The sequence below is a fragment of the Bombina bombina genome, chromosome 2 (genome assembly GCF_027579735.1).
Source record: "Bombina bombina isolate aBomBom1 chromosome 2, aBomBom1.pri, whole genome shotgun sequence".
Lineage (NCBI taxonomy): Eukaryota > Metazoa > Chordata > Amphibia > Anura > Bombinatoridae > Bombina > Bombina bombina.
This window is the reverse complement of record NC_069500.1, coordinates 1,356,609,952-1,356,682,040: the sequence shown is the minus strand read 5'-3', so window position 1 is coordinate 1,356,682,040 and position 72,089 is coordinate 1,356,609,952. Positions and strand designations below refer to the sequence as shown.

The 72,089-nt window shown below is 38.1% G+C and overlaps 1 pseudogene; it reads right to left on the bottom strand.

Moving 5' to 3' along the window:
• Positions 1-24,433: 24,433 nt before the first annotated feature.
• On the bottom strand, positions 24,434-31,953 carry LOC128648299 (protein Tob1-like; annotated as a pseudogene).
• Positions 31,954-72,089: the final 40,136 nt, after the last annotated feature.

Sequence of the window (72,089 nt, the reverse complement as noted above, 5' to 3'; positions counted from 1 at the left end):
CTTTTTTCCATCAGGATCTCAAATCCTTAAATTTAAAGGTATGGAGATTGAACGCTTGATTCTTGGTCAAAGAGGTTTCTCTGACTCTGTGATTAATACTATGTTACAGGCTCGTAAATCTGTATCCAGAGAGATATATTATAGAGTCTGGAAGACTTATATTTCTTGGTGTCTTTCTCATCATTTTTCTTGGCATTCTTTTAGAATTCCGAGAATTTTACAGTTTCTTCAGGATGGTTTAGATAAAGGTTTACCCGCAAGTTCTTTGAAAGGACAAATCTCTGCTCTTTCTGTTCTTTTTCACAGAAAGATTGCTAATCTTCCTGATACTCATTGTTTTGTACAAGCTTTGGTTCGTATAAAACCTGTCATTAAGTCAATTTCTCCTCCTTGGAGTTTGAATTTGGTTCTGGGGGCTCTTCAAGCTCCTCAGTTTGAACCTATGCATTCATTGGACATTAAATTACTTTCTTGGAAAGTTTTGTTCCTTTTGGCAATCTCTTCTGCCAGAAGAGTTTCTGAATTATCTGCTCTTTCTTGTGAGTCTCCTTTTCTGATTTTTCATCAGGATAAGGCAGTGTTGCGAACTTCTTTTGAATTTTTACCTAAAGTTGTGAATTCTAATAACATTAGTTTGGAAATTGTGGTTCCTTCATTATGTCCTAATCCTAAGAATTCTAAGGAGAAATCATTGCATTCTTTGGATGTTGTTAGAGCTTTGAAATATTATGTTGAAGCTACTAAGTCTTTCCGACTGGTTCTGGTTCTAGAAAAGGCCAGAAAGCTTCTGCCATTTCTTTGGCATCTTGGTTGAAATCTTTAATTCATCTTGCCTATGTTGAGTCGGGTAAATCTCCGCCTCAAAGGATTACAGCTCATTCTACTAGGTTAGTTTCTACTTCCTGGGCGTTTAGGAATGAAGCTTCGATTGATCAGATTTGCAAAGCAGCAACTTGGTCCTCTTTGCATACTTTTACTAAATTCTACCATTTTGATGTATTTTCTTCTTCTGAAGCAGTTTTTGGTAGAAAAGTACTTCAGGCAGCGGTTTCAGTTTGAATCTTCTGCTTATGTTTTTCATTAAACTTTATTTTGGGTGTGGATTATTTTCAGCAGGAATTGGCTGTCTTTATTTTATCCCTCCCTCTCTAGTGACTCTTGCGTGGAAAGATCCACATCTTGGGTAATCATTATCCCATACGTCACTAGCTCATGGACTCTTGCTAATTACATGAAAGAAAACATAATTTATGTAAGAACTTACCTGATAAATTCATTTCTTTCATATTAGCAAGAGTCCATGAGGCCCGCCCTTTTTTTGGGGTGGTTATGATTTTTGTATAAAGCACAATTATTCCAATTCCTTATTTTATATGCTTTCGCACTTTTTTATCACCCCACTTCTTGGCTATTCGTTAAACTGAATTGTGGGTGTGGTGAGGGGTGTATTTATAGGCATTTTGAGGTTTGGGAAACTTTGCCCCTCCTGGTAGGAATGTATATCCCATACGTCACTAGCTCATGGACTCTTGCTAATATGAAAGAAATGAATTTATCAGGTAAGTTCTTACATAAATTATGTTTTTCAGATCGACGATATACTCTTATTTATATACCATCACCTCTGCTGATTTTCGTTTCAGTACTGGTTTGGCTTTCTACAACATGTAGATGAGTGTTCTGGGGTAAGTAAACCTTATTTTCTGTGACACTCTAAGCTATGGTTGGGCACTTTTTTATAAAGTTCTAAATATATGTATTCAAACATTTATTTGCCTTGACTCAGGATGTTCAACATTCCTTATTTCAGACAGTCAGTTTCATATTTGGGATAATGCATATGAATAAATAATTTTTTTCTTACCTTAAAAATTTGACCTTTTCCCTGTGGGCTGTTAGGCACGCGGGGGCTGAAAATGCTTCATTTTATTGCGTCATTCTTGGCGCGGACTTTTTTGGCGCAAATTTTTTTTTCTGTTTCCGGTGTCATACGTTTCGCCGGAAGTTGCGTAATTTTTGACGTTCTTTTGCGCCAAAAGTGTCGGCGTTCCGGATGTGGCGTCATTTTTGGCGCCAAAAGCATTTAGGCGCCAAATAATGTGGGCGTCATTTTTGGCGCTAAAAAAATATGGGCGTCACTATTGTCTCCACATTATTTAAGTCTCATTTTTTATTGCTTCTGGTTGCTAGAAGCTTGTTCACTGGCATTTTTTTCCCATTCCTGAAACTGTCATTTAAGGAATTTGATCAATTTTGCTTTATATGTTGTTTTTTCTATTACATATTGCAAGATGTCCCACGTTGAAACTGAGTCAGAAGATACTTCTGGAAAATCGCTGCCTGGGGCTGGAGCTACCAAAGCTAAGTGTATCTACTGTAAACTTATGGTATCTGTTCCTCCAGCTGTTGTTTGTACTGTTTTGTTATGACAAACTGTTAATGCAGATAATATTTCCTTTAGTACTGTTACATTACCTGTTGCTGTTCTGTCAACATCTAATACTCAGAGTGTTCCTGATAACATAAGAGATTTTGTTTCTAAATCCATTAAGAAGGCTATGTCTGTTATTATTCCTCCTAGTAAACGTAAAAAGTCTTTTAAAACTTCTCATTTTTCAGATGAATTTTTAAATGAACATCATCATTCTGATTCTGATAATGGTTCTTCTAGTTCAGAGGATTCTGTCTCAGAGGTTGATGCTGATAAATCTTCATATTTATTTAAAATGGAATTTATTCGTTCTTTACTTAAAGAAGTCCTAATTGCATTAGAAATTGAGGATTCTGGTCCTCTTGATACTAAATCTAAACGTTTAGATAAGGTTTTTAAATCTCCTGTAGTTATTCCAGAAGTTTTTCCTGTCCCTAGTGCTATTTCTGAAGTAATTTCCAGGGAATGGAATATTTTGGGTAATTCATTTACTCCTTCTAAACGTTTTAAGCAATTATATCTTGTGCTATCTGACAGATTAGAGTTTTGGGACAAAATCCCTAAAGTTGATGGGGCTGTCTCTACTCTTGTTAAGCGTACTACTATTCCTACGGCAGATGGTACTTCCTTTAAGGATCCTTTAGATAGGAAAATTGAATCCTTTCTAAGAAAAGCTTACTTGTGTTCAGGTAATCTTCTTAGACCTGCTATATCTTTAGCGGATGTTGCTGCAGCTTCATCTTTTGGTTAGAAGCTTTAGCGCAACAAGTAACAGATCATAATTCTCATAGCATTTTTATTCTTCAACATGCTAATAATTTTATTTGTGATGCCATCTTTGATATCATTAGAGTTGATGTCAGGTATATGTCTCTAGCTATTTTAGCTAGAAGAGCTTTATGGCTTAAAATTTGGAATGCTGATATGTCTTCTAAGTCTACTCTGCTTTCCCTTTCTTTCCAGGGTAATAATCGTTTTCGTTCCTTTCGTCACAACAAGGAACAAAAACCTGATCCTTCATCCTCAGGAGCGGTATCAGTTTGGAAACCATCTCCAGTCTGGAATAAATCCAAGCCTTTTAGAAAATCAAAGCCTGCTACTAAGTCCACATGAAGGTGCGGCCCTCATTCCAGCTCAGCTGGTAGGGGGCAGATTACGTTTTTTCAAAGAAATTTGGATCAATTCCGTTCACAATCTTTGGATTCAGAACATTGTTTCAGAAGGGTACAGAATTGGCTTCAAGATAAGGCCTCCTGCAAAGAGATTTTTTCTTTCCCGTGTCCCAGTCAACCCAGCGAAGGCTCAAGCATTTCTGAAATGTGTTTCAGATCTAGAGTTGACTGGAGTAATTTTGCCAGTTCCAGTTCTAGAACAGGGACTGGGGTTTTTATTCAAATCTCTTCATTGTACCAAAGAAGGAAAATTCCTTCAGACCAGTTCTGGATCTAAAAATATTGAATCGTTATGTAAGGATACCAACATTCAAAATGGTAACTGTAAGGACTATCCTGCCTTTTGTTCAACAAGGGCATTATATGTCTACAATAGATTTACAGGATGCATATCTGCATATTCCGATTCATCCAGATCACTATCAGTTTCTGAGATTCTCTTTCCTAGACAAGCATTACCAGTTTGTGGCTCTGCCGTTTGGCCTAGCTACAGCTCCAAGAATTTTTACGAAGGTTCTCGGTGCCCTTCTGTCTGTAATTAGAGAACAGGGTATTGTGGTATTCTTTATTTGGACGATATCTTGGTACTTGCTCAGTCTTCACATTTAGCAGAATCTCATACGAATCGACTTGTGTTGTTTCTTCAACATCATGGTTGGAGGATCAATTTACCAAAAAGTTCATTGATTCCTCAGACTCAGGTAACCTTTTTAGGTTTTCAGACAGATTCAGTGTCCATGACTCTATCTTTGATAGACATGAGACGTCTAAAATTGATATCAGCTTGTCGAAACCTTCAGTCACAATCTTTCCCTTTGGTAGCCTTATGCATGGAAATTCTAGGTCTTATGACTGCGGCATCGGACGCGATCCCCTTTGCTAGTTTTCACATGCGGCCTCTTCAGCTCTGTATGCTGAACCAGTGGTGCAGGGATTACACAAAGATATCTCAATTATTATCTTTAAAACCGATTGTATGACACTCTTACGTGGTGGACAGATCACCATCGTTTAGTTCAGGGGGCTTCTTTTGTTCTTCCGACCTGGACTGTAATTTCAACAGATGCAAGTCTTACAGGTTGGGGAGCTGTGTGGGGGTCTCTGACAGCACAAGGGGTTTGGGAATCTCAGGAGGTGAGATTACCGATCAATATTTTGGAACTCCGTGCAATTTTCAGAGCTCTTCAGTCTTGGCCTCTTCTAAGAGAGAATCGTTCATTTGTTTTCAGACAGACAATGTCGCAACTGTGGCATACATCAATCATCAAGGAGGGACTCACAGTCCTCTGGCTATGAAAGAAGTATCTCGAATTCTGGTATGGGCGGAATCCAGCTCCTGTCTAGTTTCTGCGGTTCATATCCCAGGTATAGACAATTGGGAAGCGGATTATCTCAGTCGCCACACGTTACATCCGGGCGAATGGTCTCTTCTCCCAGAGGTATTTCTTCAGATTGTTCAAATATGGGGTCTTCCAGAAATAGATCTGATGGCTTCTCATCTAAACAAGAAACTTCCCAGGTATCTGTCCAGATCCAGGGATCCTCAAGCGGAAGCAGTGGATGCGTTGTCACTTCCTTGGAAGTATCATCCTGCCTATATCTTTCCGCCTCTAGTTCTTCTTCCAAGATTCTGAAGGAATGCTTGTTTGTTCTGCTGGTGGCTCCAGCATGGCCTCACAGGTTTTGGTATGCGGATCTTGTCCGGATGGCCTCTTGCCAACCGTGGACTCTTCCGTTAAGACCAGACCTTCTGTCACAAGGTCCTTTTTTCCATCAGGATCTCAAATGATTAAATTTAAAGGTATGGAGATTGAACGCTTGATTCTTAGTCAAAGAGGTTTCTCTGACTCTGTGATTAATACTATGTTACAGGCTCGTAAATCCGTATCTAGGGAGATATATTATAGAGTCTTGAAGACTTATATTTCTTGGTGTCTTTCTCATCATTTTTCCTGGCATTCTTTTAGAATTCCTAGAATTTTACAGTTTCTTCAGGATGGTTTGGATAAAAGTTTGTCTGCAAGTTCCTTGAAAGGACAAATCTCTGCTCTTTCTGTTCTTTTTCACAGAAAGATTGCTAGTCTTCCTGATATTCATTGTTTTGTACAAGCTTTGGTTCGTATAAAACCTGTTATTAAGTCAATTTCTCCTCCTTGGAGTTTGAATTTGGTTCTGGGGGCTCTTCAAGCTCCTCCGTTTGAACCTATGCATTCGCTGGAAATTAAATTACTTTCTTGGAAAGTTTTGTTTCTTTTGGCTATCTCTTCTGCTAGAAGAGTTTCTGAATTATCTGCTCTTTCTTGTGAGTCTCCTTTTCTGATTTTTCATCAGGATAAGGCGGTGTTGCAAACTTCTTTTAAATTTTTTACCTAAGGTTGTGAATTCTAACAACATTAGTAGAGAAATTGTGGTTCCTTCATTGTGTCCTAATCCTAAGAATTCTAAGGAAAGATCGTTGCATTCTTTGGATGTAGTTAGAGCTTTGAAATATTATGTTGAAGCTACTAAAAAATTTCCGAAAGACTTCTAGTCTATTTGTTATCTTTTCCGGTTCTAGGAAACGTGAGAAGGCCTCTGCCATTTCTTTGGCGTCTTGGTTAAAGTCTTTGATTCATCATGCTTATGTCGAGTCGGGTAAAACTCCGCCTCAAAGGATTACAGCTCATTCTACTAGGTCAGTTTCTACTTCCTGGGCGTTTAGGAATGAAGCTTCGGTTGATCAGATTTGCAAAGCAGCAACTTGGTCTTCTTTGCATACTTTTACTAAATTCTACCATTTTGATGTGTTTTCTTCTTCTGAAGCAGTTTTTGGTAGAAAAGTACTTCAGGCAGCTGTTTCATTTTGATTCTTCTGCTTATATTTTCAGTTTTTTTCATTATAAGATTTAAACTTTGTTTTGGGTGTGGATTATTTTCAGCGGAATTGGCTGTCTTTATTTTATCCCTCCCTCTCTAGTGACTCTTGCGTGGAAGATCCACATCTTGGGTATTCATTATCCCATACGTCACTAGCTCATGGACTCTTGCTAATTACATGAAAGAAAACATAATTTATGTAAGAACTTACCTGATAAATTAGTTTCTTTCATATTAGCAAGAGTCCATGAGGCCCACCCTTTTTGTGGTGGTTATGATTTTTTTGTATAAAGCACAATTATTCCAATTCCTTTTTTATGCTTTGACACTTTTTTCTTATCACCCCACTTCTTGGCTATACGTTAAACTGATTTGTGGGTGTGGTGAGGGGTGTATTTATAGGCATTTTGAGGTTTGGGAAACTTTGCCCCTCCTGGTAGGAATGTATATCCCATACGTCACTAGCTCATGGACTCTTGCTAATATGAAATAAATGAATTTATCAGGTAAGTTCTTACATAAATTATGTTTTTTCATTGTTTGTGGTTTTCTCAAGAAAACGTAAGGGACAGAAAGCTACGGCTACTTCTCTTTCTTTTTGGTTGAAGAGTATCATACATTTTGCATATGAGACTGCTGGACAGCAGCCTATTGAGAGAGTTGCAGCTCATTCCACGAGGGCTGTTGCTTCCTCATGGCCATTCAAGAATAAGGCTTCTGTGGAACCGATTTACAAGGCTGGAACTTGTTTTTCTTTTCAACACTTTTTCAAAGTTCTAATTTGACATTTTTTCTTCGGCTTTTGGGAGAAAGGTTTTTTAAGCAGTGGTGCCTTCCGTTTAGGTTCCCTGTCTTGTCCCTCCCGTATCATCTGTGTACTCTAGCTTGGGTATTGAATCCCATTAGTAATTAAGATGATCCGTGGACTCATCGTGTCATTAAAAAGAAAAGAAAATTTATGCTTACCTGATAAATGTATTTCTTTTTTGACACGATGAGTCCACGGCCTGCCCTGTTTTTGAAAGACAGGTTGTTAGTTATTATAAACTTCAGATACCTCTGCACCTTGGTTTTTCCTTTCTATCCTTAACTTCGGTCGAATGATTGGAGTGGGAGGGAGGAAAGGAGCTATTTAACAGCTTTGCTGTGGTGCTCTTTGCCACCTCCTGCTGACCAGAAGGTGAATATACCATTAGTAATTAAGATGATCCGTGGACTCATTGTGTCACAAAAGAAATAAATTTATCAGGTAAGCATACATTTTCTTTTTATTATGATAAATATGATTTATGAAGGTCATAAAACATAATTTAAATAATATATGACAAATAAGTCAGAATGGTAACACAGTCCCCTTTGGAGCCATCTGACAAGGTGACATAGTGCATCACAGTCCTTTCAGGGAGTTGACAAGGCCAACACAGCCCCATTAGAGCCATCTGACAAGGTGCCATAGTGTATCACAGTCCTTGGAGGGAGCTGACAGGGCAAACACAGCCCCATTAGAGCCACCTGACAAGGTGAAGTAATGCATCACAGTCCTTGGAGGGAGTTGACAAGGGCCAACACAGCCCAATTGGAGCCATCTGACAAGGTGAAATAGTGCATCACAGTCCTTGGAGGGAGTTGACAAGGGCCAACACAGCCCAATTGGAGCCATCTGACAAGGTGACAAAGTGCATCACATTCATTGGAGGGAGTTGACAAGGGCAAACAAAGGCCAGCATAGCCCCTTTGTAGCCATATGACAAGGGCAAACAAAGTGCAACCAGGCGCAAAACGAAAATTCTAACAAATAAATAACAGGCAACATATTAAACAATAAACAATGAACGGATTTACTACTGCTCCCTTGGGGCATCTCCGGACTGTCCACTTTCTGGGCATCCTCACGTTATTCTGCCTGAGGTTCTGCAGCTTACAGCCTTGCCTCAATACTGCTCATGTGATTAAGCATGATCTCATTAAACTGCAGCTGCTAAATCATTGAATCCTGCATCATTCCCTGCTGCTTATAGCAACTCAGCATGGTACTCTCCAATCTGGCAAGAGCCTCTAGCGTCAACCATGCTGCGTCACAACCTAAAACAAAATATACAATTTATATTTAATATAAATGACAAAACAGAAGTAAAAATAAGCAAAGGGACATTATAATAATTTTAATACAAATCATGTTTAGAACAAAATATACTATATAGAAGAATAATTACAAATTAAATATGTCCTTTATAGATAAACCATTTAGATTTAAACAAAAATAATAACTATATAGGCAAATCATTATTTCTTCAGTTTATGAGACACAGGGAATGGGGCTGTGATCAAATAAAAAGCAAAGAAAATGCAAATTTACATAATTCATATGCAAAATCTATCCAATATCATATTTTTGAAAAACATGATGATAATTTTCAAGAATGTAAATATGAAACATTTACATTCAGAAATAAAGTTTTCAAAATAAATATTTCAATTAAAATTACATTTCGGTATAATTAGATCAGTATCAGTCCCTTTAAGAATGTATGTTCTAAAGTTTATTTTGAATGATACTTACATCTGTGGCTGGGAAGGAGAACAGGATTAGTGATGTCGCGAACCTAAAAATTTGGGTTCGCGAGCAGCGAACGCGAACTTCCGCAAATGTTCGCGAACTGGGCGAACCGCCATAGACTTCAATAGGCAGGCGAATTTTAAAACCCACAGGGACTCTTTCTGGCCACAATAGTGATGGAAAAGTTGCTTCAAGGGGACTAACACCTGGACTGTGGCATGACGAAGGGGGATCCATGGCAAAACTCCAATGGAAAATTACATAGTTGATGCAGAGTCTGGTTTTAATCCATAAAGGGCATAAATCACCTAACATTCCTAAATTGTTTGGAATAACGTGCTTTAAAACATCAGGTATGATTTTGTATCGATCAGGTAGTGTAAGGGTTACGCCCGCTTCACAGTGCGCAGTGTAGGTGATATACCTGCCCTGACCATGCTTTGCAGACCAGGTATCAGTGGTCAGATGGACCCTTGCCCCAACACTGTGTGCCAGACATGCCATTATAGCAGACTTATATGGCTTTGGCGTTGCTTTTTGGTAATTAGAAGGCTGCTAAATGCCACTGTGCACCACACGTGTTTTATGCCCAGCAGTGAAGGGGTTAATTAGGGAGCATGTAGGCAGCTTGTAGAGTTAATTTTAGCTTAAGTGTAGTGTAGTAGACAACACAAAGTATTGATCTAGGCCCATTTTGGTATATTTAATGCCACCATTTCACCGCCAAATGCGATCAAATAAAAAAAAATTTGTTCACTTTTTCACAAACTTTAGGTTTTCACAGACATTATTTACAAACAACTTATGCAATTATGGCATAAATGGTTGTAAATGCTTCTCTGGGATCCCCTTTGTTCAGAAATAGCAGACTTATATGGCTTTGGCGTTGCTTTTTGGTAATTAGAAGGCTGCTAAATGCCACTGCGCACCACACGTGTTTTATGCCCAGCAGTGAAGGGGTTAATTAGGGAGCATGTAGGCAGCTTGTAGAGTTAATTTTAGCTTAAGTGTAGTGTAGTAGACAACCCAAAGTATTGATCTAGGCCCATTTTGGTATATTTAATGCCACCATTTCATCGCCAAATGCGATCAAATTTAAAAAAAAACAAATTTTTTCGCAATTTTAGGTTTCTCACTGAAATTATTTACAAACAGCTTGTGCAATTATGGCACAAATGGTTTTAAATGCTTCTCTGGGATCCCCTTTGTTCAGAAATAGCAGACATATATGACTTTGGCGTTGCTTTCTGGTAATTAGAAGGCCGCTAAATGCTGCTGCGCATCACACGTGCATTATGGCTAGCAGTGAAGGGGTTAATTAGGTAGTTTGTAGGGAGCTTGCAGTGTTAATTTTAGCTTTAGTGTAGAGATCAGCCTCCCACCTGACACATCAGACCCCCTGATCCCTCCCAAACAGCTCCCTTCCCTCCCCCACCCCACAATTGTCCCCGCCATCTTAAGTACTGGCAGAAAGTCTGCCAGTACTAAAAAGTTTTTTAATTTTTTTGTAATTTTTTTTAAGCATATTTACATATGCTGTGGTGTAGCATCCCCCCTTATCCCCCAAGCTCCCTGATCCCCCCCAAAACAGCTCTCTAACCCTCCCCATCTGCCTTATTGGCGGCCATCTTTGGTACTGGCAGCTGTCTGCTATTATTTCAGTCAAAAAAGTGTTGTTGTTTTTTAATGTACACTACTGTTACACCAGATATGAGTGGTGGCACTGGGCAAGTGGGCACAGTATACGCTGTGAGCCTGACACACACGCTGGCAGGCAACTGCAATTAGATTACACAGGGGCAGACTGATGTTCTAGCCCTAAAAATGGCTTTTTGGGGTGCTTTCCTTACAGCAGAGATCAGATGAGTCCTTCAGGACTGTAGCGGACACTGAATACACTAGCCTAGCTATCGATTTCCCTATTAAATCAGCAGCAGCTACACTGTCCCTTCTCTCACTAAGAATGCAGCTTCCAAATTAATCTAAAATGGATGCTGTCCAGGAGGTGGGAGGGTCTGGGAGGGAGGGTCTGCTGCTGATTGGCTGTAATGTGTCTTCTGACTGTGAGGTACAGGGTCAAAGTTTACTCAATGATAAAGAATAGGGGGCAGGCCGAACATCGCATATGTTCGCCGTCCGCGGTGAACACGAACATGCTATGTTCGCCGGGAACTATTCGCGACATCACTAAACAGGATACACAGGCAGAGGAAGGGGAGGAGCATGGAAAAGGGGTTGGCGGGGAGAATGGATGGGGCAAGGTGGGGCAGGGCCAGTTGAGGAAGGTGGGGCAGGGGCATGAAGGGAAGGACGGACATGAGCAGGTGGCTGAGGTTGGGTAGGAGCATGAAGGGTATGACGGGGAGAGTGGTGAACGACAGGTGGGACAGCTTTGTAAGAGGCAGGACGGGAATGATGGGAAGAGCGGCGAGGGGGGGGGAAAAGCAGGGGAAGGTGTGGCAGGGTAATGCCCAGAAGTTAATGGTCCATCTAAAATATATAATACAATTATTAAAATACATATATTATATAAAAATATATTATTTACATTTAAAATTAATAATCTTAATAATTTGAAATATGTAATTATTTTTATTTTCGCCAAAATATGACAAGGTAACTATAATGACTATGTTTAAAGGTCTTTATTGATCTGAAGAAAGAATAATTTATAATCTGTTTAAATGTATCCTTGAAATTCTGTTTGCTCACTGGTACTTTTCCTTGAACGTTTGATCCATACATTAATAAGCATATGTTGCAAAGTCCACATTATCTGTTCATCTTTATGAATTTAAAATATTACATTTCTTTTTTTTATTATATATATTAGTACACATGGATGCATTTGATATTGAAAAGCCATAGTGGGCCGTATCTTATGTGATGTACTTGGCATTGGATCACATCTATAGTGCATTATTTAATGTACACAACATAGATTACTTTTAGACACATGCCCATGGATTGACGTATGAGAGTCCACTAATTGGATAATATGAAAGTTTGTTATATGAACAAATATAAATGGGCACTCTACATAGGCTTTGAAACAAGATGATTGGCTTCGTAAGGTTAAATCTCATTTATTTAAACGGACAGTCTAGTATAAATTAAACTTTCATTATTCAGATAGGACTTTTAATTTTAATCAACTTTCCAATTTACTTTTATCATCAAATTTGCTTTTTTCTCTTGGTATTCTTAGTTTAAACTAACATAGGTAGGCTCATATGGTAATTTCTAAGCCTTTGAGGGCTGCCTCTTATCACATGTTTTTTAAATCTCTTTTCAACACAAAGAGACAAATTACACGTGGGCCATATAGATAACTGTGTTCAGGCACAGGGGGTTATTTAAGATTTAGCACAAAACAATGCTAAATTTAAGACAATAGTTAATAATAAACAGTCAGTCGTGTGATCAGGGGGCTGGAAGAAGATGATAGACTCCGAAGAAAGGCAGGTACCAGCACTCTTGGACTTTTTGAAGTGGTGGAGCTGGCTCGGAATGATCATTGTCAAAGAATGGGTTCAGGTTAGCTATAGGACTGTTTTTTGGAATGCCCCTCTTGTCACGGATACATTCACTTTCTGAGCCAAAGACATCCTGTTGTAAACTGCGTATTATGAACAGTTTACTTTCAGCAATATCCTTTACAGAAAGAAACCTTTGGCACACGTGCCAATCTTGACAGTGAGCATCTGTGGGCTTTGTTTGAAAGCAGTGTGCAATGTGGACTAACCTTGGTACATACAAGCCTTGTCCACTTGGAGAAACGTTCAAAGCGTTGACAGCCCAAGACGAGTCTTTGTTCAGTTCTGGTGACAAGGGTTTTTACTTCAGGACGAATCTCTGGATCGTTGTCAGGTTCTAGAAGACTGAAGACATCAGCTGTGGTTTCTTCTGGATGATCCAGCAGGATTTCAGGGCCTGTTAACCAAGAAGAATTTGCAAAGACACTTGCAGACACTGGCCTGGTGGCATGATCTGCAGGATTAATTTCAGATGGAACATAATGCCATTGTTTGGGCTTAGATGATTTCCTGTCTTCAACTGACAAGGTTATTTTGTTGTCATCACTTGTAGTACAAAACACTGTGGTACCCGGATTGTCATCACAAAGGATAGGAGTAACATCAGGTATTTGGATGATGTCAGGAGGCTTCTCCCTTACTTCATGATGGTAAGAGCACTGTTTGAAGTGGGATGCACGTCCATTTTCTAATATGTAAGTTTTGAAGAAGTGAGTCTCAGATGACGTACGCATACTATTCAAGCTTACATCGCCCACTTTCACCCAGCCTAGATCAAGTCTTTGTGCATAAGGGGCATTGTCAGGTCCATTGCACTGCTCGCGTACTTTATGTACTCTGAGAATGTCTCTTCCTAGTAGGACCAAGATTTCAGCATTCATGTCCATTGCCGGAATCTCATCAACAAGGTGCCTTAAGTGAGGATGGTGATAGGCAGCCTCTGGAGTAGGAATCTCTTCCCTTTCGCCTGGAATCTGGTCACACTCGACTAATGTTGGTAGGGGTATGCCTTCATTTCCTTTGATATGAGAGATCATGAATCCATTGGCCCTTCTGCCAAAGGCCTCTACACGACCAGAACAGGTTCTGAGAGTATACGGTGTTGCATGACCCTCTATGCCGAAGATCTCAAAGAATTTAGGCTTAACCAGGGATCTGTTGCTCTGTTCATCTATTATAGCATACATCCTAGCAACTTTCTCAGGTTGATTCTGTGGGTAAATCTTGACTAGACATACCTTGGCACAGCATTTGTAGTCTAATCCTTCTCCACAGACTTCTGTGCATGCAGAGGAAACACTCGCTGTGACTGGAGCATGACTTTGTTGCTCCCCGCCATGAATTGCGACAGGGGTGGAGTCAGTTAGCTGCTGTGGGTTGTCTGGAATTGGAGTAGGATGCATAGCTGTAACGTGTCTGTCGCAACTGCATTCTGTGCACTTTATAACATCTTTACAGTCTTTAGCAAAGTGACCATAAGAAGCACAACACCTATAGTATACTCCAAGTTTCTGGATAATCTCCCTGCGCTCTTGTAAAGTCTTTGCCCTAAGCCCACGACATTTCTTAAGAGGGTGAGGCTTCCTGTGAATAGGGCACTGACGATTAGGGTCTTTATCTCTCTCGCCCAAGCCACTCTGGTTTGCAGGAGAGGATAGGGTGATGAGATGTCTGTCCTTTTAACAGATATTGCTCTATTAAAGTCTCTACGTTTAGCTTCCGTGTTATCATACCTTGATGAAGTTGGTAAGGATGATGAAGCAGGCAAGTTGGGTTCGCAGAAGCTGAAGCTGGGATCGTTTCTCATCCAGGCTTGATCGCTGATGTACCTGCAAAAGTATGAAAATGGAGGAAAGGATACGGTATAGTCTCTTTTGTATCTTGAGCCCTGTTGTGCCATTTCTCTTGCAGTTTATATGGCAGTTTAGACACCACAGGATTGACACCATGAGCAGTGTCCAGAAAGCTTAGTCCAGGTAGACGTGGGTCTGTCTTTGCCAACTCTAGCTCCATGAGGAGGTCACTTAATTCTTGGAGCTTGCGATAGTCTTTGTTTCCTATTTTTGGGAAGTTTTGCAGTCTCTTGAACAGAGCGCTTTCTATGGCTTCAGAGCTACCATAGGCTTGCTCAAGTCTTGCCCATGCAGCAACAAGGCCTGCATCTGGGTGGTCAACATGTACTGTTCTCAGTCTTTTAACAAGATCTGCAGATTCCGGCCCCAGCCACTTTATGAGCAAATCAAGTTCCTCCTTGGTTGTAAGGTCGAGATCAGCGGTAGCAGCCTTGAAGGTTGATCTCCAGGCCCTGTAGCTCTCTGGACAGTCGTCAAACCTTGAGAGGCTTGTGTTAATGAGTTCACGGCGTATCATGTATCTGGCAAAGTCAGTCAAGTCTGATCTCTCACTCTTTGGTGCCAAAGTAACTTGAGGAACCCCTTGGGTGTGAAAGTTCTTTGGTGAAGAAGGGTGAAGTTTACTAGGATAAAATGATGTTGCAAAAGCATTCAACTGTGGTGTAGTCTCTAAGGCTTCTGCTAGCTGTGGCTTGAGCTGCGGCTTGTCACTGGAAGTCACCTTATTGTCAGCGAGAGGTGATGCGGTTTGCTGCTTAGATGCACTTGTGTTGTGGATTTGAAGAGGCTCAGGCATTTGGTGCTGAGAGGTCTCTGTGTTGAAATTGAGAACGATGGTGTTAGTAGTAGGCACAGGAGATGACTCTGTATCGTTGCAAATATTATGCTTTAGCACGTATTTACTAGTGCGTTCAACTGGGTCTTCCAGATCTGCTGGGATATGGCAATCTGAATTAGTACTTTCTCCCATTGCTTGTTCAAGGACTTTCAGCCTTGCTAGGGCTGCTGCTTCTTTCTTTTCCATTTGCAAAACCTTTATTTGGGAATCCACCTTTGCTTGCTGGGCAGCCATTTCTGCTTGCTGGGCAGCCATTTCTGCTTCCCTTCTGATAAAGGAGCTTTGCACTTTTTTTGATTCTGCATCAGCACGGGCCTCTATTAGCTTGTCGCTTAATGTTGAACTTCTGGAGCGAGAGGATCTAGAAGAACATGCAGTGAGCTTAGTTGATGTGGATCTATGAGATCTGGTCTCCTGCAGTTGAGCAATGCGGCACTATATTAAAGTCCTGTAAGAAGGCTGTGTATTTTGCAGACAGCCACTGGTAGCGTTCATATGCAGCAGATAGGTGATCTATAGAGTCTCTCAATTTGGCTGGTTGATCATTAAAGTGTGACAAAACTGACATGCATTGTGAAATTCTGTCCCATAGGTCTGACAGATTGCTGGAGAACTCATCTCTAGTGAATTCATAGTTTTCTCTGAGTTTATGTGTCGGTTTTATTGTACGTTTGGGTCTTACACTCTGTTCAGCAATATCTGCAGGATCTGCTCCCTGTACGTCTGTGGGTTCAGAGGCATGATGTATCTGTGTAGGTTCGGCTATAAAAGAGTGCTCAGAGCCTTGTCTAGACATTTTTTCAAGTTTGCAAAAAATGGTACTGTCTCTTTAAGAAGACAAACAGCAGCTTAGACAGGTGGGGTAACAGTTCAATGCAGAGAAACAGTTTTTAACATTCAGATGAAGTGCAGTAAACTTGTGCGACATGTGCTTTCACAAGATGGCGGATGACCCTGAGCTTGATTGCAGATTAAACACACACATATACATAGCAGGCTGTAGGAATTCTATACATCTTTTGACTATTCTGACTCAGATAGTTGGAATAATGATCTATCCCTTGCTGAGACCTCTATGCCTGGCCTGTATAAGAAGATACAATCACTGCAGACAATCCTTGTCAGATAGCTGAACTCACCAATACCTTGTTCATCCACAAAGTGGCTTTATTCTGAATATCAGGTTACAGCAGATAATGAATACAGCAGATGAATGAACGGTTAAAGTATTTTGCGGTCAAAAGATTATACTGATCGTAGCTTGCAATGAATTAACATGAGTGCTTGTTACATGAGGCCTGTTAGCTGTGACCACGACACAGGAAAACATCATAAAACTACAAGGGCGGAGCAATACACAAAAAGGAAATGCATAATAAGGTCAGGGGTAAGACATTCTAGAAAACAGGAGCATTACCAAAAAGGGTCGCTAGATGGCAGTACAGAACAAACACAGGGAAGCCTAGAAAACAATGGCATAAAAATATATGATTTCTTAACTACATGAACATAACAGAGGCTATGTAATATTCTATGCCTCATTGAGGCAGCACATGCTGCATGATATAAAAAGGGGGTCAGTAGTGTATTTTATAAAAAATGTGATAATATTTTTTAACAGGAGCAAGGTGTAGACTGTATTTGTATAAAAATATTTTTTTTTTTCACTAAAATACACGTTATATACATGTTGGAATATATATTTTGGACGTACCATCAGACCCCAAGGGAACCACATTCTCCTCCATCACACATATAACATCCAGATCTGTAAAACATAATATGTTGTGTACACGTTAAAATCTTATATTTCAAACGTGTTACTGGTGCTCAAGTACACACAATAATGTTGTATTAAAGAGATACTGAACCAAATTATTGAATTTCATTATTCAGATGGAGCATGCAATTTTTAGTAAATATATCATTTGAGTAATTTTTTTTAAATGTACTTATTATTTGTGAAATCAGGAACAAAAGCATAGTACACAGAACATGTAATGCTTATCATGTGTGTAATGTTCTACGAATGTTGTCTAAATGTATAGAAAAATCACCATGTGCTATCCATGTTCTGAAGCACAAAAGTGTAGACTAAGAAGCTTTGAGATTTTACAATTAAAATACTACAATAAATATATATTATTAGAGGAGTACATTATGTTTATACTAAATGTTCCATCATAATCATGATTATCAAATATTTTGGTAAGATACATTTAATAATGTATGAATGAGTAAATGGACTTACCATTATCCTGCTCAGGCAGGTCTGGATTAGTGCTGGATCCCTCAGGGATTGTCAAACTAAATTCAACTATTAATTATATAAATATAAATTATGTAACACAATTTGTACATATGCTTTAAAAATACATATTTTGCATTAAAAATTTTTTTTTTAAATAAGTCTAAATCAAATTAATTGAAATGAAGACTAGACCACTAATATGAAAATCAAATTTAATATTTCATTAAGGTGATAGAGTAGAAAATTATGTTTTTCACAGATGTACTATTTTTTTTAAAGATTATACATCTGATTCTTATCATATTCATCTATCGAACATTTGCAAATAGAGATTTGTCCATGTTCCATAATCAATCCAGAAAGACAATTAGAACTTTGAACACTTTTCATTCTCTTGCTATCTTAATTATAAGATTAAAGAATATAAACATATGAGATGTGTCATTTTATATTCAACGCCTGTGTACCAATTTAGGATTGTTGTCTAAATGTAGCCAACAACTGTCAAGCACTACCCATGTGCTGAATCAAAAATGGCCCAGCCCCTAATATTACATTCAAATAAAAATAGCAGGATTATGAAGAATATCTTAGAATACGAGTAAATTCAGATTTTGCTTAACATGGAATTATATATACGAATCATGAATTTTCCATTTAAATATAGGATCCATGATCATATAGATCAATGTGAATGTATTAGGCAATGTTATGTACAAATGTGTAAGCCAATAGTGAAGTATAATGAGACATACCAGACTGGGGCAAACCCGAGGTTGAGGGTCCAGCACATCCATATCTGTAAAATATTAAATCAAGATTGGATCTCATTAGTAAAAATCATAACTTTGGCACGATCAATCGGACATATTTTTTAATTTTGACAAGGTAAATTATATTCCTAACTACCCCCAACATTTTCACTGCACCAATCCACAAAAAAGGTCAATGGAGTCAACATCCTCATTCACAAATCACTACCCTTCACCAAAACCCACATAGATACAGACAAAGAAGGGAGATATTTAAGTTTAAGAGGTTTATTATTTGGCAAACCTGTAACCCTGGTGAATTTATATGCCCCCAACAAACAACAAGACACATTTATCTCCTCAGTCTCTAAATCAATAATAAAAGAAACCAAGTGCTCTTTTTATAGTAGCGGGAGAACTAAACATTCCCCTAAACCCATCAGTTGACTGTAGATACTAGAACCAAAACTCCTCACCTTAAAAACATTTGGCAAAAATTCAAACTACTAGTTGTACATGATGCCTGGAGATTTATGAATCCCCAAAAAATTGATTTTACCTTCTCACATCCTAGGCAAAATTATTCTAGACTACACTACATTCTAGTAGATCACCTTGCCTTATCCTACATTCAACACTCGAATATAAAACACACCACATGGTCTGACCACTCTCTGGTCACGTGTACTATAAGATGGCCTTCGGCTCCCTTTAAACCCTTTCATTGGAGGTTGGATGAATCCCTCCTACTTGATAAAACTCAGATAAAACTTTTTGCCAAACATATAAAATCATATTTCCTTACGAATAATACTCCAGATGTAGACATAACTACTATCTGGGAAGCACACAAAAGTATTATAAGAGGGGAATTCATCAAAGCAAAAGCACAGATAGCCAAAAAAAACAGGGAAGAACTAGAGGCACTAGCCAAAGACATCACGGACCTAGATTATACACATAAAATATGTCCGGCAAATACCACAATACTAGATCAGCTTAATGATTTGAGAAACAAAATGAATACCCTATTACAAATTAAAGCCCAAAAGCAGATGTTACATTTACAACAAAACTTTTACAGAGAGGGAAACAAATCAGGGAAACTCTTGGCGAAAGCATTAAGAAAGCAACAACAGAAAACATATATACATTCAATTAACACTTCTAAAGGTAAGCAGTTAGAAGACTCCATAGGCATAGATGAAGAATTTAAGCACTTCTATCACAAATTGTATAATCTCTTTCCAAACAGAAATTCCAATTCCCATGTACAAATGTGCAAACAATTTTTAAAATACTCTCCAGTCCCACAATTGACTATTGACCAATGCAAATCCCTAGAACAGCCTATTCAAACCTCAGAAGTTCTTGCAGCAATAAAACAATTAAAACAAAGTAAAGCCCTGGGTCCCGACGGTTTCTCAGGCCTATATTACAAGACTTTTGCTAAGCAAGTTATTCCGCATTTAACAACGCTATTTAACTCTATCCCAAATGACCTCCCATTCCCAGATACTATGTTACAAGCAAATATCATGGTGTTAGCAAAACCGGGCAAGCCCCCCCAATTCCCCAGCGAATTTTAGACCGATATAGTTTTTAAATGTAGATTTAAAATTGTATGCTAAAATACTTGCGACCCATCTGAATCAAATTTTACCATCAATTATACACCAAGACCAGGTTGGCTTTGTTCCCAATAGGGAGGCAAAGGACAATACGATCAAAATTCTCAACCTTTAGACCACATTACAAATAACAAAACACTGACGATATTTCTTTCCACCAACGCCGAAAAGGCTTTTGACAGACTAGACTGCGACATTTTAATTTCCCAGACTTATTTATACAAAGAATCTTTGCCCTATACTCAAACCCTACGGTGCAAATCAGGGTCAATGGCATTTTCTCAGAAATATTTGAAATAAGAAATGGATCTAGGCAAGGCTGCCCCCTTAGCCACTCGAATCAGACTAAATAAACAAATTCAGGGAATAAAGTTAGACAACCAAATGCAGAAACTTGTGATTTTTGCAGACGACTTACTTTTAACACTCACCAACCCTAAAGATTCCTTAATTAATGCCCTTACAGAACTATACCAATTTAGTCAAGTCTCAAATTTCTCGATAAATTTAGCCAGGTCAGAATATGTCCCTATAAACCTACCACAACAAATGCTGGACAAAATCAAATCCTCCAGTGCTCTCAAATTATAAATCAAATACCTAAAATATTTGGGCATCCACATAACCCCAAATAAATCTGATCTCCGTAAACTTAATTATGGGGCCTTAATAACAGAGTTTCAAAGCTTAATATCATCATGGCTCCCTAAACCTATATCTTGGCTTGGGAGGATATAAGCCGTCAAAATAGTATTGCTACAAAAGGGCATCCTAAAAGATTTAGATACACTGCAAAATATTATAAATGACTATATCTGGCGTTGAAGACCGCTGCGCATTAATAAAAATACAATATATAAACTACCTAAACAAGGAGGTTTGGGAGTCCCACATCTCCGCTCATATAAGATAGCTGTCTCCCTCCAGAGAATAGCAGATTGGTGTAGATATGATGGAATAAATTCAAAATGCTGGATTCAGATAGAGTCTGCCATGGCTCTTACCCCAAATTTAAGTGGAGTTTGTTGGAACCTGACCTTTTTCAATAAGCAAACCATCTCATCCTCCTTCATTACCAATGAAACCTGGACAGACTGGAGATTTCTCCGCAAATCACCAAAAAAATCACACCAAATTACTCTCCCCTTACCACATTATTACACAATTCAGACTTCCCCCCCAGGTTTTCAACAGAGCTTTATGTCACCCCCAGAGTTCAGGGAATTTCTTCCCATATATCTACTAGTGGATGGCAAAAAAAAATAAAAAACCACACATCAACTAGATAAACTTAATCACAATTTTCTGTCCTCTTGGTTTAGAACCCACCAGGCCAAACACTTTATCCTCACACATAGGAACAAGTTGGATTTTACAAGATTGCTCACAGTATTTGAACACCTATGTACATCCGAAAAGCCGGTCCCCAAGACAATATCTATTTCATATAAACTAACATTGACCAATACCATCCCTCTCCTCCCAACATATACCAAGAGATGGGACAAGGAATTGAATACCTCCACCTCACCACAGACATGGTCACTTAGGTTCAATCACCTGTCACAATCAGGCCACTCATCTCATGCAAAAGAAACAAACATAAAATGAATGATGAGATGGTATCTAACTCCAAACAAAATAAAATACATATTTAAAAAAAACCTCAGGCTTGTGCTGGAGAGGTTGCCAACAAGAAGGCCACATTTCGCATATTTGGTGGGAGTGTGCTCACATCAATCCATTTTGGACAAGCCTCTTTAACAATTTTAACGAAGTCTTAGGTTCACAGCTATCTCCTTCACCCAAATTATTATTACTTAATCACCCAGCAAACATTCCCTGTAAGATAAGAAAACATATATATCAAATTATACTTAATGCAGCCAACCAATTAATTCCAAAATGCTGGAAATCTAATCGTACACCCACCATCCAGGAATGGATGGATTTGGTCAGCAAAAATCATGTGTTGGAAAGATTTCACTACCTCAAGCTAGGACAACTATCCTTTTTCCAAGACATACAGTTTCTGTGGGAATCTTTTACATTAGGGAACATCCACATTTAAGGTTCTACCGTGTAACTAATTCTTAGAAGAGTGCTCAAACCTTCTAGTTCTCTCTCTCTTTCCTATTTTTACCTTGGTCCTTTCCTTTTCTTTGTTTTACTTTTTGCAGGCATTTGATATATGTAATGTCAAATGTTTTAAATTGTTTAATGGCAGAAAAACAAGAAATAATTCCGAACCCAATGTCCACCTAACCTTACATAAAAATTATAAGGGGTAGACAACCTTCGACCAACGATGCTTTGGTAATCAGTTATCCTAGACTATAATCTCTCAATAGAGTACATTAAGACTACCTGGACATTAGCCCACATGAAAGAAGAAAACCGCAGAAGCCTGTCTAGATCAGACTAAACCTGATGGTACTAGGGTTAAAACAATATTAGTGTAATTGACATTGGATATACCAAGTCTGTCACATGCTTTAATATTCTGTAATACTTGAATTTATTTCTAAATAAAAAGAATTCTTAAATATGCATGTAAGTTCATTGTTTTGTAAAATGTATGTATAAATGAGCAAAGATGAGCTCCTAGTTTGGATTTGCCATAAAGTGATAACTTAATAACACTATTCTGATAATGGTATATATGTTTCTGAATGATTTATAATTTCTATTAAATTCAAGGTTTTAAAACTCTGTTTGATCCATTTAGCAACACACTATCAAACTAGATGGTTGCATCAATGACCCCATGTGTTAAATAGCCAGTGAATCAAATAATAGAATCTTTTTATTCCAATCCTTATTTTGATTTATATATTTACTTGAAATATCTTTAGATTTAATTTTCTTTTGTATTTATGTTGCTATCATGACATTTATCATAATCCTAGGTAGTCTCACATGTTATTTTCTTATATTATGAAGTATGCCTCTTATGTTAAAGGGGCATTTTATTTGGAATACAACCTTCATTGATTACATAGGGAATGCAATTGTTACAATATCGAAACTTCAATTGTAACATCAAATTGTGTTTGTTCTCTTGGTATTCTTTGTTTAATTCTAAAACTAATTCTGGTCATATGCAATTATCAATATCCTTGAAATGGCAAGATTAGTTTTTTTTGTTTTTTTTCGTTTGTGAAAAACCTTTAATAAAGTGAAAATAGTTGTACTTCATACAATTGAAAACAATGCTTCACTATCTTATATAAAATTATAAATTATAACCACTGTGGAAAGTAGCTTACATTTAAACTAGAAAGAAGCAGAGAAGGCGCCACATAGCATAATTCTGTGTGATATACCAAATATAATATTGTAGCTCAGGTACACTCACGTGTTAGAAAGCACCAAGATGTGGTGCTGGCTGGACAGACCGGAACCTCAGAGTTGTCTGGTAAAACTCTCCTCTCGGACTTGCACTCCCAGGAACCAAAATAGTGATCACCAAATGATCTGTGATACTTGGGTATCAGGAGAAGCACTATAACACCTCCAGCAATTAGAGGGTTACTCCACACCAGGATATCCAAAAGAGGCAATGTAGCAAGTTTGTATGATTAAAAGTGTTTATTTAAACACATTAAAAACACAGCAACGCGTTTCTCAGTATCAGGTACTGTTTCCTCAGGCTGGCTTCTTTATAGATTGAATCGTTGTGGATGGCCTCATACATAGAGTAGAGCTGCCTTATATTCCCCTAACTACTAGGGATTTTTTTGGACTTTAACTGTTCATTGGGACTATATTGTTTATACAGGTTTAACACCTTGATTTCAATATATGCATGTGTATATATATATGCATACGTGAGACTCCATTTTGAGACTATATTATACTTAGAATTGTGAGTACCTTTTTCTCTGTATATCTTGTCAAATTGCATATTTTGATAGCGCCCCTATCCTATACTTCTCTTTTGAGTGTATATATATTGTACATTGAAACTAGAGCATATATTGAAGCTTTTCTGACTCTAAATTATGGTCAATGCAAAACAAACGCCTGTCAGAAATGAAATAAGTACATTCAAATTAACGTAATTTAAAATAAAATTTTAATACAAACTAAATATATAAACTATTTCAGCTCTTAACGTGTAAGACACTGCCTTAATATACTTTAACATTTTATCAAGTATTGCACAATTTAGATACAAAAGTTACAATTACATATCAATTTTATAGCAAAAATCTTAAATTTGTAACAGAAAATACAACTCTGAAAATACAGATATTCCCAAATATTAGTTTTACAATGAGGAATAGTCTGATTTCTTTTTATCTTTCTTTTTAAACATTTCACACAAAAAAAAAGATTACTTTATTTTAGGAAAAAAACTACATAAAGTAATCACAGACCAAGGTAAAAATATTGAAATGTGTGTGTGTATATATATATATATATATATATATATATATATATATATATATATATATATATATATTTATTTATTTTTTTTCATCTCCCAAACGCAAATATTTCCCATTTTAGAAAAAAAACTTCAAAGCTTATAAAAAAAAAAATTGCATGTGCTTATGCAACCAACTTTGAATGTATACAGGCTACAAGCTGAGGAAATAAATCTCAAGGAATAAAAAACCCTTGGGTTCATGCATTCAGCTTGTACAATACTTTGGATACGTAAGCAAATATAGCTTCTGGCTAGTTTGCCATAACTGGCTGGAATTGCTGGTTTGAATACTGCATGTTACTCAGGCTGTAAGTTAAACCATCAACTAAGGATTTCTCATTGAGACCCCCATATGCTGCAAACATATCAAAGGCATTACTATATTGTAGAGAACCAAGGTTAAGAGGGTTGTCACCAGGGCAGCTTAACCTCTTAAGGACATATGACGGAATGTTTCCGTCATAAAACAATTGAGCAAACTGAAAGCTGTGTCCTTAAAGGGTTAAACTGGTTCTTGCTTGATCTTGTAGACTTGGAAAAATAAACTCTTTTGCATAAGGGGAAAGAGCAGAGGTCTTCTGCTGAAGGTTAGTGAGACCTAGTGCATATAAAGAGTGCATGGAGGAAGACATGGCACTCTGTTTTATCAAGTTATTGACATTCTGTGTAGGAGCGGATCGAGCAATTTTATTATGGCCATTGTTCTTCATTTTCGTAGATCCAAACTTTGTAGCAGCAAACATGGCTGTTGTGAAGGTTATAGGCTGGTTGGATCTGGGCATAAATGTTGGACTTACAGTAGAGTCGTCTCCAAAAGGAGGCGATGGAGAGCTTGATACAGAGGATGACTGGTCAGTTATTGGCATGAATGCCTGAGCCTCAGGGTTAAAGCTATTTTTTATCTCCTTATCCAATTCTGATACATTTTCATTGTTGTCATCAACATAAAGTACTTTTTCTTGTCCTTTCTCATCAATTTGATAAGAAACTTCTGAAGGATCTATCCATACATTGAGGTCCTGAGGAAGGTTTCTGCGTATGTCCTCAATGTCCAAGCCACTCTCATTGGCAGCTTGTTCTATTACAGGTTCCACCTTCTCTCCTACATGTATACATCTATATCCTGATCCTTTATAGGGCCTGTCAGGATACCAATGTCCTTCATACTTTTTCTTTAAGAGCCTTTCCGACTCTTCTCCAAAAAGAAGTACTAGTTTGCTTATATTTTGTATCTTGCCAATTTTTAAGTGAGCAGCCAGGATGTTGTCCATTAATGAGCGCAACAACAAAAGATTACTGTTAGGGTCTAATAGCAACCTTGTGGTTAACAATGATTCTATGAGTGAACACATTACTGAAGTGCCCATTCAGACTATGTTTTTTAGATTGGAGGAGCAGCTCAAGAATGAGTGCAGACACTGGTGGGACTTGGATACTCTGAGGAAATATCTAAATATTAAACAAATACCAAGAGGTCTGCGTCTATTCAAGAGCTGCTCTTTTAAAGATAACTCTGCCCTGCTGTCCGAATGGGAAACAGCACTCAATGAATACTCTTTCAAGTTAATCAATATATTAATATCACATAGAGAGAAGCTTGTGAATTAGGCAAGTAAAGAAATTGAGGGAATTCAAAAACAATTACAAACTGTACAAAATAATAATAAATATGAAGGACTTAATCAACTAGTATTGGATAGGATTGACAAATATGAACAAGATATTATTAATCTTAAAAATAAAAAATTGGCTAGGGACAATGATGACTATACACAAGGTGTAGTATATACATATATGAAAAAAACACAACAGGTGAGTAACATCACTAACCAAAGAGGAGATTTGACAATAGTTCAAACACCTACTGTTGGGTCCTCATCAAACACACAAGAATGGACAATAGTTGACAAACCTTGCAACAGACATAGAAACAATAATTTTCGTAACAATTATAATCACCATTCTAACCGCCATTATGAGCCCAGAGAAGAGTTCCAAAGGGATTATTATACCCCCAGGAACCATCTTAACCATTCAAATAGAAATAATTACCATTATAATAGGAACTATTATGATAATGAATCACATAGAGGACCATCAAATTATGTAGGCCCCAATAGAAATAACAATTTTAATAGATATGAATCGAATAATAGATTTGAAATCTTGAGAGATAACACTCCTGTGAGATCTGATACACACTTTAACTCAAGATCTGAATATCATCATGGCCCTAGGCATGCCAATAACTCTACACACCGATCTAATCACAATACCTATACTAATCCAAATGTCCACACGAGCTCTAATTTTAACTCTCATTACAAACAGAACAGTTATTATCATAACAATACACATGACTACCAATCACACACCAATAGACAGAACCAAAACTACATTCCAGCAAATTCGAATCACAACTACCACTCTCGTCCATCTGTCCATAGCTCATCTTTAGATACATCATCTAGACTTAGGATAGATAATCAATCTTATGATCAACCTTCCACGTCCACCAATACAGATTCATTTAGAAGAGAGAATGAAAGTTATGATCAGTCTTTTTTAGACAGGCGCCCGAAATTGAGATCCCATCAACCGAAAATAGCAGAGTTTTTGCAACCACTAGTCACCAATACTCCAAATCAGAGAGGAAAAAGGGCCCACGAAGACGTGGAAACAGAGGACGAAAATCAACCGTCAAAAAGAATAGATTACAGAAATTAGCCAGTGGTATTTTTAATTTATCTTCCCACCAACTATCTAATGACGAAATTAGAGTCTTAGGGAAAGGTTTGTCCTTCAGTCCATCTAATTCCCACAATATGTTTGAACTATATGTGGATGTTAACAGGTTCATTAGGAAACTGTCTTTGCAGAAATATTTTGCAGAGAAAAAAATTAAACTTGACGCTTGTCCTGTTTTAACTGATAGAATGGACACGAGAATATCTCAGGATATAGTGTATTATGAACCAAAAAATTTGACAGACCATCTCCTTGATGATTATGTCCACACTGATCTTAAAAAGAAATCCAATTTTTCTCCTGTTCTAAAGAACAATGTTCATATAGAACTGTTCAAAGAATATATCTTAGAGGATCTAGAGAAACTATCTAAAACTGCCCACTTCAAAAATCACAATTTAAACTCTTATGAGATGAAAGCTCTCAAAACCCTCAAAAGTAATTCTAGCCTGGTAATTCGCCAGGCGGACAAGGGGGGTGGGATAGTGCTGCAGGATCTATCTGATTATCTGTCTGAGGCAAATAAGATATTGGGCGACAATAGATATTACCAAAAGCTTTATTGTGATCCCACTGAAAAATTTCTCAAGATTCTATCAGGTATTATAAATTTTGGATATCAGGAAGGTATTATAACTTCAGCTGAAAAGAATTTTTTAATTCCTGTGAAGCCCAATTGTGCTTTTTACTATCACCTCCCGAAGGTGCACAAGAATACCCAGTGTCCCCCAGGAAGACCCATTATTGCTGGTATTGGAAGTCTGACAGATAATGTATCTGCTTATGTCGATTGGTTTCTTCAGCGTTATGTCGTCACTCTAGATTCGTATATTAAGGATTCTCCTGATCTGATAAAAAAATTGGAACAGATCAGACCCAATGAGAACACAATATGGATCTCGTGTGACGTACATGCTTTATATTCCAACATACAACACCACCTTGGTATCCAAGCTATATCAAAGTTTTTGTTAGATGATCAGTATATTCCTACACTTCAGAAAGAATTTTTATTGCAATTAATTTCTTTTATATTAAAACACAATTATTTTGTTTACCAAGATGAGTTTTATTTACAGATACTAGGTACTGCCATGGGGACCAGGTTCGCCCCGAGTTTTGCCAATCTATTTATGGGCATATTTGAGGAACAATACATCTACAATTCCCCACACGGGGCAAGCCTGGTCTTCTATGGCAGATACATAGATGATCTCATATTTATATGGGAAGGTGACATTACTTCTGCGGAAATATTTGTGCAATATCTCAATTCCAATCAGATGGGGCTAACTTTTTCCAGTTCTATTGAATCTAAGACAAGAGTATTTTTAGATTTGTGTTTGACTTTCTCCAATGACAACAGAATCACCACTACCACACATTTTAAAACTGTTGATTGTAATAGTTATTTGAACTATCATAGTAATCATTATGGCTCATGGCTTAAAAACATTCCATATGGACAGTTCAAGAGAATACGTAGGAATTGCAGTCATATTGAAGACTTTGAACAACAAAGTCTTATTCTTAAAGCAAGATTTGAAGAAAAAGGTTATCCTAAATCATTAATCGACACCGGATATGAACGTGCTAGATCTGACAATAGAGATTCATATTTTTTACATAACAAAAATAGTAATAATACAAAAACAACAGATCACTGTAATTCAACCTTTATTACTCAATTCAATGTCAATCATGGCAAAATTAAACATATCATTAAGAAACATTGGAATTTGGTTAAAAAAGACCCTATTTTGGGTAAGATTGTAGATCCCGAACCAAAATGTGTTTTTAGACGAGCTCCTACACTAAAAAGTGTCTTGGCACCTAGTAAGGTGGTGGTCCACAAGCCCAACCGAAGAACCAATTCCAATATACCATCAAAAACAAAAGGCATAGGGAAGTGCCATCTCAAGAAATGTAATATGTGTAAATATATTAAACCAGGGTGTAAAACATTTTCATCCAACATCACCAAAAAAATCATACAATATCCATCAATTTTTGACATGTACATCTATTTATGTAATATACTTGCTAACTTGCAATCTCTGTGGGATTCAATATGTAGGCCGTACTTGTAGGCTTATTAGGAACAGATGGAATGAACATCTGAGAAATATTAAGAACAAAGTTCCTAATCATAGTGTCCCCAGACATTGCAATAATACACACAATAGTATTAACAATACATTCAGCATATGTCCTCTAGAATCGATCCCCCAGTCCCATTTATATAATAGATTTAATAGGTTGAGACAGAGGGAGACATATTGGATCTATAAACTTAAGACCCTGTTTCCCTCTGGGCTCAACCTCAATATGGATCTAGCAGCTTTCTGAATTCCCTATTTTGATAATAAACAAATTGCTTATTGCTCATTCTGGCTTTCTGTACCATCATACCCAGTCTGTGCCATCCGCCTTATCATATATATTTTTACCCATCTCATCCCCTTTCTCTCTTGTTCTCCCTTATATATATCACGTGTTACTACATCACAATACACGTATACACTACACTACCCTTATATATACCATTCCTTTCCCTTTTTGTCCCCCTCCTGTTTTTCTTTCCCCCATAGTTCTTTTGATTTTCAATATTGGTGACCAATATACCCATCTCTCTTTCTTTTTATACATTTCTACATATCTATTCCACCATTCATTACATCACATCAACATCCCTCTTTTCCCCATTTAGGGTTAGTCAATCCTCTTCTTCTTTCTCCTTTATATTTATATTTCCATTCACAATAATTTTTCCTTTTATTTTTAGTCATCCTCCACATTAGTGATATGATCTTTAATATTATGCCTGGTCTCTCTCCCACTCTCCCAGCCCATTAGGATATCATAGAGACACTATAGTCACAATTACTGCCCTTAGGCACCCATTATACCTAATCACTAGGAGATCATAGAGACATTCACTGCCCTCACACATCCACTGCCCTTAGGCACCCACTATATCAAATCACTAGGATATCGTCTAGACATTTAGTCACATTCACTGCCTTCAGGCACTTATTATATTCACACAGGTGCCCAGTTAGAATATGCGAATATCGGTCTTTGCATTAATCTATCTTTAGTTTATTTTCTCTTTTCTCCAGTATTATCTAGTTATTCCCCTGGTATATATGACATTCTCTTTTTCTTTTTTTTTTATTCACACTGTGATCTTATCCCCTGTCATAAATTGCCCATTCGTTATTTAATGTTTCTCATTGGCCATTTTTCATTAAACAGTCATTGGTTATCATTCCTTAGTATTCACTTCCTACTGGTGGCTGATTGGAGGCTCTTCACACACCCCCATCAGTCACTATTCCTTTTGTAAACGGCAATTTTTTCTCTGTGAGCCGTCGGCTAATGCTGTCATCACAGTGGTCTTGTGGTCTCTACACTGACCATTGGAATATCTTTAGTCTTACCACTGACCTAATTTAGTTTGTTGCACTTATACTTTCACTCGATATTCCCATGAACATTACTGCTCACTGCACCACGCCCCATTACACTGACACCAATGACGTGTATCAACCTCCCCTGTTGCCTAGGCAATGTAGTTCACGCTTAGATTTGGCTTAACGGAGTTATCATACATAAGCTAATAATAAGTTGTCTAAACATTTATTATATCATTTTTCCAATAAAGAAGTTTAGTTAGTTTCTTTTGGCTCTTCACCATTGAATTTCCTTCTTTCCCGATTCACACTTTGCATGTCCCCCACACGCCCCCCCCTCCCCCTCCCTCTTTTTTCTGACAGCATACTAATATTCACACAGAAAACACTATATCGATCACATATGGTTATATAGTTATATCATTCTTTATTTCCCCTTCTCCATTTCTCACATTAGCAATAACCAAATGGAATCTTTAATGAATCCTGCTTTAATAGGATAGATACGTTTTTATTATCTACTCCTACTGACTATTGGAATGTACCATTAGCAGTTTGATTTTGGTGTCATTTTTTCTAATAATAATTTTGTAATTTTATACATCTTAATGGTGACTAGTTGTTCTTTGGAGAAATGTCACAGTTTATTAATTGCATGTATGTACATATTATATGTTATGTGTATATTTTCAAATGTTTTATACCTAATTTGATTTAATATTATTTTCTCCCCCCCCACACCCTTATGAACATGGTATTACCTGGTAAGGGGCTGGAATTTTTTTCCTCTTTCTGATTGGTTGCTTAGGGTTTAAATATGGCAGCTGTGAGTTTGTTTGTTATACAGCCTGATGAAACAGTGTGTTACACTGAGAAACGCGTTGCTTATGTTTTTACTATTTTAATAAATTTTAAAGATTTATTCATCTCCTCACTTGCTGCCTACCTTTTTGATCTTCTGAATCGTTGACTCCTTTGGAACTGGTCTAGCCTCTCCTCTAGTCAGTTGAGGTGTGGGACTGGACACTGCTGGATTCCTATCTGCTGACTGACTCCTGCCCTAAGGCATCCCTGGACTCTCCCTGGTGAGACGAGGATTCGCCCCTGTGATCATATCCATTTGGTCTACCGGACAACAAGCGGTTCCGGACTGCTGTTTTTGCACATCTGTGCTCTACATCTCGTGAGTAGGATTCTTTTGTGCTCCTAGTCTGTTTTATCATTTACCATCTGATCTGCACCATGTGGCGCCCTCTATTTTGATTTCTCTTCTCCAAAAATGTTTACACGTCGTCTGGGCAGCTTATTGTATAGATATGAAATAATAAAATTTAGTGCTACTTGAATCTCAAGCTGCATAACTGCAACAGCAAAGTTATCAACTTGTCTTGAACAATCCAAACAAAGGCAATATCAAGTGAAGTAAAGGTAATGCAATGTCATTCAAAGTGCTGTCACTTTTGTACCTTCTGTAGCACGAACATGGAACCGTGCAGTTATTAAAATGCACTGGTCACAGAATAAGTGACGCCACACAGCTGTTAACGAAAATTTCACTCCGTCCCAAACGTCATAGAATACTTCTTAGTGAAATGGCAAGATTAGTTAAATGCATTTTGCAATTTTAAAAATCTAGAGGGTGTAAATTCATGTGTGCCATTCAGATAACATTGTGACCACACCCATGGATTTACAAGGGAGAGGGCACTGATTGGCTGATTGCAAGCCTGTCAAAAATAAATTAATGAGGGGTCCGTCTGCAATGGCTTAGATAAAAGCTAATCACAGAGTTTAAAATTATTTTATAATAAATGTTATTTCATCAATCAAAATGGATTTAGAAATAAAGGGATCAGGTTTATTTAATTAAAAAATAATTTCTGTTGTTGACTGTCCCTTTGAGTAATTTGATGTATTCTTGCATTTGATCTGTCATAATTTAACTTTAGATTAATAGTATAGATAATTGTTTTTTTAATCTTGAAACGTATGATACTGTATTTTCTTCTACTAGATACGACGAGTTCACGGATTCATTCACTTCCTACTGGTGGCTGATTGGAGGCTCTTCACACACCCCCATCAGTCACTATTCCTTTTGTAAACGGCAATTTTTTCTCTGTGAGCCGTCGGCTAATGCTGTCATCACAGTGGTCTTGTGGTCTCTACACTGACCATTGGAATATCTTTAGTCTTACCACTGACCTAATTTAGTTTGTTGCACTTATACTTTCACTCAATATTCCCATGAACATTACTGCTCACTGCACCACGCCCCATTACACTGACACCAATGACGTGTATCAACCTCCCCTGTTGCCTAGGCAATGTAGTTCACGCTTAGATTTGGCTTAACGGAGTTATCATACATAAGCTAATAATAAGTTGTCTAAACATTTATTATATCATTTTTCCAATAAAGAAGTTTAGTTAGTTTCTTTTGGCTCTTCACCATTGAATTTCCTTCTTTCCCGATTCACACTTTGCATGTCCCCCACACGCCCCCCCCTCCCCCTCCCTCTTTTTTCTGACAGCATACTAATATTCACACAGAAAACACTATATCGATCACATATGGTTATATAGTTATATCATTCTTTATTTCCCCTTCTCCATTTCTCACATTAGCAATAACCAAATGGAATCTTTAATGAATCCTGCTTTAATAGGATAGATACGTTTTTATTATCTACTCCTACTGACTATTGGAATGTACCATTAGCAGTTTGATTTTGGTGTCATTTTTTCTAATAATAATTTTGTAATTTTATACATCTTAATGGTGACTAGTTGTTCTTTGGAGAAATGTCACAGTTTATTAATTGCATGTATGTACATATTATATGTTATGTGTATATTTTCAAATGTTTTATACCTAATTTGATTTAATATTATTTTCTCCCCCCCCCACACCCTTATGAACATGGTATTACCTGGTAAGGGGCTGGAATTTTTTTCCTCTTTCTGATTGGTTGCTTAGGGTTTAAATATGGCAGCTGTGAGTTTGTTTGTTATACAGCCTGATGAAACAGTGTGTTACACTGAGAAACGCGTTGCTTATGTTTTTACTATTTTAATAAATTTTAAAGATTTATTCATCTCCTCACTTGCTGCCTACCTTTTTGATCTTCTGAATCGTTGACTCCTTTGGAACTGGTCTAGCCTCTCCTCTAGTCAGTTGAGGTGTGGGACTGGACACTGCTGGATTCCTATCTGCTGACTGACTCCTGCCCTAAGGCATCCCTGGACTCTCCCTGGTGAGACGAGGATTCGCCCCTGTGATCATATCCATTTGGTCTACCGGACAACAAGCGGTTCCGGACTGCTGTTTTTGCACATCTGTGCTCTACATCTCGTGAGTAGGATTCTTTTGTGCTCCTAGTCTGTTTTATCATTTACCATCTGATCTGCACCATGTGGCGCCCTCTATTTTGATTTCTCTTCTCCAAAAATGTTTACACGTCGTCTGGGCAGCTTATTGTATAGATATGAAATAATAAAATTTAGTGCTACTTGAATCTCAAGCTGCATAACTGCAACAGCAAAGTTATCAACTTGTCTTGAACAATCCAAACAAAGGCAATATCAAGTGAAGTAAAGGTAATGCAATGTCATTCAAAGTGCTGTCACTTTTGTACCTTCTGTAGCACGAACATGGAACCGTGCAGTTATTAAAATGCACTGGTCACAGAATAAGTGACGCCACACAGCTGTTAACGAAAATTTCACTCCGTCCCAAACGTCATAGAATACTTCTTAGTGAAATGGCAAGATTAGTTAAATGCATTTTGCAATTTTAAAAATCTAGAGGGTGTAAATTCATGTGTGCCATTCAGATAACATTGTGACCACACCCATGGATTTACAAGGGAGAGGGCACTGATTGGCTGATTGCAAGCCTGTCAAAAATAAATTAATGAGGGGTCCGTCTGCAATGGCTTAGATAAAAGCTAATCACAGAGTTTAAAATTATTTTATAATAAATGTTATTTCATCAATCAAAATGGATTTAGAAATAAAGGGATCAGGTTTATTTAATTAAAAAATAATTTCTGTTGTTGACTGTCCCTTTGAGTAATTTGATGTATTCTTGCATTTGATCTGTCATAATTTAACTTTAGATTAATAGTATAGATAATTGTTTTTTTAATCTTGAAACGTATGATACTGTATTTTCTTCTACTAGATACGACGAGTTCACGGATTCATCCTTACTTGTGGGATATTATCCTGCTAACAGGAAGTGGCAAAGAGCACCACAGTAGAGTTGTATATATAGCTCCTCCCTTCTCTCCACCCCCAGTCATTCTCTTTGTCTATACTAGTAATAGGAAGAGGTAAAGTGAAAGACAAGGGCTACTCATGGAGTAAGGTTAGGATTCCTAGGATTTTGTCCTTTCTCCAAGAAGGATTGGAGAAGGGATTATCAGCTAGTTCCTTGAAGGGACAAATTTCTGCTTTGTCAATTCTACTACACAAGCGCCTGGCGGATGTCCCAGACATTTAGTCTTTTTGTCATGCTTTAATCAGAATCAAGTCTGTATTTAAACCTATTGCTCCGCCATGGAGTTTGAATTTAGTTCTCAATGTTCTTCAAGGGGTTCCGTTTGAACCCATGCATTCCATAGATATAAGCTTTTTTCTTGGAAAGTTTTGTTTTTAGTTGCTATTTCTTCTGCATTATTTCTTTCTGAGCTTTCTGCATTACAATGTGCCTTATCTTATATTCCATTCTGATAAGGTGGTTTTGCGTACTAAACCTGGATTCCTTCCTAAGGTTGTTTCAAATAAGAATATTAATCAGGAAATTGTTGTTCCTTCTTTGTGTCCTAATCCTTCTTCTAAGAAGGAGCGTCTGTTACATAACTTGGACGTGGTTCGGGCCTTGAAGTTTTACTTACAAGCGACCGAGGATTTCCGTCAAACATCTTCTTTATTTGTTGTTTATTCTGGAAGATGTAGGGGTCAAAAAGCTATGTCTACCTCTCTTTCTTTTTGGCTGAAAAGCATTATTCGCCTGGCATACGAGACTGCTGGACAGCAGCCTCCTGAAAAGGTTACAGCTCATTCTACTAAAGCTGTGGCTTCCACATAAAAACGATGCTTCTGTTGAACAGATTTGTAAGGCTGCGACTTGGTCCTCCCTTCATACTTTTCCAAATTTTACAAATTTGATACTTTTGCTTCTTCTGAGGCTATTTTTGGGAGAAAGGTTCTTCAAGCAGTGGTGCCTTCCGTTTAGGTATCTGTCTTGTCCCTCCCGTTCATCCGTGTCCTGTTGCTTTGGTATTGTATCCCACAAGTAAGGATGAACCCGTGGACTCGTTGTATCTAGTAGAAGAAAAGGAAATGTATGCTTACCTGATAAATTGATTTCTTCTACGATATGACGAGTCCACGGCCCTCCCTGTCATTTTAGGCAGATTATATTTTTTTTTTCAAAACTTCAGTCACCTCTGCACCTTTTAGCTTTTCTTTTCTCTTCCTGTACCTTCGGTCGAATGACTGGGGGTGGAGAGAAGGGAGGAACTATATATACAGCTCTGCTGTGGTGCTCTTTGCCACTTCCTGTTAGCAGGAGGATAATATCCCACAAGTAAGGATGAATCTGTGGACTTGTCGTATCGTAGAAGAAATCAATTTATCAGGTAAGCATAAATTTCCTTTTTAACATTTATACAAATTAATGTATAAAGTTGACCAACATGTCTAAAGTAATGCCACTGTAACAGCAAACACATGTTCACGTATCTGTGCAATTATTTTATTGATGAGCATTGCTCAATAATTGAAACGTAATTGTGTATCCGTGATTATTAATTTATTTGGATCTAGTAGTGTGATGGTTATATTTTAGATCTGTTTTTAATATCTTAACAGCTGTGTTTATAACGATATTATAAAATAATTGTTTTGAATATTTAATGATGCTAAATAATATTTTAAAGTTATGTAGTAATCGATAGGCAATTAATAAAATGGCGGAGGATAGGGAGTTCACGGATGTGCACTTCCGTTTAATCTCTGTGACGCATATTCGTCATTGCGCAACAAATAGCATTCTTCCTATATGATGTTTGATTAATCTAAATTCATATGTATATCATCCTAGTTAACGTCTGTTGTATATTTGAGATATTTTGGAGATATAAATTTATAAATATTGCTTAAATGTATACTCAAATATTAAAATATTATATGAAGTCTGATCTTTACCTGGTTCAGCCTCTGTCCCGCTTGCTCCCAGGTCACCGATTTGAGGGGCACTGGCCTCTAGGTCAGGAGTCTCATGGGCATCAGTTGGGGGCTGGGAGGGGGGCAAGGACCACACGCTTGCAAATGCGGAGGGGAAAGGAGATTGAGGAGCCCCTATAAAGTCTCCTCATGTTCAAGAAGGACTAGTTTCCGTGGGGTTGGGCTCGGATCCTCACCTCTCTGATAGGCACAAGTCCAATCCCTCATGAGGCAGACTTTCTTCCGCAGGTGCAACCTCATATCTCAGAATCTCCTACACATTTGAAAAGGGTATCCTCTGGACGTCTGACACTGCATAAACTGATAAAGCGACAGACGCCCAGATGGCATCTTTTACTGCCCCAGTAAAAATAAAATACACTAACAATAACTACAAATTATTTTTTTAATTCAACAAACTTGAAAACCTGTAAGAAAAAAAGATAAAAATAATTAGAATATAAAAGCAAGTATGTTATTTCATAACACATTAAAAAACATTTTTATCTGTAAGTATAATTCTAAAGTCATCTTCTGTCTATGCTATAAACTTTAGTGTTTGTTCTGATATTAAAGCCAGGTTCAGACTGGATATCTATATATACATAATTTGAAAGAAATCACATTAAATTGGCTAATCAAGAGTTGACTTACATGTTAACATTTAAAATTAGACAAATGAATGTCTAATATACTATTTTGTGCAAATATTCATTAATTATTCAATTGTATGAGGGACATAATTGCATATATGTCATGTCCCATCCAAAACTAAAATGCCTAAATGTCACCTATGAAATTATTTCAGATGAAATGTATCCCTTTATCTGTATGATCGGTCACAATCTGAGTCCTCTATAGCACAAAGTAGCGGGAATGTATATGAAATAAATATACATTGTGAAAAATAATTGTTAGACACATTCAATTAATTTATGAATGATTCCACCATTATTCCTCCTATGATTCTTCTGAATAGCATGCATTGTGCAAACTAACTTCATGCATGATCTCTAAAAGTTGATTCTAGTCCAAATATAATTTTATCTGCATTGTGTCACATTCATCACTTTCTGAATAGAGGATTGTGTCTGAAATACCATCTAAAATAAATGAGAGGAAACATAAGTATTTCCCATAGAATGTATCCTGCCTCCCCCAGTCTTGTTCCAGACATTGTGTACACTTACCATGTGAAGGTGTCTTTAGAAGTTGTATAAGTTAGCACAGTTGAAAGACAGTGCCACACACATGATCACATTGGTATTCTTCACTTCCAGTCTGTAGATTAAGTAAATTTCCCTATTTGAAAATAAAGTTAAAATCAAATATCTAGAAGTGGTACATAGTTCTGCATCCCTCCCCCTAACATTAAAGGGACAGTCAAGTCCAAAAAAACCTTTCATGTTTCAAATAGGGCATGTAATTTTAAACAACTTACTTTTATCACAAATTTTACTTTGTACTCTTGGTATTCTTAGTTGAAAGCTAAACCTAGGAAGGCTCATATGATAATTTCTAAGCCCTTGAAGGTCGCCTCTTATAACATGCTTTTGTATTTGCTTTTTTACAACAGGGGAGAGTTAGTTCATCTAAACCATATAGATAACATTGTGATCACACCCGTGGATTGTGGCAGACACTGCACTAATTGGCTAAAATGAAAGTCAATAGATAATAAATAAAATATCATGTGATCCGGGGGCTGTCAGAAGAAACTTAGATACAAGGTAATCACAAAGGAAAAAAGTATTTATTTTACAAGATATGACGATTCCACGACTTATGGGATATCGCCTCCTGGTCAGCAGGAGGAGGCAAAGAGCACCACAGCAGAGCTGTATATATAGCTCCTCCCTTCCCTCCCACTCCAGTCATTCTCTTTGCCTGTGTTAGTGATAGGAAGAGGTAAAGTGAGGTGTTAGTTATAGATTCTTCAATCAAGATTTTATTATTTTTAAAGTAGTGCCACTGAGTGCTACTTTGTTCTGGGATGTAGCCTAGACCAAATCACTCTCTTCAGTACAAAAGGAGAAGCATTTGGTGGCTTTAAGGCAACAGGAACTGGTGGGACATATTCTCACTGAGCCTCCTATACATATTTGCTGCCCTAATACAGATAGCCTAAGCACTTTTAACTCAGGCTGATCTTTGTCCACAGGGCTATGGGAGGAAGAGGACCTCTGAAAACCTGCTGGACTGCCATGCTGTCACACAGCATTCGAGGTAAGTGCTAACTTTATTATTCTGGGGACTCTAAATTCTCGCAGAGGAAAGTGAGCACTACATTTCTCCTTTCACTTCTCAGGGGCTGAGACAAATGAAAAGGGCCTTTAATGTGAGGGGAATGTTTTTAATTACGCTGGGGCTGGAACCCCACAGTGTTACTTTCATTCCGGTAGTTGTATTGACACACCGGGAACTGGCATTTTATGGTTCAAGCTTATCTCCCCACTCTCGATATTGGTGTTATAGTCTGACCGATCGAGAGGTATGTTTTTCAGTGCTATGGTGTTTATAGCAGTAGAAAGGGAGTGTTTACAACGAGTGTACATAAAACAATGGCATCCATCTTGATTGTTTTACACTCCCACAATGGGCGGGAATATGTCATAGTTCTGTCCAGGCGGCTCCATTTTTTCTACTTTTGCCGCTCTGGAGTCTCAGTCTGATACGCCCACGATGGGCGGAGCTAGGCTGCGCTGTAGAAAGTTTGGCGCGCCTTTTATGCAGGACCGCAGTGACTGAGTTTTGGCATGATGTACTCAGTTTAGTTCGGCTTGGAGTATTGTCTATTTTGGGGGTCAGTCTTCTTTTAGCTGACACAAGGGCCATCGTGTTGTGCACTTGAAACACGGTTTATAAAGTGTATTTTGGAATATCTGCTCATATTTACTTTTATGCTGCATGTTGCGCTGTGTTCTATAGCTGGACTAAAGACATAAGCGCCATAAGCCAAGCAGATTGTGCTTCCGGTCATTTTGTATTATATGAACAATAATAATGGCACCGGGAGGGGATGACACGCCCACGGGTGGCGGAGATGTACGGGCATGATTGCGCTCTCTACCTCCTTTGTTCTTACGGAGGATGGAGCGTTTCACATACTTTCACGCTCTAGATGTACTTAGTGTGGCAGATTTACAGAGTCCCTATTTGTTACCCTGTTGAGGTCCAACACTGTTACGCTATAGACAAAACAGTATTCTGTTGGGTTGGTTCATCCTTTAGGATGCTTTCAGGGCTCTCTAAAGAAGAAGGATTGGAGAAAGATGTATCAGTCTTTTATCTATATATTCCTTCTTCAACTCTGGCTGTTATGAGTCTGATGACATTTGTCACCCCTTTCCAGTATAACTTTATGAACCACAGGCACCTTTTTTTGTAAAGGTCTTTCTGCTTCACTTGGGGTGACCTGGAATGTTTTTAACACTCAAATATTAAAGTGTTACTTTAACATTTAAAGTCACAGTACAGTTTTCTTGGTGTCAGTTTATTACAGCCTTTACAACTGTTGGTTTGCTAATCCATCCCTAGTGATTTGGAGGGATATTTGCTTGCACTAAAATAGTTTTCCTTTTATGTTTTAAAGACATAGTAAGATGTATTTCAACTGTTTATTTGTCCTTTTCTCTTTGGTGTCTTTGGACAGAGCGAATGCAGGACAGTAACATGTTTGTATGTGTAGACTTTATTACACTATCCATGCCACAATGTTTTACATGGGTTGCCCAATTTAATTTAGGATCCACAGGCAGGGCTCTGCGGTTCCTTGCAAAACCTTGGTTTTTAATATACATAACAATGTCTTGTTGTAGCAATATCTATGTTGTTACTGGTTTGTCTCTACACAGAGATAAGATGTTCCTTTTTTTTTTTTTTTTTTTTTTTTTTTTAAAAGAAAGACAGAAAAAAGGGTTTTTTTGTTATAAAAACTGTGGCTGTTTTTTGGTTTGTTTTCAATCATCCTTAGTATAGGATGGTACAAACTATCACAAGGATCAGTTTTTTTCAGAATGAAGAGACATTACCGTCCTGTTCTGAGTGCATTACGTTAAATGAATGTCGGCTGTTTGCTGGTTATTCCTATCTTTTATAACTGAACAAACGCACTAAAGCATAGAGTTAATTTTCCAAATTCATGGAAAATCGTTCCTATGTTCAAATTTATGTTTGCCCGTTGACAATTGCTGTTAGGGGGTCTGTTTCCTAGGGGCCTCTAATTTCTTCTATAGATTCCAGCCAAGCCCACCTGGAGACCCAACCAGACTTGGAACTAGGGTAAACAACCCAAGAACCCCACTGCTGCTCTCAAGACAACATGAAGGGGTGGCCCTCGATCTGGGACTGGATCTAGTAGGGGGCAGACTTTCCCTCTTTGTCCAGGCTTGGATAAGAGACGTTCAGGATCCCTGGACACTAGAAATCGTGTCTCAAGGGTATCAGTTGGAATTCAAAAATTCCTTCCCAAGGGGAAGGTTTCTTCTTTCATGATTGTCTGTAGACCAGATAAAAAGAGAGGCGTTCTTACGTTGTGTAAAAGACCTCTCCACTATGGGAGTAATTTGTCCCATTCCAATACAGGAACAGGGGCAGGGGTTTTACTTAAATATTTTTGTGGTTCCCACAAAAGAGGGAATGTTCCGACCCATTTTAGATCTCAAGAGTCTAAACAAGTTTCTCAGAGTTCCATCCTTCAAGATGGAGACTATTCGGACAATTCTTCCATTGATCCAAGAGGGTCAATATATGACTACCGTTGACTTGAAGGATGGATATCTTCATATTCCTATCCACAGATATCATCACCAGTTCCTGAGGTTTGCCTTTCTGGACAAACATTTTCAGTTTGTGGCTCTTCCTTTTGGGCGGGCCACGGCACCCAGGATCTTCACAAAGGTTCTAGGGTCTCTGCTGGTGGTTCTCAGGCCACGGGGCATTGCAGTGGCACCTTATCTGGACGATATTCTGATCCAGGCATTGTCTTATCAGCTGACAAAGTCTCATACCGACATTGTTCTATCCTTTCTAAGGACTCATGGGTGGAAGGTGAATCCAGAAAAGAGTTCACTAATTCCACAGACAAGGGTTCCTTTCCTAGGAACTCTAATAGACTCTGTATCCATGAAATTTTTTTTGACGAAAGTCAGAAAGTTAAAGATTCTGACTACATGCCGATCCCTTCAGTCCAATCCTCGGCCATCAGTGGCTCAGTGCATGGAGGTAATTGGATTGATGGTGGCGGCAATGGACATCATTCCTTTTGCTCGTTTCCATCTCAGACCTCTACAACTGAGCATGCTCAGACAGTGGAATGGAGATTATGCAAATTTGTCTCCTCAGATGGATCTGGATCAGGAGACAAGGGACTCTCTCCTTTGGTGGTTGTCGCCGGATCACCTGTCCCAAGGGACGTGCTTCCGCAGACCCTCATGGGTGATAGTGACAACGGACGCCAGTCTACTAGGATGGGGTGCAGTCTGGAATACCCTGAAGGCTCAGGGTGTGTGGACTCGGTCGGAGTCTCTACTTCCAATCAATATTCTGGAGTTGAGAGCAATATTCAATGCGCTTCAGGCTTGGCCTCAGTTGGCTTCGGCCAAATTCCTCCGATTTCAGTCGGACAACATCATGACTGTGGTTTACATCAATCATCAGGGAGGAACAAGGAGTTCTTTAGCAATGACAGAAGTATCCTAAATAATTCGGTGGGCGGAGGCTCACTCTTGTTATCTGTCAGCGATCTACATCCCAGGAGTGGACAACTGGGAAGCGGACTTTTTGAGCAGACAGACGTTTCATCCGGGAGAATGGGAACTGCATCCAGAGGTTTTTGCCACCCTTATTCTCAAATGGGGCAGACCGCAGCTGGATCTTATGGCATCTCGTCAGAATGCCAAGCTCCCGGGATATGGATCCAGGTACAGGGATCCTCAGGCCGAACTGATAGATGCCTTCGCAGTGCCTTGGGCGTTCAACCTAGCTTATGTGTTTCCACTGTTTGCTCTCCTTCCACGGGTGATTGCTCGGATCAAACAGGAGAGGGCTTCGGTGATTCTCATTGCTCCTGCGTGGCCTCGCAGGACTTTGGTATGCCGATCTGGTGGACATGTCCTCTCTGCCACCGTGGAAGCTTCCTTTGAGGCAAGACCTTCTCATTCAGGGACCCTTCCATCATCCGAATCTAGTTTCTCTGCAGCTGACTGCTTGGAGATTGACTGCTTGATTTTATCTAAGCGAGGGTTCTCTGATTCAGTAATTGATACCTTGATCCAGGCACGTAGGCCTGTTACTAGAAAGATTTACCATAAGATATGGCGTAAATATCTTTATTGGTGTGAATCCAAGGGCTACTCATGGAGTAAGATTAGGATTCCTAGGATTTTATTGTTTCTCCAAGAAGGATTGGAGAAAGGGTTATCAGCAAGTTCCTTAAAGGGACAGATTTCTGTTTGATCTATTTTGCTGGCAGATATCCGGATGTTCAATCGTTCTGTCAGGCTCTGACTAGAATCAGGTCTGCGTTTAAACCTATTGCTCCTCCTTGGAGTTTGAATTTAGTTCTTAAGGTTCTTCAAGGGGTTCCGTTTGAACCTCTGCATTCCATAAATATTAAATTGTTATCTTGGAAAGTTTTATTTTTGGTTGCTATTTCTTTGGCTCGCAGAGTTTCTGATCTGTCGGCATTACAATGTGATTCTCCTTACCTTATTTTTCATTCCGATAAGGTGGTCTTAAGTACCAAACCTGGTTTTCTTCTTAAGGTTGTTTCCAACAAAAATATTAATCAAGAAATTATTGTTCCTTCATTGTGTCCTAATCCTTCTTCTAAGAAGGAGCGTCTGTTACATAACTTGGACGTGGTCCGTGCCCTGAAGTTTTACTTGCAGGCGACTAAAGAATTTCGTCAATCATCTTCCTTATTTGTTGTTTTTTTCTGGAAGACGTAGGGGCCAGAAAGCTACGGCTACCTCTCTTTCTTTTTGGCTGAAGAGTATCATCCGTTTTGCATATGAGACTGCTGGACAGCAGCCTCCTGAAAGAATTGAAGCTCATTCTACTAGGGCTGTGGCTTCCTCATGGGCATTTAAAAATGATGCTTCTGTTAAATCTATCTAGGATATATGAGAAGGTCATGTTATAATCTCCCACTACTATTATGTTATTTCCTAAAAACTGAAAAAGTTTCAATCCTAATGTTTCCCAAAAATCTCTATCAGTTTTGTTAGGACCATAGAGGTTACAGAAGATATAAAATTTCCTATCTATTTTAATTTCCAAGATTTGGTATCTACCCTCCGGATCGTTGTAAACTGATAAGATTTGGTAATTTAAATTCTTATTTAGCAATATAGCTAACCCTCTTTTCCTCTGGCTATAAGGTGTACATATAACCTCCCCTACCCATTTAGTTTGTAATTTAGCAGCTTCTACCGGAGGTAGATGCGTTTCCTGAATAAACGCTAAATCCGGTTTATGAGAACCCAGGAGTTTTATCATTAATTTCCTCTTAATGGGTGAGGAGATTCCTCCTATATTCCAAGACAACAGATTCAATCTATTCATCTATATTTACCATTATCTTTCCGTCTACAATCAACAGCATCTTGGAGAGAGAGGGTGGGCAACACTGGGAGGGGAAGGAAAGAAGGAAAGAGCGGAAAGGAAAAAAAAAAAAAAAAAAAAAAAAAAAAAAAAAGAACCCCAACTCTTGACAAAATTAGCCAGTCCCATGTCCCGGCGATCTGATTATCCATAATACAAAACCTATATTTCACAATCAAAATTCTAATCTCATTAATCCAAGTCGAGCATTGTTGGGGGAGCTGCCCTCCCCCAATGATACTAGCCCCCCTTCCCAACATAGTTAGATACATAAACATCAGGGGAAAAAGAGGAGGGCTGAGACATGCATTAAAAAACAACATAAACTTAACCAAAATAACCTTTTTGGCTTTTTGACCACCTTCCATCTCATAATACCACATTTCCGCCTAGGGTATTCACTAACTCCACTATACTCCATTTTTCTGACAATAGGCCTTGATCTCTCAACTTTTAAAAAAGTAAGCATGGCGCCATCCCTCTCCAGTACAATTTTGGCCGGATACAGCAATCTAGCCTTCAAATTCCCATTGATTAATCTGGAGCAGTATGGCACCATTTCCCTCCTCCTTGCCTGTGTTTCTGTGGAGAAGTCCTGGAACAATAGCAATCTTGTCTGGCCTACCTTAATCCCTACATTCTTGCGATAGAGTCGTAAAATGTGGAACTTATCCTGATAGTTTAAAAACTTAATTATAACTGGTCTGGGTCTCTGTGTGACCGTAGAATTATCACGTATTGGCCCTATTCTATGTGCTCTCTCCACAGGGATCACCAGATTCTCTATCTGACTGCCAACCATTTGAGGGAGTGTGGTAGAGGCAAATTTTAGGAGGTCCGCATATTCTGCGGATTCAGGAAGCCCAATAACCCTAAGGTTAGCGAGGGATAGGAGAACCAGGGAGACCAGAATTCTCCACAAGTTTTGCCAAAGACTGGCACTAAAGGATATTTGGCGAATTGAACACCCCGATCAGAGGGGCTACACGTGCGAATCCAGGTCATTTAGATCCTTTTCCAGGATAGACTTTTTCCTAGTCTCCAGTCAACTGATGAAGTTTGACATAAAAGCGGAGATTAAGGATGTCAAAGTATCTGATCATGCAATTATCTCATTAGAGATTCAATACGGGGCCTCCACTCGGAGCAGCAATGCGCGTTTCTTTTTCCCCCAATATCTGGTACAGAACATCCAATTTAGGTCTTGGTTGCAAGAAAGATGGAAAGAATTTTTTAAACATAATAAAGACTATTTGGACAAACCTGAAATCCTCTGGGAGACTGCAAAAGCAGTCCTCAGGGGCGAAATAAAAGCATACTTAATTAGGATGAAGAGAAAAAGGGACCAGAGAGAGGAACAACTAGCCAATACACTTAAAAAGGCATATGAGCGTTACATTCAAGATAAAACTGTACTGAACTGGGATAAATATAGGAAGATTAGAGGAGAAAGAGACCTATTTCTCAATCAAATGATGGTAGAAGAGGACAGGAAGCAAAAAGCTTTCTTCGCAGGGAATCAGGGTATTTCAGCTAAAATATTATCGAAAATGGTCAAAAATAGACAACAGAAAAACTTTATTTCAACTATTACATATCAGAACAGGAAATTCAACAAGAGCTCAGAGATTAGACAAGTTTTTTTTGACTATTATCAAAAGCTGTATTCCCCCACCATAATAGATCAGGACAAAAAAGAGAAATTCTGGCAGAAGATTAAAACACCCCAGATTACAAAGCAAGACCTACAAAGGTTGAATGAACCAATTACAATAAGAGAGATATCAGACGCCATAACCAACCTCAAAGGTGGTAAAGCCCCGGGACCGGATGCTCTACCGACCGAATTTTATAAATTATTACGAGAACCAATTCTTCCTCTTTTATAGGCAATATTTAATGATTATTTAATTGGAAATAAACCGCAATCCCCTCTGTTTACAGCTTCAAATGTGGTCCTGATCTTAAAGAAGGGAAAAGATCCAAGCTCCCCTTCATCATATAGACCAATCTCCCTCCTAAATCAGGACTACAAACTGCTAACAACAATTATTTCCAATCGTCTCAAGGAAAGCCTGCGCTATATGATACATCCTGACCAGGCTGGTTTTATGACAGGTCGGAACCCAGTTAAAAACATACGGAGAGTACAGCTGGTCCTGGATTATTTTGCCAATAAAGAGCATAAAAAATCCCATCGTAAATCTGATCTGGCGATCCTTACAGTCGACGCCGAAAAGGCGTTCGACTCGATTGGGTGGGACCACCTCTTTGAATCATTAGAGAGGTTCGGCCTGACAGGGGCATTTCATCAATTCATACAGAAAATCTATAAAAATCCTGTATCAGCAATAATAGTAAATGGTGAAACATCAGACAGATTCCTTTTGAGACGGGGGACAAGGCAGGGGTGCCCACTATCCCCACTACTTTTTAACCTGTCTTTAGAACCTCTGGCAATCTACTTAAGGCAGGAGGTAAGGGGGATTAGAATAGGCCAACAGGAGATGGTGCTATCACTTTTTGCGGATGATCTCTTACTATTTCTAAGCAACACAACTCAATCCATACCTCAAGTCCTATCTATAGTTGGCCTATTTGGATCTTTTTCCGGTTACAGGATTAATAACGAGAAATCGGAATTGTTATGGATTCAGAAACCAGCCCAAACAATAAACCACCCGTTCCAGGAAACTTTATGTATACAATATTTGGGCTTAAGCCTAAGTAGTAATCCTAGGGAGTGGTATGAACTCAATTTGGTTAAGTGCATCAAACAAATACAGGAAAAAGTTCAAAATTGGGTTAACCTGCCACTCAGTATGACGGCTAGAGTTATGCTCATAAAAACTATTATATTCCCTAAACTACTGTACTTTCTTCAAAACTTCCCATTGTTGTTATACAAGAAAGATACTCTGACGCTCCAGAGGGTTTTTAATAACTTTATTTGGCGGGGGAAGAGGCCACGAATAGCTTTTGAAACTTTGACATTGACAAAACGAAGTGGAGGCCTTGTATGCCCAAATATTAGAACCTACAATTATGCCGCCGTTTGCAAATTTGCATTAGATTGGATCACTGAAGGAGACCATGTTACATGGCATGACCTGGAGTCGCATATGGTGGCTCCCTTTGATCTAAAAGCAATTATACATAATCCAGTGAGAAAATTACCGTCTAATATAGCACAATATGTGACCATTCAAGATGTGGTTAAGACATGGCAGAAAGTATGTTTAGCAACTAAGAGCAATTTTCGTAAATCTGTCTTCCTCCCACTTACAGGGAATCCAAGCTTCCCACCAGGTTTGAACATATCGTTTTTTTCCAGATGGGCACAGGCAGGACTTTACTCATTAGGTCAATTGTGTCAGGAAAACCAATTGGCAGTTAGATCCTTCGAGGAATTGAAAGGCAAATATAATTTAGAAAGGTCATCCTTTTATGCCTACTTACAAGTTAGACATTGGATTGAAGATCTAAGAAATGAAACAGGGATCGGATTAGACAAGGGGGAAGTTAATAGTGTAATTTACGCTTACTCCGAGGGGGCTAAAATTTTTTCAAGAGTATATAAAATGCTAATGAACATTCAAGGGGAAGCCCATATGGAGGGACTACTTAGGAAATGGAATAAAATGTTCCCCCTAATAGGGAAAGAACGGATAGCCGACAGTGTCAGACTGGCAATGAAAGCAATAACTCTAGTCACTTGGTGGGAATCGCACACTAGATTACTGAATATGGCATATTTGCCCCCGGCTCGAATAGCTCTATGGAGGGGCGATATAACATCTGGGGAGTGTCCCAAATGTAGACAAGAAAGGGCAGATTTAGCTCATTGTTTCTGGGAATGCCCTAAAGTGAGACAATTCTGGTACAAAGTTAATTTTTGGTGCAATAAGGTTATGGGAGTCCAGACAAGGTTTTCACAACATGAGATATTCCTTCTGTTTCAATACAATAGTAGTAAACCGGGAGCTAACCACAAATTTCTGAATGCCATGATATTGGTAGGGAGAAACGTGATTCTTTCTAACTGGAAGAGTAGAGGTGACCTCAAGTTGTCCGAATTTCTTAGGAAAGCCCAATATCAAATATTACTGGATCAGCATAATATAAAAAATTTTAACAACAAACAATTTCGACAATTTTTTAACAAATGGAAGGAGATGATTCTATCCCTTTCAAGAATCAGCCAGAGGCAAATATTGTCAGCTTTTAAGAGGTCTGAATGGTTCCAACATCAGATACAGACAGGAAGATTACCCAGATCATGGGCAATGGACTAACGGACGGAGAGAGGGGGGAGAACTAATTAATTTTTTCCCCCTGTTTTCCTTTTCCTCCCCCCCTTTTTTTTTTTTTCTTTCTTTTTTTTTTTCTCTCCTTCTCTTGGCAAATATTGTAAATATCTAATGAGACCCAGTGGAACCAATGTATCCCACTGGATTATACTGTGATATCATACTTTTGATGCATTTTCTCTGTTTAGCAGATAAGATCCGTTATGGATCATGGAAGCTGTAACTCTTTTTTCTTGTTGTTTGAAAAATCAATAAAATTTAAAAAGCAATGGCCATAAAAATGATGCTTCTGTTGAACAGATTTGCAAGGCTGCAACTTGGTCGTCTCTTCACACTTTTTCCAAATTTTCCAAATTTGATACTTTTGCCTCGTCTGAGGCTGTTTTTGGGAGAAAGGTTCTTCAAGCATGTGATGCCTTCCGTTTAGGTTCCTGTTTTGTCCCTCCCTTTCATCCGTGTCCTTTATTTATTTATTTATTTTATGATATGACGAGTCCACGGCCCACCCTGTCATTTTCTAAGACAGGTCTTTATATTTGTTAAACTTCAGTCACCTCTGCACCTTGGCTTTTCCTTTCTCTTCCTAACTTCGGTCGAATTACTGGAGTGGGAGGGAAAACTAGGGAATGGGTAATAAAGGGATTATCTATCTTTTAAAACAACAACAATTCTGGGGTTGACTGTCCCTTAACTATTTCCTAAATATTTCTTAGCAATAGCTTAATAAGCATATGTAGCCTCTTTTGTGTTATGCTATTATAACAATCAAGTGTGAAGCTGAGTCACATACATTGTGCATACTCAACCTCTGATGTATGACTTTGTCAATTCGATGTGCTTCAGAGTATCCCTTTATCTGCTATCTGTCACATTCATCCCTTTCAGACTATCTAAAATCTAATTATGTCTAAAGTGAATACATGTAAAATCATTGTGTGCCATATAATGGATCAGTGGCCAAAATCCCCCCCCTCCCAAGTCTTGGTCCAAACATTGTGTATACTTACAATGTGAAGGTGTCTTTAGATATTGTAGAAGTCAGCACAGTTGAAAGACAATGCCACAGACAGGATCACATAGGTATTCTTCGCTTTCAGTCTGTAGATGAAGTAAATCTCCCTAATCAAAAATAAAGTGTAAATCAAATATCTAAAAGTGGTACATAGTTCTGCATCCCTCCCCCTAACACTATTTCCTAAATGTTTCTTAGCAATAGCTTAATAAGCTTATGTAGCCTCTTTTGTGTTATGTGATTATAACAATCAAGTGTGAAGCATACATTGTGCATACTCAACCTCTGATGTATGACTTTGACAATTCGATGTGCTTCAGAGTTTTACTTTATCTGTTATCTGTCATATATATATCTTTCAGACAGGTGGCAAAGTCATAACAGAAGCCAATGCAAGAGACATATGATGTATAATTTACCTATGATTATAAAATATATTTTAGATTTTGATATAGTCATTTCTTGAACAATCCTAACATGTTCGCACGATTCTACTTTCATTTGACTAAAAGTGTCACATTTTCGCAATGCTCCTATATAACATAGTATTTACCTTCTGAAGTGACTGTTAATGATGTTGTCTCTGACATTGACCCCCTCGTCCTGGAATAGCCCCTCTATGACTTTGCCGTCCTCCTCATCTCTTTGGAGGGCTAGGAGCACCTGGACATCCTGCAGCATCCCTGCCTGTTGAGCTATGTTATGAAGGACGCTACAGGCTATAATGATCTTCACCACCTTCCTCGGGCTGTATTGGAGGGCTCCTCCAGACCTATCCAGACATCGAAAGCGCATTTTGAGGAGCCCAAACATGCGTTCAACTACAGCCCTAGTTCGCCTGTGCTCCTTTGTCTCGTCAGTGGGGTTACGTAGAAGCGTAATGAGCCAATTCTGGCTCATGTAACCCGAATCACCTATAAATAATTAACATTATGAAATGTCAATATTATAAATATATGATAAATAATAAGATAGTTATGGAGCAGCGGTCTTTAGACTGTTGCTTCATAACTTCTGTTTCTGGCGAGCCTGAAGGTTCATCGGAAACAAGGAGCATCAAGCTCCATTCAGAACTTGATCATTCGGCCCCTATATCTGCACATTTTAGCTATGACCTGCTACATATCTGTTTATATAAACCTAGACATTTGCTAAAAGAGACAAGTAAATGGTTAAACCTCATTCTATATCTGCACATTTTAGCTATGACCTGCTACATTTTTCTTTATATAAGCCTAGACATTTGCTAAAAGAGACAAGTAAATGGTTAAACTTCATTCTATATCTGCACATTTTAGCTATGACCTGCTAAATATCTGTTTATATAAACCTAGACATTTGCTGAAAGAGACAAGTAAATGGTTAAACAACATTCTATGGCCTATAGTTATCAAGCCGTCAACCTTAAATACGCTGGAATTCTGCAGCGTATTTGTGGCGAGGCTGATTCGCCTAAGTTATCAAGCCCTACAGACCGGCAAAAGTAGAATTTAGTGACGTAAGCTTCGATCCGCCGGACTCAGTCCAACACAGATCGATTCTTACGTCACTCCAGATGTTCCGAACACAAGTTCGGCACAATCTGACTACTTTTGCTAGTTATCAAATGACTAGCAGGTACGCTCAGCACTTTTCCAGCCCAGCGTACCTGGTTTTCAATCCGCCGCCCTGGAGGCGGCGGATCCCATAGGAATCAATGGGAGTCTGACCATAGCGAAAGTTCATGTTCGCTGCTGCCCGACATCCCATTGATTCCTATGGGAGCTGTCTACACCTAACACCCTAACATGTACCCTGAGTCTAAACACCCCTAATCTGCCCCCCTACACCGCCGCCACCTATATTAAACATGCTAACCCCTAAACCGCCGCTCCCGGAGCCCACCGCCACTCTAATAAATGTATTAACCCCTAAACCGCCGCTCCCGGAGCCCACCGCCACTCTAATAAACTTATTAACCCCTAAACCGCCGATCCCGGAGCCCACCACAACTATAAAAAATATGTTAACCCCTAAACCGCCGCTCCAGGACCCCGCCGCAACTATAATAAATATGTTAACCCCTAAACCACTGCTCCAGGACCCCGCCGCCACCTACATAATACCTATTAACCCCTATCCTGCCTCCCCTACACCGCCGCCACCTATAATAAATTTATTAACCCCTATCCTGCCCCCCCTACACCGCCGCCACTATAATAAAATTATTAACCCCTAAACCTAAGTCTAACCCTAACACCCCCTAACTTAAATATTAATTAAATACATCTAAATAAATATTATTCTTATTAACTAAATTATTCCTATTTAAAACTAAATACTTACCTTTAAAATAAACCCTAATATAGCTACAATCTAACTAATAATTATATTGTAGCTATTTTAGGATTTATTTTTATTTTACAGGCAAATTTCAATTTATTTTAACTAGGTACAAAAGCTATTAAATAGTTATTAACTATTTAATAGCTACCTAGATAAAATAAAGTCAAATTTACCTGTAAAATAAAAACTAACCTAAGTTACAATTACACCTAATACTACACTATCATTAAACAAATTATTCTTATTTAAAAATAAATACCTGTAAAATAAACCCTAAGATAGCTACAATGTAATTAATAATTACATTGTAGCTATTTTAGGATTTATATTTATTTTACAGGTAACTTTGTATTTATTTTAACTAGATACAATAGTTATTAAATAGTTATTAACTATTTAATAACTACCTAGCTTAAAGAAATACAAATTTACCTGTAAAATAAATCCTAACCTAAGTTACAATTAAACCTAACACTACACTATCATTAAATAAATTAAATTAATTAACTACAAATACCTACAATTAAATACAATTAAATAAACTAACTAAAGTACAAAAAAATAAAAAAACTAAGTTACAAAAAATAAAAAAATATTACAAGATTGTTAATCTAATTACAACTAATCTAAGCCCCCTAATAAAATAACAAAGCTCCCCAAAATAAAAAAATGCCCTACCCTATTCTAAATTACAAAAGTTAACAGCTCTATTACCTTATCAGCCCTTAAAAGGGCCTTTTGCGGGGCATGCCCCAAAGTAATCAGCTCTTTTGCATGTTAAAAAAATACAACCCCCCCCAACATTAAAACCCACCACCCACATACCCCTACTCTAACACACCCAAACCCCCCTTAAAAAAACCTAACACTAACCCCCTGAAGATCTCCCTACCTTGAGTCGTCTTCAGCCAGCCGACCACCGATGGAACAGAAGAGGACATACGCAGCGGCCGAAGTCATCATCCAAGAGGCGCTGAAGAGGTCTTCCATCCGATAGAACTCTTCATCCATGCGGCATCTTCAATCTTCATCCATCCGGAGCGGAGCCCTCTTCAAATGAGCCGATGTGGAGCCCTCTTCAAATGAGCCGACGCCGAGCCATCCTCTTCCAACGATGCCTACCCGACGAATGGATATTCCTTTAAGTGACGTCATCCAAGATGGCATCCCTTGAATTCTGATTGGTAGATAGGAAAAATCAGATTGAGCTCGCATTCTATTGCATCAGCCAATCAGATTTTTCCTACCTTAATTCCGATTGAGCTCACATTCTATTGCATCAGCCAATCAGATTTTTCCTACCTTAATTCCGATTGGCTGATAGAATCCTATCAGCCAATCGGAATTCGAGGGACGCCATCTTGGATGACGTCACTTAAAGGAATATCCATTCGTTGGGTAGGCGTCGTTGGAAGAGAATGGCTCCGCGTCGGCTTGTTTGAAGAAGGCTCCGCTCTGCTCCGGATGGATGAAGATTGAAGACGCCGCATGGATGAAGACTTCTATCGGATGGAAGACCTCTTCAGCGCCCCTTGGATGATGACTTCAGCCGCTGCGGATGTCCTCTTCTGTTCCATAGATGGTTGACTGGCTGAAGATGACTCAAGGTAGGGAGATCTTCAGGGGGTTAGTGTTAGGTTTTTTTAAGGGGGGTTTGGGTGTGTTAGAGTAGGGGTATGTGGGTGGTGGGTTTAATGTTGGGGGGGGTTGTATTTTTTTTTTAACATGCAAAAGAGCTGATTATTTGGGGCATGCCCCGCAAAAGGCCCTGTTAACTTTTGTAATTTAGAATAGGGTAGGGCATTTTTTTTATTTTGGGGGGCTTTGTTATTTTATTAGGGGGCTTAGATTAGGTGTAATTAGATTAAAAATCTTGTAATATTTTTTTATTTTTTGTAACTTAGTTTTTTTATTTTTTTATTGTATTTAATTGTAGGTATTTGTAGTTAATTAATTTAATTTATTTAATGATAGTGTAGTGTTAGGTTTAATTGTAACTTAGGTTAGGATTTATTTTACAGGTAAATTTGTATTTCTTTTAGCTAGGTAGTTATTAAATAGTTAATAACTATTTAATAACTATTGTATCTAGTTAAAATAAATACAAAGTTACCTGTAAAATAAATATTTATCCTAAAAACATAATTTATATAAGAACTTACCTGATAAATTCATTTATTTCATATTGGCAAGAGTCCATGAGCTAGTGACATATGGGATATACAATCCTACCAGGAGGGGCAAAGTTTCCCAAACCTCAAAATGCCTATAAATACACCCCTCACCACACCCACAATTCAGTTTAACGAATAGCCAAGCAGTGGGGTGATAAAGAAAGGAGTAGAAAGCATCAACAAAGGAAATTTGGAAATAATTGTGCTTTATATAAAAAATCATAACCACCATAAAAAGGATGGGCCTCATGGACTCTTGCCAATATGAAAGAAATGAATTTATCAGGTAAGTTCTTACATAAATTATGTTTTCTTTCATGTAATTGGCAAGAGTCCATGAGCTAGTGACATATGGTATATCAATACCCAAGATGTGGAGTCTTCCACTCAAGAGTCACTAGAGAGGGAGGGACTAAAATAAAAACAGCCATATTCCACTGAGAAAATAATCCACAACCCAAAAATAAGTTTATTTTCACTTTTGAAAGAAAAAAACTTAAATCAAAAAGCAGAAGAATCAAACTGAAACAGCTGCCTGAAGAACTTTTCTACCAAAAACTGCTTCCGAAGAAGCAAATACATCAAAATGGTAGAATTTAGTAAATGTATGCAAAGAGGACCAAGTGGCTGCTTTGCAAATCTGATCGACTGAAGCTTCATTCTTAAAAGCCCATGAAGTAGAGACTGATCTAGTAGAATGAGCTGTAATTCTCTGAGGCGGAGTTTGACCCGACTCCAAATAAGCTTGATGAATCAAAAGTTTCAACCAAGAAGCCAAGGAAACAGCAGAAGCTTTCTGACCTTTCCTAGGACCAGAAAATAAAACAAATAGACGAGAAGTCTTCCTGAAATTTTTAGTAGCTTCCACATAATATTTCAAAGCTCTTACCACATCCAAAGAATGTAAGGATCTCTCCAAAGAATTCTTAGGATTAGGACATAAAGAAGGGGCAACAATTTCTCTACTAATGTTGTTAGAATTCACAACCTTAGGTAAAAATTGAAAAGAAGTCCGCAAAACTGCCTTATCCTGATGAAAAATCAGAAAAGGAGACAAGAAAGAGCAGATAGCTCAGAAACTCTTCTAGCAGAAGAGATAGCCAAAAGGAACAACACTTTCCAAGAAAGTAGTTTAATGTCCAAAGAATGCATAGGTTCAAATGGAGCCTGTAAAGCCCTCAGAACCAAATTCAAACTCCAAGGAGGAGAAATTGACTTAATGACAGGCTTAATACGAACTAAAGCCTGTACAAAACAGTGTATATCAGGAAGTATAGCAATTTTTCTGTGAAATAAAACAGAAAGAGCGGAGATTTGTCCTTTCAAGGAACTTGCAGACAAACCCTAATCCAGACCATCCTGAAGAAACTGCAAAATTCTAGGAATTCTAAAAGAATGCCAGGAGAATTTATGAGAAGAACACCATGAAATGTAAGCCTTCCAAACTCTATAATAAATCTTCCTAGAGACAGATTTATGAGCTTGTAACATAGTATTAATCACTAAATCAGAGAAACCTCTATGACTTAGAACTAAGCGTTCAATTTCCATACCTTCAAATTTAATGATTTGAGATCCTAATGGAAAAACGGACCTTGAGATAGTAGGTCCGGCCGTAACGGAAGTGGCCAAGGCGGGCAACTGGACATCCGAACCAGATCCGCATACCAAAACCTGTGTGGCCATGCTGGAGCCACCAGCAAAAAAAACTGTTCCATGATGATTTTGGAAATCACTCTTGGAAGAAGAACTAGAGGCGGGAAGATGTAAGCAGGTTGATAACACCAAGGAAGTGTCAGCGCATCCACTGCTTCCGCCTGAACATCCCTGGACCTGGACAGGTATCTGGGAAGTTTCTTGTTTAGATGAGAGGCCATGAGATCTATCTCTGGAAGCCCCCACATCTGAACAATCTGAGAAAACACATCTGGATGGAGAGACCACTCCCCTGGATGTAAAGTCTGGCGGCTGAGATAATCCGCCTCCCAATTGTCTACACCTGGGATATGCACCGCAGAGATTAGACAGGAGCTGGATTCTGCCCAAGCAAGTATCCGAGATACTTCTTTCATAGCTTGGGGACTGTGAGTCCCACCCTGATGATTGACATAAGCCACAGTTGTGATATTGTCTGTCTGAAAACAAATGAACGGTTCTCTCTTTAGTAGAGGCCAGAACTGAAGAGCCCTGAGAATTGCACGGAGTTCTAAAATATTTATTGGTAATCTCGCCTCTTGAGATTTTCAAACCCCTTGTGCTGTCAGAGACCCCCAAACGGCTCCCCAACCTGAAAGACTCGCATCTGTTGTGATCACAGTCCAGGTTGGCCGAACAAAAGAAGCCCCTTGAACCAAACGATGGTGATCTATCCACCATGTCAGAGAGTGTCGTACATTGGGATTCAAGGATATTAATTGTGATATCTTTGTATAATCCCTGCACCATTGATTCAGCATACAAAGCTGTAGAGGTCTCATGTGAAAACGAGCAAAGGGGATTGCGTCCGATGCTGCAGTCATGAGACCTAAAACTTCCATGCATATAGCCACTGAAGGGAATGACTGAGACTGAAGGTGCCGGCAGGCTGCAACCAATTTTAAACGTCTCTTGTCTGTTAGAGACAGAGTCATGGACACTGAATCTATCTGGAAACCTAAAAAGGTGACCCTTGTCTGAGGAATCAAGAAACGTTTTGGTAAATTGATCCTCCAACCATGTTTCCGAAGAAACAACACTAGTTGATTCATGTGAGATTCTGCAGTATGTAAAGACTGAGCTAGTACCAAGATATCGTCCAAATAAGGAAACACCGCAATACCCTGTTCTCTGATTACAGATAGTAGGGCACCCAGAACCTTTGAAAAGATTCTTGGAGCTGTTGCTAGGCCAAATGGAAGAGCAACAAATTGGTAATGCTTGTCTAGAAAAGAGAATCTCAAAAACTGATAGTGTTCTGGATGAATCGGAATATGAAGGTATGCATCCTGCAAGTCTATTGTGGACATATAATGTCCTTGCTGAACAAAAGGCAGAATAGTCCTTATAGTCACCATCTTGAAAGTTGGTACTCTTACAAAACGATTCAAAATTTTCAGATCCAGAACTGGTCTGAACAAATTTTCTTTCTTTGGTACAATGAATAGGTTTGAATAAAACCCCAAACCTTGTTCCTGAAGAGGAACTGGCATGATTACCCCTGAAGACTCCAGGTCTGAAACACACTTCAGAAAAGCCTGAGCTTTTACTGGATTTACAGGAATGTGTGAGGTAATCCAATCCTATTCGATACCCTTGAGAGACAATGCTCTGAATCCAATGATTTTGGAGAGATTTTATCCAAAAATCCTTGAAAAACCTTAATCTGCCCCCTACCAGCTGAGCTGGAATGAGGGCCGCACCTTCATGCGGACTTAGGGGCAGACTTTGGTTTCCTAAATGGCTTGGATTTATTCCAATTTGAGGAAGGCTTCCAACTGGAAGCAGATTCCTTAGGAGGAGGATTGAGTTTTTGTTCCTTATTCTGACGAAAGGAACGAAAACGGTTAGAAGCCTTAGATTTACCCTTAGGTTTTTTATCCTGAGGCAAAAAAACTCCTTTTCCTCCAGTGATAGTTGAAATAATAGAATCCAACTGAGAACCAAATAAATTATTACCTTGGAAAGAAAGAGATAGTAATCTAGATTTAGATGTCATATCAGCATTCCAAGATTTAAGCCACAAAGCTCTTCTAGCTAATACAGCTAAAGACATGGGTCTAACATCAATTTTGATAATATAAAAAATGGCATCACAAATAAATTATTAAAAAATGATTAGCATGTTGCAGTAAGCGAACAAATGCTAGATATGTCAGAATCCAATTCATGTTGCGCTAAATTTTCCAACCAGAAAGTTGATGCAGCCGCAACATCACCCAAAGAAATAGCAGGTCTGAGAAGATGACCTGAATATAAATAGGCCTTCCTTAGATAAGATTCAAGCTTCCTATCTAAAGGATCCTTAAAGGAAGTGCTATCTTCCATAGGAATAGTGGTACGTTTAGCAAGAATAGACATAGCCCCATCAACTTTGGGGATCTTTTCCCAAAACTCTATAGATTTTGCTGGTAAAGGATACAATCTCTTAAACCTTGAAGAAGGAACAAAGGAAGTACCTGGCTTATTCCATTCCCTAGAAATCATATCAGAAATAGCCTCAGGAATGGGAAAAACACCTGGGGAAACCACAGGAGGTTTAAAAACAGCATTTAAACGTTTATTAGACTGAACGTCAATAGGACTGGTTACCTCAATATCCAAAGTAATTAACACTTCTTTTAATAAAGAACGCATATACTCTATTTTAAATAAATAAGTAGATTTGTCAGTGTCAATATCTGAGGAAGGATCTTCTGTTTCAGATAGATCCTCAGCAGAAGAGGATGAATTATTATGTTGTTGGTCATTTGAAATTTCATCAGCTAAATGATAAGTTTTAAAAGACCTTTTACGTTTATTAGAAGGTGGAAATGCAGACAAAGCCTTCATAATAGATTCAGAAACAAATTCTTTAAAATTTACAGGTATATCATGCACATTAGAAGTTGAAGGAACTGCAACTGGCAATGTACTATTACTGATAGAAACACTATCTGCATGTAAAAGTTTATCATGACAACTATTACAAATGACATTCGGTGGAATAATTTCTACAATTTTGCAACAAATGCACTTAGCTTTGGTAGAACCGATGTCAGGCAGCAATGTTCCAGCAGAAACTTCAGAGACAGGATCGGATTGGGACATCTTGCTCAATGTAAAAGAAAAAACAACATATAAAGCAAAATTATCTATTTCCTTAAATGACCGTTTCAGGAATGGGAAAAAATGCAAAAGCATAGGCCTCTTGATAGAGAAGAAAGCAGGAGGCAAACATGAATGGGGTATTGAAATAATGAAAAAAATTTGGCGCCAAGTATGATGCACAACGTAACGTAAACTTTTTTGGCGCCAAAAATGACTGGAAATGACACACTTGCGTCACTAATGACGCCGCCGTGTGAAAGGTCTCAACGTCACGTATGACACCGGAAGTTGCATCAAAAACGTAATTTCCCGCGCCAAAAAAGTTCGCGCCAAAAATGACGCAATAAAGTCTAACATTTGACGCACCCGCGGGCCTAATACCCACAAATGCAAAAGTAGTCAAAATTGAAAAATACTAAACCCCAGGTAAGAAACAAATTTATTAAAGTGTTTATATTCCCAAATATGAAACTGACAGTCTGCAGAAGGAAATACATGAACCTGACTCATGGCAAATATAAGTACAATACATATATTTAGAACTTTATATAATTGCATAAAGTGCCAAACCATAGCTGAGAGTGTCTTAAGTAATAAAAACATACTTACCAAAAGACACCCATCCACATATAGCAGATAGCCAAACCAGTACTAAAACAGTTCTTTAGTAGATGTAATGGTAAATTTGAGAGTATATCGTCGATCTGAAAAGGGAGGTAGGAGATGAATCTCTACGACCGATAACAGAGAACCCATGAAAAAGACCCCCGTTAGGGAAATCATCATATTCAATAGGTGATACTCCCTTCACGTCCCTCTGACATTCGCTGTACTCTAAGAGGAATCGGGCTTCAACAATGCTGAGAAGCGCATATCAACGTAGAAATCTTAGCACAAACTTACTTCACCACCTCCATAGGAGGCAAAGTTTGGAAAACTGAATTGTGGGTGTGGTGAGGGGTGTATTTATAGGCATTTTGAGGTTTGGGAAACTTTGCCCCTCCTGGTAGGATTGTATATCCCATATGTCACTAGCTCATGGACTCTTGCCAATTACATGAAAGAAATAGCTACAATGTAATTATTAATTACATTGTAGCTATCTTAGGGTTTATTTTACAGGTAAGTATTTAGTTTTGGGGCTTCCTGTGAGACGCACACGTCAACATCCGGTGCGCAGGCTCTGCATGGATAGAGCGTGACCAACGCTACACAAGCAGCAACTGATCCTGTTGGCGTTTTTTCCTGCAAAGCTGCCCGGGGATTTGGAGCACAGTATCCGGCTGCAAAGAGGAAGCCCCCAACGCTATTACTATCAGGTGGCGCTGATACCAGCTTTTACAGATGCCTGGTGTCCTGAGGCACAGCCCGTTAGACAGAAACCCATGGAAAGGAATGCAGAGTTTGTGAGTGAGTAACACGGTGCAAGCAGTGGAGCGGAAGCAAGGAAAAAAGGAACTCTCAGCCTGAAGCCTTTTTCCTGTATCCAGAGGCAGACAGCGGCAGCAGGTATCTACGCCGCGGGGGAGGTGTCCTGTGCGGCGTAGTGTTCTGTGGGAGCCCAAGCAGAGATACAGGTATACAAGAGGATTGAGCTCAAGCTAAGAGAAACATCTCTAAAAAAGTATTTCCAGCTTAACCCCTGTGCACCACACTCTATAAGGTTGAATCTGTTAACACAAAACTGCGGCAAAACTGCGGCATAGCCTCAGGACACACTAGGTACTATATATCAGTATCCCTTCTTGATCAAACTGTATTGATGCTATGAAAAGGGGATCCAAGTGTAAATTTCTGGACTGACTCTTAAGCAAAAAAACAAAAAAAAAAAAAGAGACTTTACTATAACTTTGGATGGACTTATAACGAAGCTAACTTTGCTCTCAAGAAAGAGTGTCACATTTAAAGTTTCTATGATGTTTTGCTCTGTCGTTTTATTCTTGTTTCCATGCTGGTGATTCAAAGCTTCCCTTTCTTGGGACTGGTTGCAATATTCTAATCTTGTTACACTATGGTGTGGTAAGCAGGATGTTATAACAAGCCTCCTAAATTGTCTTTCTCATTCTAGGCTAAACTCTGATACAATAAGGTGCAAAAGGATCTTAACTGTAGTTGGAGTATATGTTTAAGGCGTGTGGGTGTAATAGATAAATATTCTGGCTTCAGGTAATTAGCACACCCCTAAGATAAAGTCTCACCCGTCCTCAAATAAGGGGATAAAAAGCATACTATAGTCCATTGCCTGCCTACACTCAGCCTATGTTATAATGTGGTCAAAGTCTGTAGGAGCAACCTTATTTTCAAGGCCTGTGGCAAAACTGTATATAGCTACACCAAATAGGGAATAACGTGATCAGCTATTGTAGGATAAAATACCCTTTAGTTAATGATTTGATATCCTCACGTACACAGGTACTTTCACATATGTAAATCACTTTAGTGCTGAAATATTTGGTTTGTCTGGTTTTTTTTTTTCCTTTTCTTTTTTTTAAAAAAAAAAAAATATATATATAAAAAAATATATATATATATATAAATAAAGAAAAAAAAAATATATAAAAAAAAATAAAGAAAAAAAAAATATATATATATAAATATATATATATATATATATATATACACACACACACATATAGACAGCTCTTCGGAAGCTGCATTATAACACACTCTTGACTGTCTTTTTTAGGACACAAGTACTCACGGTCCACGCACATAGGGGGGAGCGATCTCTCTCCCCACTAGAATCACTTTCTTTAAAAATCACTATTCTATTAAGAACAGGAACTGTTCACACAATAAGCTTTTAGTCATTAACAGGGTATGGAAAAATATATTACAAATGTAAAAGTAAGATCACCAGCCATGCCAGTAAAAAGAGATAAAAAAATTAAACCAATACAGGAAAATGTTGAAAAATTAGATACAAATGAAGATGGTTCTATGACTGACTCACAAATAATATTAGACAAACTGGCAGATATGATAATGCCACAGTTTGAAACCTTAAAAAATGAGATTACGACCCTGACGACAGAAGTTAGACACTTTGCAGCGCGAATCTCTGAGGTAGAGAGACGGGTGTCAGATTTGGAGGACGTTACCAACTTACAAGAGACAGCGACTAAAAAAACAGATGAAACAATTAAAATTCTACAAAATAAAATTCAAGATTTAGAGGACAGATCCCGACGAAGTAACATTCGAATAGTTGGCCTTCCTGAAATTAGTGAATATAAAGATCTATCTACATTCGCTGCTATAACATTACCTAAATTACTTGGATTAACTTTACAAAATGGAAAATTTGAGGTAGAAAGATCTCATAGAACAGGTTCCAGCATAAAATACCAAGATGGATATACGAGACCAAGAATGGTCATGGTAAAATTTCTAAACTTTCAGGAAAAAGTAGACATAATGCGGGCATATAGAAACCACAACCCACTTATGATAGGAAATACCCAAATATACCTTTTCCAAGATTATTCTGCGGAAACAGCAGATAAAAGAAAGAGTATGGCGCCATTCTGTACAGCTTTAATTCAGAACAACTATAAAGCTAGTCTAAGATACCCAGCTAAAATAATAATAGAAGACACAGAGGGTAATAATGTGGTTATAAACAATTGCACAGAAGCTAAAGCATTTTTTGCAGAGCATAATTTACAGGTTCTAATCCGCAACACTAAAAGTGACAAGACCAGAAGATAAGTAATAGGTTATTAGTGAATAAAAGTAAAGTAAAACTCCATAGTGTAATTAAATATCTAGATCATAGCGTTAAGAGATTTATACAGAATAATAAAGATGCATTATTGCTGGTTATATTTATGTGTTGTTTTTAAATATGTTTTGGGGAACTCCAATGGATCCAGTCCACTGGACCCCCTTAAGTGTGGGGTGTTTGTTTTCCTTTTTTTTTTTTTTTTCTCTTCTCCTCTCCCTGCTCACCCTCTCCCATGTTCCCACACTCCTGTCTCTGCAATATAAACATACAAGAATAATAATAATGAGTGGGCTAAGATATGTATAATTTAGTTTCTTGGAATGTGGGAGGGGTCACCTCCCCAATTAAAAGGAAAAATGTTCTTAAATTAGTGAAAAAACAGAAAGCAGATATTATTTTTCTACAAGAACTGCATTTAAAAACGGCAGAAATTGCAAAACTTAAGGTTAACTGGATAAAAGAAATTATTGCTACACCCTGTGACAAGCGTAGTCGTGGAGTAGCCATCTTGTTCCACAGAGATTTGGAATATGAGATAATTAAAAGCAAACTTGACCCGGAGGGCCGATATATTATAGTACAGCTTCGAATGGACAACTGTGTTTGGTCCTTCTGTAACATCTATGGTCCTAATAAAAGTGATAAAATCTTTTGGAGTAAGATAGAGAAAAAACTATTTCCTTTGCGAGGGCAAAACTTAATAATTATGGGCGACTTTAATATGACTCTAAATCCAGCAGTTGATAGATTTAAACAAGCAAATAAGCAACAATATAGACAAGAGGCAAACATTTTTGGAAGCTTAATGAAGAACTTAGAGGTTGAGGATATTTGGAGGATACAGCACCCAGATGAACGTAGCTTTTCTTGTGAATCCAGAGCTTTTAAAAACTTTTCGCGAATAGACTTATTTTTAGTGGACAGATCACTCCTTAAACGTGATATGGATACCTCGATTAATGAGATCCTCCTCTCAGACCACGCGATTATAGGGTTAAAAATAAAAGCTAGAAAAGCAGGAAATTGTAATAATTTCTTCTTCCCAAAGTATATGTGTAATAACATCAAATTCTGCAATTGGTTAACTAATGCCTGGAGAATCTTTCTAGCCAATAATTCTAGTTATGCTGATAAAACAGAGATTCTCTGGGAAACAGGCAAAGCGGTACTCCGAGGGGAGATTGTGGCCTATATGTCAAAATTAAAAAAAAAGTTCCTGGCACAAGAGGTACAATTAGCAAAACAACTTAAAAATGCATATAACACTTACTTGTCTAATCCACAACCCAACACATGGGGCAAATATAAACAGTCAAGAGAGGAAAGAGAAATATTTTTAAAACAGAAATGGACAAGGGAAGATTTAAAAGCTAGGGCGACCTTCCAAGGCCCGAAGGGTATGTGTGCAGGGTATCTGGCAAAGTTGATTAAAGCAAGAAATAATAAAAACATGATTTCAAATATAAGGGAAGGAGCTAGTTTACACTCAAAGGCATCTGAGGTTAGACAAGCATTTTTTAGATACTACCAAAAACTGTATTCTGCTGAAGATATAGATATAGTTGCTAAAAACAAATTTTGGCAAAGCATTACAGTGCCCAGAGTTTCATCAGAGGCTCTCAAGGAGATCAATCAAAGAATATCTGAAGGGGAAATAGATAAAGCTATAAAAAAATTGAAAAACAATAAAGCTCCGGGCCCTGATGGGCTTCCAGCCGAATTTTACAAAAGCATCAGAGTAGATATTGTTGATATGTTAGGTAAACTTTTTAATGATTATTATGTCAATAATAGCAATCAATCAAAATATTTCACTAGTTCAATTGTTACGTTGATTCATAAGAAAGGTAAAAATCGTGAAGAATTAGGGTCTTATAGACCAATATCTTTGTTAAATGTAGACTATAAAATTTTAATGGTAATAATGGCAGACAGACTGAAAAGGGTGATAGGTGAGGTCATACACCATGACCAGTCAGGCTTTATGCCAGGCAGGAATGTGGTCAGAAATATACAACGCATACTGACAACAATAGACTTTTACTATAACAAATTCTTGGGACATAAGCAACATATTAAAGGTGACCTGGCCCTCCTTGCACTAGATGCGGAAAAAGCATTTGATGCTATTACATGGGACCATCTATTCACGGCACTTGATAAATTCGGCCTACAAGGTAATTTCTTTAATTTAACCAAAGCAATTTATAATAACCCTAGATCACAACTACTAGTAAATGCAGAACTCTCGCAATATATAACATTACATAAAGGGACAAGACAGGGATGCCCATTATCGCCACTCCTGTTTAATATTTCTCTTGAACCCTTGGCAATTCTTTTAAGGCAAGAGTTAACAGGCATCCGGCTTGGCAAGCAGAATATTAAAATCTCATTATATGCAGATGATTTACTATTGTATCTATATAACACGACTGAAAGCATTCCAAAATGTCTTAATATAATAGGAACCTATAGTAAATTTTCTGGGTATAGAATGAATTTGCAGAAATCGGAGATTCTCTGGTTACAGAAAAATAACAAGAGTTATACCAAGCACGGATTTCATGAAGTGCAACAGTTAAAATACCTAGGTATAAATATATGTAAAAATCCGAATGAATGGTACAAAATAAACTATGAATACCTATTGGATAAACTACCTCAAGATTTAGCAAAATGGAGTATGTATAAATTGTCACTCTCAGCAAAGATAATGGTAATTAAAACAATTATATTTCCCAAATTTTTATTTTTGCTTCAAAACTTGCCCCTATTTATACTAAGATCAGACCTACATAGGTTCAATAAATCAATATCCCAATTTTTATGGAACAATGGTAAATCTCGTTTGGTATTAAATAAACTGATTCAGCGTAGAAAAGAAGGCGGTCTGGCACTTCCTTGCCTTAAAACATATAATTTGGTGACCCTAGTTAAATTCGCAGTAGACTGGCTGGTAGAGGGGGATTACGTCACTTATTATAATCTGGAATCAGAAGTAATCACGCCTTATAATCTTAAGTCATTATTGCACGTAGATAAAAAATTAATCCCTAACAATATTTCCAATTTACTAACATTTAAGAATGTTATTGTAGCCTAGCAGAAATGTTGTACCCTCTTAAACTGTCAATATCATATTTCTAGTCATTGTCCTATTATGGGCATGCCCGACTTTTTGCCTGGCCTGTCAGACCCGGTATATAAAACTTGGAGGGAGAAAGGCTTAAAGAATTGGTCCCAATTCAGGCAAGCTGATACAATATATATAAAGTCTTTTCGAGATTTGGCAACTGAGTTTCAACTGAATCCTAAAAACTTTTATGCTTATTTACAGAGCAGGAGTTATCTTAATCAACTACGCCAACGTTTCGGGTCTGCGTGGGAGTGGTCAGAAATAGACTCTGGGCTAAAATTATACAAAGCTGGGAAGAGATCAATTTCTATATGGTACAACATGTTATGTAACATATCTGGGATGATGCAAGTGGAAAAAATTACAACCTACATGAATAGGTATTTCCCACAGGTGCAATCACAAGAGGTTAAAAAAAGTTTTATTAATTTGGATATGGCTACGTCAGTGCATAGTTGGAAAGAGTCTCAATATAAACTATTAAATAATTATTATTTAACCCCTGACAAAATTAATAAATGGGCTGATAAAACACTATTCTGTAAATGTTTTAAATGTAAAGCTGAGACTGCTGATATTATCCATTGTCTTTGGGCTTGCCCAAAAGTATTGCAATTTTGGGGCAAAGTTAATTACTGGCTTAATAATTTTTTAAGTATTAAAATATCTTTGACTACAGTCAATGTTTTCCTGTTATATGATGAAGGTGATAATAAATCAGATAAACTTCTTATAAATTTGGCTATTTTAGCCGCTCGTAACATAATATTTAAAAGATGGAAAGCATCAGAAGAGCCTAGTTTGAAAGAATTTATTAATACAATGGATACGCAGATGACGATTGAGCTATTTAATATTAGACCCTACTCAGAAAAGAGACTTAAGGCTTTCTTTTCAAAATGGTTAAATATAATCAGGGAAAAGCCATTGATAGTTCAAAAGCAACTCATACTACCCTTACAAAATTCCCCCGAATTCATGTTACTTTTGTTAAAAAACAAGATACCCCAAGAGTGGGGCACGGGCTAACTTGATATCCCGGGGTAAGATAACTTTACTGGGCTAAATAAATATTACCTGTGGCAACTTGATTATGTTCAAACAGCACTTCGAACAAATAGGGAGGAGGGAAGTGGGGGAGTGGAGTTGGGCTGTTTTTTTTTTGTTTGTTTTTTAATTTATTTTTTTATTGTTTTGTAGATTGTGTTTCAAGTATTGTCTCCAGATGGGGTCTTATTATAATAGGTAAAAGCCCCAAAAGCAAGATATACAATTTGAGAAATGACTTTAGATAATTCAGCTACCACTGTAATGTCCAAGTTTCTACAGGAAGGGTTCTCTCTATAGTGACATAGTCCCAACAGGGTAATTGAATGTTTGCTGAGGTAGAGTCTAATTTGAAAGTTGAAGAAACATCTGAATATAGGTTGTGGTTTTTTAAGTTAAAACTTAATTTATGTGTATTAGCACTCTGATATTCCATAATTAGTGTAAACACCCTGTGTGGTGAAAATGTCGGGCTAAAATTTTGTTTTGGTATACCCTGCGTGGTGAAAGGTAAGCCGAATTGTAAGGCTGCTATTTTGCTTTTGGTCAATAAATAAGGAATAACTGAAAAGTATTTAGTTTTAAATAGGAATAATTTAGTTAATGATAGTGTAGTGTTAGGTGTAAATGTAACTTAGGTTAGTTTCTTTCATGTAATTAGCAAGAGTCCATGAGCTAGTGACGTATGGGATATACATTCCTACCAGGAGGGGCAAAGTTTCCCAAACCTCAAAATGCCTATAAATACACCCCTCACCACACCCACAAATCAGTTTTACAAACTTTGCCTCCTATGGAGGTGGTGAAGTAAGTTTGTGCTAGATTCTACGTTGATATGCGCTCCGCAGCAGGTTGGAGCCCGGTTTTCCTCTCAGCGTGCAGTGAATGTCAGAGGGATGTGAGGAGAGTATTGCCTGTTTGAATTCAATGATCTCCTTCTACGGGGTCTATTTCATGGGTTCTCTGTTATCGGTCGTAGAGATTCATCTCTTACCTCCCTTTTCAGATCGACGATATACTCTTATATATACCATTACCTCTGCTGATTCTCGTTTCAGTACTGGTTTGGCTTTCTACAACATGTAGATGAGTGTCCTGGGGTAAGTAAGTCTTATTTTCTGTGACACTCTAAAGCTATGGTTGGGCACTTTTTTATAAAGTTCTAAATATATGTATTCAAACATTTATTTGCCTTGACTCAGGATGTTCAACATTTCCTTATTTCAGACAGTCAGTTTCATATTTGGGATAATGCATTTGAATATATCATTTTTTATCTTACCTTAAAATTTGACTTTTTCCCTGTGGGCTGTTAGGCTCGCGGGGGCTGAAAATGCTTCATTTTATTGCGTCATTCTTGGCGCAGACTTTCTTGGCGCGAAATTTTTTTTCTATTTCCGGCGTCATACGTGTCGCCGGAAGTTGCGTCATTTTTGACGTTTTTCGCGCCAAAAATGTCGGCGTTCCGGATGTGGCGTCATTTTGGCGCTAATAGCATTTAGGCGCCAAATATTGTGGGCGTCAAATTTATTTAAGTCTCATTATTTGTTGCTTCTGGTTGCTAGAAGCTTGTTCACTGGCATTTTTTCCCATTCCTGAAACTGTCATTTAAGGAATTTGATCAATTTTGCTTTATATGTTGTTTTTTCTATTACATATTGCAAGATGTCCCACGTTGCAACTGAGTCAGAAGATACAACTGGAAAATCGCTGCCTGGTGCTGGAACTACCAAAGCTAAGTGTATCTGCTGTAAACTTTTGGTAGTTGTTCCTCCAGCTGTTGTTTGTATTAAATGTCATGACAAACTTGTTAATGCAGAAAATATTTCCTTTAGTAAAGTACCATTACCTGTTGCAGTTCCATCAACATCTAATGTTCAGAGTGTTCCTGATAACATAAGAGATTTTGTTTCTGAATCCATTAAGAAGGCTATGTCTGTTATTCCTCCTTCTGGTAAACATAAAAAGTCTTTTAAAACTTCTCTTTATACAGATTAATTTTTAAATGAACATCATCATTCTGATTCTAATGATTCTTCTGATACAGAGGATTCTGTCTCCGAGGTTGATGCTGATAAATCGTCATATTTATTTAAAATGGAATTTATCCGTTCTTTACTTAAAGAAGTCCTAATTGCATTAGAAATTGAGGATTCTGGTCCTCTTGATACTAAATCTAAACGTTTAGACAAGGTCTTTAGATCTCCTGTGGTTATTCCAGAAGTTTTTCCTGTTCCTGGTGCTATTTCTGAAGTAATTTCCAGAGAATGGAATAATTTGGGTAATTCATTTACTCCTTCTAAACGTTTTAAGCAATTATATCCTGTACCGTCCGACAGATTAGAGTTTTGGGACAAAATCCCTAAAGTTGATGGGGCTATTTCTACCCTTGCTAAACGTACAACTATTCCTACGGCAGATGGTACTTCCTTTAAGGATCCTTTAGATAGGAAAATTGAATCCTTTCTAAGAAAAGCTTATCTGTGTTCAGGTAATCTTCTTAGACCTGCTATATCATTGGCTGATGTTGCTGCAGCTTCAACTTTTTGGTTGGAACTTTAGCGCAACAAGTAACAGATCATGATTCTCATAATATTATTCTTCTTCTTCAACATGCTAATAATTTTATCTGTGATGCCATTTTTGATATTATCAGAGTTGATGTCAGGTTTATGTCTCTAGCTATTTTAGCTAGAAGAGCTTTATGGCTTAAAACTTGGAATGCTGATATGTCTTCTAAATCAACTCTACTTTCCCTTTCTTTCCAGGGTAATAAATTATTTGGTTCTCAGTTAGATTCTATTATCTCAACTGTTACTGGTGGGAAAGGAACTTTTTTACCACAGGATAAAAAATCTAAAGGTAAAAACAGGGCTAATAATCGTTTTCGTTCCTTTCGTTTCAACAAAGAACAAAAGCCTGATCCTTCATCCTCAGGAGCAGTTTCAGTTTGGAAACCATCTCCAGTCTGGAATAAATCCAAGCCTTCTAGAAAAGCAAAGCCAGCTTCTAAGTCCACATGAAGGTGCGGCCCTCATTCCAGCTCAGCTGGTAGGGGGCAGATTACGTTTTTTCAAAGAAATTTGGATCAATTCTGTTCACAATCTTTGGATTCAGAACATTGTTTCAGAAGGGTACAGAATTGGTTTCAAGATAAGACCTCCTGCAAAGAGATTTTTTCTTTCCCGTGTCCCAGTAAACCCAGTGAAAGCTCAAGCATTTCTGAAATGTGTTTCAGATCTAGAGTTGGCTGGAGTAATTATGCCAGTTCCAGTTTTGGAACAGGGGCTGGGGTTTTATTCGAATCTCTTCATTGTACCCAAGAAGGAGAATTCCTTCAGACCAGTTCTGGTTCTAAAAATATTGAATCGTTATGTAAGGATACCAACATTCAAAATGGTAACTGTAAGGACTATATTGCCTTTTGTTCAGCAAGGGCATTATATGTCTACAATAGATTTACAGGATGCATATCTGCATATTCCGATTCATCCAGCTCACTATCAGTTCCTGAGATTCTCTTTCCTGGACAAGCATTACCAGTTTGTGGCTCTGCCGTTTGGCCTAGCTACAGCTCCAAGAATTTTTACAAAGGTTCTCGGTGCCCTTTTGTCCGTAATCAGAGAACAGGGTATTGTGGTATTTCCTTATTTGGACGATATCTTGGTACTTGCTCAGTCTTCACATTTAGCAGAATCTCATACGAATCGACTTGTGTTGTTTCTTCAAGATCATGGTTGGAGGATCAATTCACTAAAAAGTTCATTGATTCCTCAGACAAGGGTAACCTTTTTAGGGTTCCAGATAGAATCAGTGTCCATGACTCTATCTTTGACAGACAAGAGACGTCTTAAATTGATTTCAGCTTGTCGACTGCTTATGACTGCTGCATTGGACGCGATCCCCTTTGCTCGTTTTCACATGCGACCTCTTCAGCTTTGTATGCTGAACCAATGGTGCAGGGATTACACAAAGATATCTCAATTAATATCTTTAAAACCGATTGTCCAACATTCTCTGACGTGGTGGACAGATCACCATCGTTTAATTCAGGGGGCTTCTTTTGTTCTTCCGACCTGGACTATAATCTCAACAGATGCAAGTCTTACAGGTTGGGGAGCTGTGTGGGGGTCTCTGACGGCACAAGGGGTTTGGGAATCTCAGGAGGTGAGATTACCGATCAATATTTTGGAACTCTGTGCAATTTTCAGAGCTCTTCAGTCTTGGCCTCTTCTGAAGAGAGAGTTGTTCATTTGTTTTCAGACAATGTCACAACTGTGGCATACATCAATCATCAAGGAGGGACTCACAGTCCTCTGGCTATGAAAGAAGTATCTCGAATTCTGGTTTGGGCGGAATCCAGCTCCTGTCTAATCTCTGCGGTTCATATCCCAGGTATAGACAATTGGGAAGTGGATTATCTCAGTCGCCAAACGTTGCATCCGGGCGAATGGTCTCTTCACCCAGAGGTATTTCTTCAGATTGTTCAAATGTGGGAACTCCCAGAAATAGATCTGATGGCTTCTCATCTAAACAAGAAACTTCCCAGGTATCTGTCCAGAACCCGGGATCCTCAGGCGGAGGCAGTGGATGCATTATCACTTCCTTGGAAGTATCATCCTGCCTATATCTTTCCGCCTCTAGTTCTTCTTCCAAGAGTAATCTCCAAGATTTTGAAGGAATGCTCGTTTGTTCTGCTGGTAGATCCAGCATGGCCTCACAGGTTTTGGTATGCGGATCTTGTCCGGATGGCCTCTTGCCAGCCGTGGACTCTTCCGTTAAGACCAGACCTTCTGTTACAAGGTCCTTTCTTCCATCAGGATCTCAAATCCTTAAATTTAAAGGTATGGAGATTGAACGCTTGATTCTTGGTCAAAGAGGTTTCTCTGACTCTGTGATTAATACTATGTTACAGGCTCGTAAATCTGTATCTAGAGAGATATATTATAGAGTCTGGAAGACTTATATTTATTGGTGTCTTTCTCATCATTTTTCCTGGCATTCTTTTAGAATTCCGAGAATTTTACAGTTCCTTCAGGATGGTTTAGATAAAGGTTTGTCCGCAAGTTCCTTGAAAGGACAAATCTCTGCTCTTTCTGTTCTTTTTCACAGAAAGATTGCTAATCTTTCTGATATTCATTGTTTTGTACAAGCTTTGGTTCGTATAAAACCTGTCATTAAGTCAATTTCTCCTCCTTGGAGTTTGAATTTGGTTCTGAGGGCTCTTCAAGCTCCTCCTTTTGAACCCATGCATT